Genomic DNA, 72,089 nt, shown 5'->3' on the forward strand with positions numbered 1-72,089 from the left:
CCCATTTTGGAAAGTAGACACCCCAAGCTATTTGCTGAGAGGCATGTCGAGTCCATGGAATATTTTATATTGTGACACAAGTTGCGGGAAAGAGACAAATTTTTTTTAATTTTTTTTTTTTTTTGCACAAAGTTGTCGCTAAATGATATATTGCTCAAACATGCCATGGGGATATGTGAAATTACACCCCAAAATACTTTTTGTTGCTTCTCCTGAGTATGGGGATACCACATGTGTGAGACTTTTTTGGAGCCTACCCTCGTACGGCACCCCAAAAACCAAGCACCGCCTTCAGGCTTTCTAAGGGCGTAAATTTTTTATTTCACTCTTCACTGCCTATCACAGTTTCGGAGGCCACGGAATGCCCAGGTGGCACAAAACCCCCCCAAATGACCCCATTTTGGAAAGTAGACACCCCAAGCTATTTGCTGAAAGGGTATAGTGAGTATTTTGCAGACCTCATTTTTTGTCACAAAGTTTTGAAAATTGAAAAAAGAAAAAAAAAAAATTTTTTTCTTGTCCTTCTTCATTTTCAAAAACAAATGAGAGCTGCAAAATACTCACCAGAGATTGGCTGAGGCTGTATACAAGACAAACTCAGACTCTATCCTCTCCACTCACTATGTTCTAGTGATTTCTGAAAAACGGGGGAGACAGGCAAGCCTGTAGCTGCAGAGCAGACCAAATGAATCAATCAGCTCTAATGGCTACAGCAGAGCCCCAAAATAACTAAATTTACCCACAACTACGTATAGTAGCACCTAACTAGGAGTATACTACAGGGGGAAACAAGGGAAAAAGAGTTGTACAAGTTTGAAATACCGACTGATCAAGACCCCCTGTTTATGTCTAAGGTGTTAAATGAGCTCTGTAAATTGTTTAAAATGAAGCACTTAAGGACTGTATATATCATCTGCCAACTTATGGGTTAGAGAAATGGTTAAGGAAAAACCCTAAAGGGGATGCTTAAAGCAGCTATAATAAGTCTTATCTGTAGGTACAGTGAATATCTCCTAAACATGCACTGTTTAGGAGATATTCACACAGGATTCAGCTGGTGATGTCACTGATGCATGCCGTCCCTTCTGAGCTCTGTGCCATAGCCGGGACTTCCGTGTGCATGCACGGGAATGATATCATCACAGCCCAGCCATTCAAGTTGCCGCAGCCCGTGAACCCGAAAGGAAGACTGGGTGAAGATGGAAGCCCTGTTAGCAGAGACAGTACATCGCTGGAAAGCTTTGTTTTAAAGTAAGTATGTCATAATGTGCTAGTATGCAGTGCATACTAGCACATTATGGCTTAAACCACTCGGGGCCCATGTTTTTTTTTTTTTTAAAGAAAGTTTACTACTGTTTTAAGAAAGTAGTTGAAAAAGATGGTCATAATATGGATTGTTTACTGCCTCATTGGTTTGCCATACACAAGTTTTCGCAGACATCCACGGTGTCTCGCCCTTTAATTTGTTTCCTGGGTGACACCCCAGTAGACTACTGGATGCAGTTAAAGAGACATGGGAATAAAAAACTACACCCTATCATAAGGGTACCATATTTACAAAATAAAATCTGGGGACACCCTACTGACTGTGCCCATAAAATTGCACCCTCATTTGTAGTGACACCCACAAATTAATGCCCCCATAGTTTAACATTCCCTGAAACAATTTGTTGCAGACTTTTGGAACAAGAGGAAGACTGGGGATTTATAAAGACAAAATACTACCATGAGAAGGGCGATGATGTGTTTATGGATGTGGCCAAATTGTGGCAACAGGGTGTGGGGCTTACAAGGGTATGTTTAAATAAAAACCCGAATCGGTGCTGCGACAGGGTCAAGAGTGTAAAACATGGAGTGCAGGGGTCAGGATTAAATAACACACAGTGTAGGGGTCAGGATTAAATAACACGCAGAGTGTAGGGGTCAGGTTTAAGTAGCACACAGAGTTCAAGGGTCAGGATTAAGTATTGCGCAAAATGCAAGGGTCAGGATTAAATATTGCACAGAGTTCAGGTCTCAGGATTAAGTAATTCGGAGAGTTCAGGGTTAGGATTAGGTAGCACACAGAGTGCAGGGTCAGGATTAGGTAACACACAGGGTGCAGGGGTCGGGATTAAGTAATGCAGAAAGTGCAGGGGTCAGGATTAAGTAATGCACAGTTCATGGGTCAAGATTAAGTAATGCAGAGAGTTCGGGGGTCAGGATAAAAGTAAAAAACATGAGGAAATTGAACCATCTATATCAAGTTTATAAGTTCCACTGAAAGGCATATATACAGACAATACCACTCAACATGTTTCGCTCTTTGAGCTTCTTCTAGTAAGATGTATATTATGCTAGGGATAACAAAAAGACAAGGATGAAACCTCATGTTGATTGTTTGACATAAACAAACAAGAAACAGATAAATCACTGTAAGTATATTGGCAAATTACCAATGCATGGATAGTCATTATATACAAAATCACAAGGATGAAAATACACAAATATGTAGGTGTGGGAGGGAGACGAATCTTACCTGGGCTGCCAAAAAGCTATGTATAAACTTGATTTAGAAATGGAAAAATTGTGAGTCCCATATATGTTCAGAGCCCCCCCACCTGAGTGTCCGATTCCAAGTGGTCGCAGGAGGAAGGGAATTTGTATATCCCTAGAGAAGGGAAAGTGAGGATAAGTTGGGAAACAAAATCAGGTGTTGGCCACTGATATTAAAAGATGCCACAGGCCAGCAACAACTGTGTTATAATAAAAATAATTACCTCTAGGTGGGTGATACAAAATATGCAATCAATTAATCTCCCGCTGATTCAAGAATACATCCAGCGCAGGTCTGAGCATTAAAGAAGTGTCCAGCTATTGATGTGAAAAGAAAAATCCACATACAGGGCTGAAATGACTTGTTGTTTAGCACTGATTCAAGTTGTGCTCTCAAAGGAGCAGATCAAAAATCATGGAGACAAGGGAAAAATGATGTAGAAACTAAATCAATGTTAAGACAATAGCTGAGGCTGCTCGCAATAAAGCAGAAACAGACAAGTGGCTTACCGGGTTAGAAGGACGTTTTGGATGAAGAGAGAGGTAGGAGAGATGTTCACTCTCCCTCTCTTCAGGAGCCTCTGACAGAATGATCGCGGCGAATCACCGCATTCATATAGTCCTCCCATCCCAGCAGTGTCCGAAGTCACCGGCGGGATGCGGATGCAAAGCGAGGATGCCCGTACGCATGTGTGAGGTCCACAATGGTGCACGTCCTGCGACATCAATCGCGTCTGTCAGACTTTACTTACCAGACCGGTGAGTCTACTTGGGCATAGGGTGGTCTCCTGTATGTATCCTACTCGCGGCCCCTGGTAGAATGGACAGGAGGCACTGGAGTATGGAATGAAAAGAGAGCCTGATGAGGGATCCAGGTGCTGGGTGGAAGAGAATCTTCAAGCAGCAGATGGTGTGCTGGAACACAGGCAAAAAGATGCTGAATAGGAGCAAAGCAGGCAGGTCAGGGCACAGGCAGAGTTCGGCAACAGGCAGGCAACACGGTGCAGTAGGAGCAGGCAGAAGAAGGGTCAAACAAGCCAAGGTCAGGTACGGGCAGCAGTCAGCGGAGTATCAGAAGCAAGCGGGGTCGTTGGGAGATCTGGAAACACAGGAACGCAGGAACAGGTAGTGGGAACTAAGGAACCGGAAGCTGTTGATCAGGCAGCACCGAGCAGAGTGCAGAGCAGACCTAAATAGGCCGATTGGCGCCAAACGCCACGCGTGCCGATACGCACCGGCGCCCGCACAAGCACTCACGTGCCTGCCCCCGAACACCGGCGCGCACACCAGGACCAACAGAAGCATGCACACCAGCACCCACAGGAACACGCTCAGCGGCATGCACAGGAACGCGCGCGCCGACGCACACCGGCGCGCACCCGTGCAGCCAGCACCGCGGCCAACAAGGTAGTCTCTCTGACAGTGCCCCCTCCTTAACGGCAGCCTCCAGATGCCCAGTTGAGCCAATCTGGGAGCGTGGGCATTTTGAACGCTTGTAAAAGTTCCTGGGCATGTAAATTGCTCTCTGGTTCCCAGGAGTTGTCTTCCGGACCATACCCCTTCCACTTGATGAGATATTGAATTCTGTTGTTCCTCTTTCTGCAATCCAAGATTGCTTCAACTTCGAACTCCTCTTCATTATCAATTATGATAGGTTTAGGTGGACCGGTCATACGGCCAGTAAAGGGATTCGGAATAGCAGGCTTCAATAGAGACACATGAAATAACAGATGTACTTTTAGAGAATCAGGCAGCTCAAGTTCTTACGCAACATCATTTATCTTCCTCTTTACCGAGAAGGGACCCATAAATTTGGGACCCAATTTCCTTGAGGGACAGGCCATTTTTAGGTTAATAGTGGATAACCACACTTGGTTGCCGGGTTCCAGGATCAGTTCTCCACGCCTTTTCCTATCGTACATCCTTTTTGCTGTACTCCTGAGACTTGGCCATAGTTCCCTGCAAAAGTTTGCTGTTAGTGGAGAAAAAATTCAAGGTTTCAGCGACTGCGGGAACGGTACACTCAGGTATTGAACTAGGCAAGAAAGAAGGATGGATGAAAACCGTAGTTAGCAAAGAATGGCGTTTGGTTGATGGCGGAATACAAGGAGTTATGGTAGGCAAACTCTGCAACGGGTAGTAAAGACACCCAGTCGTCTTGAGAGAAAGCAGAGAAGCAGCGGAGGTATTGCTCCAGGGTTTGATTGGTTCTCTCTGTTTGCCCGTTTGTCTGGGGATGGTAGGCTGATGAGAATGCCAACTCTATTTCCAGGGAGCCACAGCGAGCCTTCCAAAACCTCGAGGTAAATTGGACACCGCGATCGGACACAGTACTTGCCAGGACCCCATGTAGCCTTACCACTTCTTTAACAAAAATATTTGCAGTGTCCATGGCCGAGGGTGTGCCCTTCATGGGAAGAAAATCTTGGATAGCCTATCACAACGAAAATGGTGGAAAATCCCTCCGACGATGACATCCATCGATATCATTTTCCATGGCCTCTCTGGAACGGGTAAAGGTTTTAGTAGACCCCAAGCCCTTGTCCGGCTATTTTTACTTCGGGCACAAGTGTTGCATGAATCCACATAACTTTTACAATCGTTAGACAGTTGGGGCCACCAGAAGGTGCGCTGCACCAACTCCGTAGTCTTCAACACACCAAAATGTCCGGCTAATTTATGGTCGTGACAAAGTTCCATTACCGCCACCCGTAAAGGTTCAGGGACTACGACCTTATCTTCATGCCAAAACAGACCCTCACTCAGATTGGTTTCAGGGTACGGGGACATTCCCACAGAGGCCTGCTTTATCCGGGTAATAAGATCCACTTGAAGAAGCAAAAAGTTCCCAGAGGGAAGGATCGTGTCAGGAGGCAAGGTCTCTTCTGAATCATGGAACATGCGCGAAAGCGCATCTGGCTTAATGTTCTTAGAACCCGGTCTATAGGTGATGTGGAATTGGAATCGGGAAAAGAAAAGTGCCCATCTAGCCTGTCGTGATCTCAATCTTTTGGCTGTCCTCAAATATTCCAGATTCTTGTGATCCGTATACACCAAGATGGGATGTGCAGCACCCTCCAGAAGGTAACGCCACTCCTCCAGACCCTTTGGGATGAAATAAAATGGAGACTGTGAGCTAGGCCTTCTCATTCACATCAATACCTGACCTCACAAATGCGCTTCTGGAAGAATGGTCAAACATTCCCATAGACACACTTCTAAACCTTGTGGACCTTGTTTAGAAGTGTGTCTATGGGAATGTTTGACCATTCTTCCAGAAGCGCATTTGTGAGGTCAGGTATTGATGTGAATGAGAAGGCCTAGCTCACAGTCTCCATTTTATTTCATCCCAAAGGTGTTCTATCGGGTTGAGGTCAGGACTCTGTGCAGAAACCCAAAGTTATCTGCACCAGCGGAGCATTTTTTCTTTGTCTCTTTTTGGCACTATAAATTACATCTTTTTGCACGGGATCCGTGGAAATTTCAAGTTTGCCCCATGAGAGGACAGGATTCGGGAGAACATCTACAGTGGTTGTCGGCTGGTTCGTTATCTGGCAAGGAGTCCTGACGCACCGGTCCATCGGTGTCCCCTGGAGTATCCCTGTGGCGGTCCCCCCATATCTGCTAAGCCTGTTTTGACCCCCCTGAATAAGGGCGGTCACAGGCTTTCTGGTAAGCCTTTTATTCATTTATTCGGTGGTGGGCAACATTGATCATTGAAGATGTACCCCTGAAATCTACATCGCATCAAATACATTGCTTTGGACTTTTATGTACCTTCAAAAGTTTTCATTTACAGGAACTTTTTCTCACTTTTCTTAATTCATATGTTCACGTTTAAAAATAATTTATAATCTATACATATAGGTCACCACTTTATATATTGATTTTGATTAATTTTCACTAGTTTATTAATTGGTTTAGCAAATTTCACTATTCACTTCACATGTCCAGCGCTGCACTTTCTGTATTATATTTTGGTTTTTGTGCCCTTGTATCGGGGTTACAGTGCACAGCAGCAGGAACTTTTTTTCATCTTATCACAATTTTTATGCACCTAGCGCAATTTCTTTTTTCTTTAAGGTCAGGGCACAGGCAGAGTTCGGCAACAGGCAGGCAACACGGTACAGTAGGAGCAGGCAGAAGAAGGGTCAAACAAGCCAAGGTCGGGTATGGGCAGCAGTCTGCGGAGTATTAGAGGCAAGCAGGATCGTCAGGAGATCTGAAAACACAGGAACGCAGGAACAGGTAGTGGGAACTAAGGAACCGGAAGCTGTTGATCAGGCAGCACCGAGCAGAGTGCAGAGCAGACCTAAATAGGCCGATTGGCGCCAAACGCTGCGCCCGCCGATACGCACCGGCGCCCGCACAAGTACACACGCGCCTGCACGTGCCCCCAAACACCGGCACGCACACCAGAACCAACAGAAGCATGCACACCAGGGCCCACAGGAACTTGCTCAGCGGCACGCACAGGAGCGCGCACGCGCCGACGCGTACCCGTGCAGCCAGCACCGCAGCCAACAAGGTAGTCTCTCTGACAGCGTCGCAATCGTCCGTAAGCATGTGCCAGATGTTGGGTGGCGCGCTCGGTGTGACGCCATGGGTGCCACAGTCAACGGCGCCATTTTAGTTAAGGGAAACCCCTACTGGAAAATGATTTGATCCAATTAGGGATGAAGCCATACATGTCAGGGGAGCGGCAGCTGGAAACTGCAAACACGGATCACTGTACAGCATAAATAGGTAAAGAAGTAGGTAAGGAGTAGGACCAAACACAGCAGGCCAGGGACTTAATGCTCTAGGGCCTAAATAGGCTAAATGATTGATTCTACATAAGGTCAGATTTGTGCCCGGGGCATCCGTACGGCCACTAGGGAAACTAGACAAGCAAGGGCACTCTGAAGGAACACATTATAGAGGATCAATTTAAATAGTCAATTATAAATAAATAAAACTAAATAAAAAAAATAACAATGATGAGACATCATGATTAATTGATGGCACAAATATGACATAATTCAAAACAGAGATTGATTGAATTTGATGTTATCAAACATTGAATACACAATAAACGATGTAGTAAAAATTTGATCATCCAAAAATAAAAAAATAAAAAGGTTAGAGTGAAAAAGAAAAAAGATAGAAAAAGAAAAAAGAACGTGAGTGAATCACTAGAGAAAAGGATTGAAGCTAAAAGCATCATTCAAACCAGGATACTTAAGGGCGGAAAATTCATATATCCATCGTACCTCACGCTGTAAAAGCATTTTATCGTAGTCACCACCTCCTGTCTCCTGGAGGAATGTGCTCCAGGTTGAAAAAATGCATCTTTGAGCAATCAAAATTGTGTTGCAGGCCCATGTGACGACTTATCGGTGTCTCCATCCTTTTTTTAGAGACCAGGGAGACAGGGTCCCTGATGCGATGAAAGAATGGTCGCTTGGTTTTGCCCACTTGAATGCCTGGCATTCACGCAGCATTATATAAACCACTCCAATTGATTGGCAAGTTGCCATAAATTTGGGTTTGTATAAACGCCAATTTGGGAGGGTAATGCTTCCTGTGGCATGCTTCGTGTGGCATAGATGTACTGACAGAAATTGCATTTGTGGCAAGCTCTGGTGCCCTTGACATCCTTAAATTCCTGTTTGGGAGGTATAGTGACTATGTACAAAGTTGTCCCTAAGGGATCAGGATCTTCTAAAAGTAATCTCAGGGTATTTTTTAAGGTGTTTCGAAACATTGTCGTCTCCCATCAGGAGACACCAATGTTTCTGCATGATCTCACGCACCTGACAGTGCTGGCCCGAGAAGCGAGTACTCATCCTCACCCCTGGATTTGCTTTGGCAAATTTGGGTTTGTGTATTAGAGATGTTCTGTTTTTGTATTTTGCCCTGATGTAGGCCTTTTTGAGGCATTTGCTGCTGTATCTGCGTTGTTTTAAGCACAGCTGCAGAACTTTTGCCTCCTTTTTAAAATGAATGTCTTGGCTACAGTTGCATCTCAGTCTCAAGTATTGCCCATAAGGCACACTAGCTATAAGAGAGGCAGGATGGGAACTGGCAGCATGGAGCAAAGAATTTCCCACAGAAGGTTTGCGGAAAAGGGTTGTCCCAATGCTGCCATCATCATCGACCAATATTTGAATGTCCAAAAAGGTCAACTTCTGCTGATAATTCAAAGGTAAATTTTAGATTGTATTAATTTTGAGGCTGTCCAGAAAGGCCAGGAGATTATCCTTGGTCCCTGTCCAGAGAAAGAAAAGAAGATGTCATCAATGAAGCACCTGCAAACTGGTATCTGCTCAAAAAATGGCTGCATATCATCTCTAAAAAAAGAGGTCACGCTCCCACCCCCCCAGATTCAGGTTGGCATAGGAGGGGGCACACTTGTTGTTAGTTAGAATAAATCTGAGCAGATCCAAAATGAATTTATTGTACAGTTTGGGCGCATCATTGTTCTCAGAAATAAAGCCCTCTACAACTTTCACCCCCATATCAAGACAGTCATTTTGAAAAGGAGGCAAAAGTGCTGCAGCTGCGCTTAAAACAACGCGGATACAGCAGCAAATGCCTCAAAAAGGCCTACATCAGGGCAAAAAACAAAAACAGAACATCTCTAATACACGATCCCAAATTTGCCAAATCCATGGGTGAGGATGATTACTCGCTTCTCGGGCCAGCACCATCAGGTGCGTGAGATCATGCAGAAACATTGGTGTCTCCTGATGGGAGACGACAATGTTTCGAAACACCTTAAAAAATACCCTGAGATTACTTTTAGAAGATCCCGTCAAGGGCACCAGAGCTTGCCACAAATGCAATTTCTGTCAGTACATCTATGCCACACGAAGCATTACCCTCCCAAATGGGCATTTATACAAACCCAAATTTATGGCAACTTGCCAATCAATTGGAGGGGTTTATATAATGCTCTGTGAAAGCCAGGCATTCTATGTGGGCAAAACCAAGCGACCATCCTTTCATCGCATCAGGGACCATGTCTCCCTGGTCTCTAAAAAAAGGATGGAGGCACCGTTAGGTCGTCACATGGGCCTGTAACACAATTTTGATTGCTCAAAGATGCATTTTTTTCACCCTGGAGAACATTCCTCCAGGAGACAGAGGTGGTGACTACGATAAAATGCTTTTACAGCGTGAGGTATGATGGATACGTGAATTATCTGCCCTTAAAGTGGTTGTAAACCCTTACAGACCACTTTGACCTACAGGTAAGCCTAGATTAAGGCTTACCTGTAGGTCCAAGAAATATCTCCTAAACCTACACGGTTTAGGAGATATTTGCAAAAAGACAGGCACCGCTGTCTACGGCGCATGCGTTTTTTTGGGGAAAAGGGACACTTTCACGAATTTAAAAAAAATTAAACAGTAAAGTTAGCCCAATTTTTTTGTATAATGTGAAATACGATGTTAGGCCGAGTAAATAGATACCAAACATGTCACGCTTTAAAATTGCACGCATGGAATGGCGACAAACTAGGGTACCTAAGAATTTCCATAGGCGACGCTTTAAATTTTTTTTACAGTTACCAGGTTGGAGTTACAAAGGAAATAGAAAAAATGTATAGCTGGATAGCCGCATTCCAAATATTCACCTTTTATTGAAAAAATGTTTTAAATCAAGGGTAAGTACAGACTAACTGCACAGCCGCTGACATGTTTCACACTAGACACGGTGCTTAGTCATAGCTAAAGTGCAGAATATACACACAGAGATATATACACATCCAAGTAATTAGACAAATAGAAAAAGCATGTATGTCATAAATAACAATATGGAAAGCACCTGTGAGCATCCAGAGTCCAAAGTTTAACCATTAAGCGGATGGGGAGAATCCTCCCCACCTGCTGAAGGTTCACATATTGAAAATGCATGTAGTAAAAAACATGAACAATCTTATATTCGGGAAAAAGGAGACACCGGTGCAACCTAAAAAGAAAAAAAAGACATAAATGTAATATGTAATAAAAAACTTCCATGCACCAACACATACACAACGAGAGAAGAGACAGAAACGTCTCTCCCCCCTGTCTCAATGTTGGTGCATGTAGCTCAAAGATATCTGATCCGCTAAAGATAATAAGGTCCTTCCTCTATAATAATTCATATCCATATAATTGTACAGTTCGAATGGAGAGGGGGGGAAATTGGGACTTTAATTGACGCACATATGCGGTGTACCTCCATCCCTATGCTAAGTGCAAAAAGAGAAGGGAAAGTGGGACTTTGATTGAGATAGATGACTTTGTGGAGGCAAAGTTGAAATAAATGCAAAATTGTTTTATTGATAACGAACGTTGTAAAGAATATGGCAATAGAGTAACCACATATACATTCAGTACAGTAATTAGTATAGACTCCACCCACACATAACATACAAGTGTGGCATGGAAAAAAGGTTTGCATGAGTATGGTATAGTCAAAGCAGTTCAAAGGTACATAACATAGGGTAAATTTATATTATTACATATGACATAAAAACAGCACCAGCGGCAGGAGTATGGGTGTAGCAAGTATAACCAAAATGGATGAATAAATAAATGTCAAAATTATTAATCTACTGCAGACTGAATTTCAATGTGTCCATTACAGACACAGGTCAGCATCACTTGTGACCGACGCGTTTCGTGTAGAGACACTCCTCAGGGGCAGATGCTAAAATATATCTGCAGAGTGTAAAGAAAAAAGTGGTGACATTAGTCTAATTCTAATTAGTAATGTAACAATAGGGCAGATTAGCTCGTCCTAAATACTCACATAGGGTCCAAAACGGTAAAATGTTGCGGCAATGTGATCAACGTCCCAATAAAGCCTCCCCCGGGAACTGAGGTAATTGCAGCCGTGCACGGCAGGGCGCACGCAACAAAACCTCCCGATGACCCAAGGCACAAATTGCTGGTGCAAGTGAAAAGTTGCGGTGGCCTGAGAGGGCAACCTGAAGTGATATGAGAAGGTCAAAAAAAAGAATGTGAAAATGAGAATGAGTACAAATGTGAATGAATGAAAAAAAATAAATGAATAGAAAATTATGAATAAATAAATAAGTAAAAAATATATTGAAATATAAAGATGAAAAAATGAATAAAAATAGTAAAATAAATGGAATGTGATGTAAAAAGGGGGGTGTAGGTTGACTAAGTGTGTGAACTATGTGAGCATTATTGATGTTGCGTGAAAAGGTGAAAGGTTGGATGGTGAAAGCCAATGTTAAAACAAAAAAAAAAAAAAAAGGTGTCAACAGTGATAACAAAAATAAAATAAAACATGCCGACAGGCAATTGTGAATGACCTCGGAGGTGACTTACGTGTTGGAGCAGGGCTGAAAACAAAGGGAAGTGTTGAATGCGATGTGATGGCTCGGAGGTGTATCAGCAGGAGTGTGACAGGGGAGGCAGCTTATATGTACCCCGCACACGTGCACGCCGGCTCTTACCAGCGTCACGCTAGCGTGTGATAGGCAGGAAGGGGCTCCGGAGAGGGCGGTAAGCACCGCCCTCCACAGAAGCCCATATTCACTGCCAGAACAGCTGAGATGGAAATCACGTGCCCTGTGCGTTGGCCCCAATCATGACGCCACACGCACAGGGCAGGGTGCGTGGCGCCGATGCTCTGTAGGCATCCACCCGCTACCCCGTAACACTCCCCGCCCCCCGGTGGGCGGAGAGGGGGGAGGGGGAGGGGGAGGCACATAGAGAGCATCGCAGCTCCCGGGTAGAGGACCAACAAGGAACCGAAGATCACCACAACCGCAACATACCCCAAATGAACTGGCGCAACGGCACTGTAGAACTACATGGATACAAAATTAATGTACCCTGAGTGTGTAAAAACCGGGTATGGTGGCATAACCACCCGGAATTTACAAACCTCACACTGGGGTAGTAGGGGAACACTACCAACCCAGTCATCAAATCTCCATCCCTGTTCAAATCGAATGGAGAGGGGGGGAAATTGGGACTTTAATTGAGGCACATATGCGGTGTACCTCCATCCCTATGCTAAGTGCAAAAAGAGAAGGGAAAGTGGGACTTTGATTGAGATAGATGACTTTGTGGAGGCAAAGTTGAAATAAATGCAAAATTGTTTTATTGATAACGAACGTTGTAAAGAATATGGCAATAGAGTAACCACATATACATTCAGTTCAGTAATTAGTATAGACTCCACCCACCCCCCTTTTTACATCACATTCCATTTATTTTACTATTTTTATTCATTTTTTCATCTTTATATTTCAATATATTTTTTACTTATTTATTTATTCATAATTTTCTATTCATTTATTTTTTTTCATTCATTCACATTTGTACTCATTCTCATTTTCACATTCTTTTTTTTGACCTTCTCATATCACTTCAGGTTGCCCTCTCAGGCCACCGCAACTTTTCACTTGCACCAGCAATTTGTGCCTTGGGTCATTGGGAGGTTTTGTTGCGTGCGCCCTGCCGTGCGCGGCTGCAATTACCTCAGTTCCCGGGGGAGGCTTTATTGGGACGTTGATCACATTGCCGCAACATTTTACCGTTTTGGACCCTATGTGAGTATTTAGGACGAGCTAATCTGCCCTATTGTTACATTACTAATTAGAATTAGACTAATGTCACCACTTTTTTCTTTACACTCTGCAGATATATTTTAGCATCTGCCCCTGAGGAGTGTCTCTACACGAAACGCGTCGGTCACAAGTGATGCTGACCTGTGTCTGTAATGGACACATTGAAATTCAGTCTGCAGTAGATTAATAATTTTGACATTTATTTATTCATCCATTTTGGTTATACTTGCTACACCCATACTCCTGCCGCTGGTGCTGTTTTTATGTCATATGTAATAATATAAATTTACCCTATGTTATGTACCTTTGAACTGCTTTGACTATACCATACTCATGCAAACCTTTTTTCCATGCCACACTTGTATGTTATGTGTGGGTGGAGTCTATACTAATTACTGTACTGAATGTATATGTGGTTACTCTATTGCCATATTCTTTACAACGTTCGTTATCAATAAAACAATTTTGCATTTATTTCAACTTTGCCTCCACAAAGTCATCTATCTCAATCAAAGTCCCACTTTCCCTTCTCTTTTTGCACTTAGCATAGGGATGGAGGTACACCGCATATGTGCCTCAATTAAAGTCCCAATTTCCCCCCCTCTCCATTCGATTTGAACAGGGATGGAGATTTGATGACTGGGTTGGTAGTGTTCCCCTACTACCCCAGTGTGAGGTTTGTAAATTCCGGGTGGTTATGCCACCATACCCGGTTTTTACACACTCAGGGTACATTAATTTTGTATCCATGTAGTTCTACAGTGCCGTTGCGCCAGTTCATTTGGGGTATGTTGCGGTTGTGGTGATCTTCGGTTCCTTGTTGGTCCTCTACCCGGGAGCTGCGATGCTCTCTATGTGCCTCCCCCTCCCCCCTCTCCGCCCACCGGGGGGCGGGGAGTGTTACGGGGTAGCGGGTGGATGCCTACAGAGCATCGGCGCCACGCACCCTGCCCTGTGCGTGTGGCGTCATGATTGGGGCCAATGCACAGGGCACGTGATTTCCATCTCAGCTGTTCTGGCAGTGAATATGGGCTTCTGTGGAGGGCGGTGCTTACCGCCCTCTCCGGAGCCCCTTCCTGCCTATCACACGCTAGCGTGACGCTGGTAAGAGCCGGCGTGCACGTGTGCGGGGTACATATAAGCTGCCTCCCCTGTCACACTCCTGCTGATACACCTCCGAGCCATCACATCGCATTCAACACTTCCCTTTGTTTTCAGCCCTGCTCCAACACGTAAGTCACCTCCGAGGTCATTCACAATTGCCTGTCACCATGTTTTATTTTATTTTTGTTATCACTGTTGACACCCTTTTTTTTTGTTTTTGTTTTTTTTTTTTTTTTTGTTTTAACATTGGCTTTCACCATCCAACCTTTCACCTTTTCACGCAACATCAATAATGCTCACATAGTTCACACACTTAGTCAACCTACACCCCCCTTTTTACATCACATTCCATTTATTTTACTATTTTTATTCATTTTTTCATCTTTATATTTCAATATATTTTTTACTTATTTATTTATTCATAATTTTCTATTCATTTATTTTTTTTCATTCATTCACATTTGTACTCATTCTCATTTTCACATTCTTTTTTTTGACCTTCTCATATCACTTCAGGTTGCCCTCTCAGGCCACCGCAACTTTTCACTTGCACCAGCAATTTGTGCCTTGGGTCATTGGGAGGTTTTGTTGCGTGCGCCCTGCCGTGCGCGGCTGCAATTACCTCAGTTCCCGGGGGAGGCTTTATTGGGACGTTGATCACATTGCCGCAACATTTTACCGTTTTGGACCCTATGTGAGTATTTAGGACGAGCTAATCTGCCCTATTGTTACATTACTAATTAGAATTAGACTAATGTCACCACTTTTTTCTTTACACTCTGCAGATATATTTTAGCATCTGCCCCTGAGGAGTGTCTCTACACGAAACGCGTCGGTCACAAGTGATGCTGACCTGTGTCTGTAATGGACACATTGAAATTCAGTCTGCAGTAGATTAATAATTTTGACATTTATTTATTCATCCATTTTGGTTATACTTGCTACACCCATACTCCTGCCGCTGGTGCTGTTTTTATGTCATATGTAATAATATAAATTTACCCTATGTTATGTACCTTTGAACTGCTTTGACTATACCATACTCATGCAAACCTTTTTTCCATGCCACACTTGTATGTTATGTGTGGGTGGAGTCTATACTAATTACTGTACTGAATGTATATGTGGTTACTCTATTGCCATATTCTTTACAACGTTCGTTATCAATAAAACAATTTTGCATTTATTTCAACTTTGCCTCCACAAAGTCATCTATCTCAATCAAAGACCCACTTTCCCTTCTCTTTTTGCACTTAGCATAGGGATGGAGGTACACCGCATATGTGCCTCAATTAAAGTCCCAATTTCCCCCCCTCTCCATTCGATTTGAACAGGGATGGAGATTTGATGACTGGGTTGGTAGTGTTCCCCTACTACCCCAGTGTGAGGTTTGTAAATTCCGGGTGGTTATGCCACCATACCCGGTTTTTACACACTCAGGGTACATTAATTTTGTATCCATGTAGTTCTACAGTGCCGTTGCGCCAGTTCATTTGGGGTATGTTGCGGTTGTGGTGATCTTCGGTTCCTTGTTGGTCCTCTACCCGGGAGCTGCGATGCTCTCTATGTGCCTCCCCCTCCCCCTCTCCGCCCACCGGGGGGCGGGGAGTGTTACGGGGTAGCGGGTGGATGCCTACAGAGCATCGGCGCCACGCACCCTGCCCTGTGCGTGTGGCGTCATGATTGGGGCCAACGCACAGGGCACGTGAGTTCCATCTCAGCTGTTCTGGCAGTGAATATGGGCTTCTGTGGAGGGCGGTGCTTACCGCCCTCTCCGGAGCCCCTTCCTGCCTATCACACGCTAGCGTGACGCTGGTAAGAGCCGGCGTGCACGTGTGCGGGGTACATATAAGCTGCCTCCCCTGTCACACTCCTGCTGATACACCTCCGAGCCATCACATCGCATTCAACACTTCCCTTTGTTTTCAGCCCTGCTCCAACACGTAAGTCACCTCCGAGGTCATTCACAATTGCCTGTCACCATGTTTTATTTTATTTTTGTTATCACTGTTGACACCTTTTTTTTGTTTTTGTTTTTTTTTTTTTTTTTTTTTTAACATTGGCTTTCACCATCCAACCTTTCACCTTTTCACGCAACATCAATAATGCTCACATAGTTCACACACTTAGTCAACCTACACCCCCCTTTTTACATCACATTCCATTTATTTTACTATTTTTATTCATTTTTTCATCTTTATATTTCAATATATTTTTTACTTATTTATTTATTCATAATTTTCTATTCATTTATTTTTTTTCATTCATTCACATTTGTACTCATTCTCATTTTCACATTCTTTTTTTTGACCTTCTCATATCACTTCAGGTTGCCCTCTCAGGCCACCGCAACTTTTCACTTGCACCAGCAATTTGTGCCTTGGGTCATCGGGAGGTTTTGTTGCGTGCGCCCTGCCGTGCGCGGCTGCAATTACCTCAGTTCCCGGGGGAGGCTTTATTGGGACGTTGATCACATTGCCGCAACATTTTACCGTTTTGGACCCTATGTGAGTATTTAGGACGAGCTAATCTGCCCTATTGTTACATTACTAATTAGAATTAGACTAATGTCACCACTTTTTTCTTTACACTCTGCAGATATATTTTAGCATCTGCCCCTGAGGAGTGTCTCTACACGAAACGCGTCGGTCACAAGTGATGCTGACCTGTGTCTGTAATGGACACATTGAAATTCAGTCTGCAGTAGATTAATAATTTTGACATTTATTTATTCATCCATTTTGGTTATACTTGCTACACCCATACTCCTGCCGCTGGTGCTGTTTTTATGTCATATGTAATAATATAAATTTACCCTATGTTATGTACCTTTGAACTGCTTTGACTATACCATACTCATGCAAACCTTTTTTCCATGCCACACTTGTATGTTATGTGTGGGTGGAGTCTATACTAATTACTGTACTGAATGTATATGTGGTTACTCTATTGCCATATTCTTTACAACGTTCGTTATCAATAAAACAATTTTGCATTTATTTCAACTTTGCCTCCACAAAGTCATCTATCTCAATCAAAGTCCCACTTTCCCTTCTCTTTTTGCATATAATTGTACAGTGACAAAATTTAGGTTGCTAGAATCTTCCACTTTTACTATTCACCACTGTAAAGCATCAACATCCCCCCAAAAAATTGCTGAGGCTAGACCACACATGGTCGATAAAGGGATAAAAAGATGAGAGATCAAAAAATGAATGCTGATATCACCCGGTATAGAGTCATAACAAACCTGACAAGATAATCGCTATAATGAAAGACATCCGGGGGACATACATACATACAAACATGGAGCATACACACATATATCCGCATGGGTACATATCCACAGACAAAATAACTAAAAAGATAATAAATAAATAATTAATGTCTGCGGAATACGATAAGTGCACAAATGGAACTGATCATAAATATAAATGTATAAACATGGATATATATATATATATATACAATATATATATATATATATATATATATATATATATATATATATATATATATATATATATATAAAAATAATTGATAATTACTATAGCAAATATCTAGTGCTACATGTGTGCAGCTCCAGAAAGATCTCAATCAAGTGACAAACATAGTGAAAAGTAAGAAAATACAAGGAGAATAGTAAATAAGGAGAACAACAAAAGAAGGACATAGCGGAAAAGACAAAAATAGGCCAAGCAGAACTGAGATGGAATATAATAGCACTCAATGGACAGCCATAACCTCCCATCAGGAAGCATAATGAAAATAAAAAATAAAAAATAAGCATAAATAGATGAGCAAACCAAGATGGGAATATTGCAGATAAACCTCGAACAAAAAATACAGTCAACATTAACATATCAAATGTAAGGCAACCAGTGTATAAGGTGTAAAGGTCACTCATAGAAGTGTGAGATATCCCACTCGAAGTTGAGGCCGGTGGGCTGCCTCGTATGGAGATGGAATATCCAGTAAACCTCCCTTTTGCACAGTAGCCTAAACTTATCACCTCCTCTTTTAGACATCATAACTTTTTCAACCCCCTGTATAAGCAGGCTACTGACATCCTTATCGTGGCATAAATTCCAATGCCTCGCTATATTGGTGGAATGGTTTCTAGAGATATCATAAAGATGGTCATATAGCCTATCCCTTAGTCTGCGAGTCGTGCGTCCCACATATTGTATGGAGCATTGTTCACAGGTGACTACATATATAACAAATCTGGTGTTACAATTAATAAAAGAGGTTGCCTTAAAATCTCTATTTAAGGATCTAGAGTGAATCATATCACCTCGTAAAATATGGGGGCAACACGGACAACTATTGCCCCCACATCAAAACGATCCTTTAAACTGCAGCCAATTTGAACATTGAGAGCGGATTGTAAAGAGGCTGGGGGACAACGTTCCACCAATGGTGGGAGCCCTGCGAGACACTGATTTAATACCCTTAGATAAAATTTGGGCGTATATGGGATCATTGTATAGGATGGGCAAATATTTTTCTATTGTACTTCTGATTTTGTTAAACTATAAACTATAAGGGGTGGGGAAAACTGCAATATTAGTGGATTTATTAAATCTGTGTTTCCTCCCATTCCTATTATTAATGTTGTCGTGGAGAAGGTGACTTCTTTCAGTTTTATGGGCTATGTTGAACGCCCTATCAAGAACAGGGGCTGTGTATCCCCTTTCCATGAAACGTACCTTCATGGCAGAGGCTTCTTTTAAAAAAGCTGACTCATCACTACATACACGCTTCAACCTTAAAAATTGACCCACTGGGATACCTTTAATGGTGTGCTTAGGGTGGCCCAAGTCTGCCCTCAATAGGGAGTTGCCAGCAGATGGCTTCCTATAGAGCTTGGAGGAGATGCACTCCCCTTCACCTGTCAGAACAACGTCCAGAAATTCTATCTATTTATGGTCCATAATATCTGTGAATGTAAGATTAAGGCTATTATCATTGAGGTACCGGAGCCATTCATCTATGTTGCTCACATCCTTGGTACATATAAAGATTAAATTGTCTATGTAGCGATGAAAAAACTTGACCCTAGAATGGTGGGGACAGCCAGCGCCAAAAATGCGGGACTTCTCCCACCATCCCATGTAAAGATTGGCAAGGGAGGGGGAAAATTTGGCGCCCATCAAGGCCCCGCATTTCTGGAGGTAGTAGTCCCCATCGAACATAAAAAAATGATGGGTTAATAAATACTCTAAACAGCATAGAACGAACTCTTGATGTACCAAGGAGGAGTGACTGTGATGTCTAAGAAAAAAAGCAACAGTCTGGAGTCCTAAGGAGTGAGGGATGGAGGAATACAGACTAGCAACATCACAGGTGACCCAGACACAATTTGGGTCCCATTTAAGGGACTGGATATCAGATAAAAGCTGCTTGGTGTCTCTTAAAAAAACAGGTAGAGCAGAAACCAGCGGCTGTAGCTGATGGTCGACCCACTCACCCAATCGCTCATTTAATGACCCAATGCCTGCCACTATAGGTCTACCTGACAGTGGGTTGCACCCTTTATGCAACTTAACCAGGTGATGGAAAATGAGCATGATCGGGACATCGGGGATAAACATCTCTCTCTCACTTTGAGAAAAAAATGCCTGCTGTCACTGCTCTGTCCAGGAGTGCACTCAGATCCTTCTTAAAAGTGGACATAGGGTCCCCCCTTAACCTTAAGTAGGTGTTGTCATTTTGGTTGTTGTTGGTTTTCACGTGTCTAAGTTCATGCTGGAGAGAAGAGAGGAGGTTTATATACTGGAGATGTATATAGTCTTAAGTTCTTATGTCTGTTCTACAATCAACTGGGCATCTCATAATTACCCTATCCAAGTTTAATTCCCCCAAAAAATTACAAGAACAAGTGCAAGGACTTTTTTCATGTCTCTGGATGCTTTAAAATTGTGTGCCTGCGTGGGCAGGGTGACAGACAGACTACAACACTCAGCAGCCCTTACGGGGGGTACCGCTACATAAAAAAAAGCCACTCCTCAAGAAAGGATACATGCAGTCACGACTGAGCTTTGCCAAAACACACCTTGGAGATTTTGAGGCCACGTGGAAAAAGGTGTTATGGTCAGATGAGACTAAAATGTAATTATTTGGCCTCAACACCAAATTATATGTCTGGCGGAAATCTAATATAGCTCATTATCCAAATAACACCATTTCTACAGTAAAGCATGGAGGTGATAATATCTTGTTATGGGAGTGTTCCTCTGCAGCAGGGACTGGAGCACTTGTCAGGATAACAAGAAGAATGGATGGGGAAAATACCATCAAATTCTTGAGGAAATTCTGCTGCCCTCTGCCAGAAAATTGTCAATGGGAAGAAGGTTAACCTTCCAACATGACAATGACCCAAAGCACACAGCAAAAATGACCACACAGTGGTAAAGGAGACACGGTTGAATGTCTTTGCATGGTCTAGTCACAGCCCAGACTTAAACCCCATTGAAAATTGGTGAAATTACTTGAAAAATGCAGTCCACAAATAGTCACCATCATATTTAACTGAACTTGAGCAGTTCTGCAAAGCAGAGTGGGCAAATATTGCAAAGTCTAGATGTGCAAAGTTAGTAGAGACATATCCCAACAGACTAAAGCCTGTAATCAATGCAAAAGAAGGTTCAACGAAATACCGACACAAAGGTGTGATCCTTTTTTTAACTCAGTGATTCTGTTTTTTAATTATTAACCACTTCCCGCCCGGTCAATAGCATATTGACGTCCGGGAAGTGGTTGAGTTATCCTGACTGGGCGTCATATGACGTCCAGCAGGATAACATGCCGGCGCGTGCCCTCGGGAGCGCGCAGCGCTGCGATCGGCGGCGGCGCGTGTCCCTCGGACACAGCGCTTCCCAGATCTAGGTAAACAGCCAATTTTATTGGCTGTTTACCCCGTGATCGGCTGTGTCAAAGTCACAGCCGATCACCTGTCACAACAAACAAAAGGCATCCAGAGCAGTGATCGAGGAAGGCGAGTGTCCCTTGGACACAGTGCTTCCCCGATCTGTAAACAGCCAATGAAATTGGCTGTTTACCAGGTGACCGGCTGTGTCCAATCACAGGCGGTCACAAATGTAAACAAGTCAGTAGCTGTTACTATCTGATCCCTGCTCTCTCCTCACACACCGATCGTGAGAGGAGAGAGCAGGGATCAGTGAGTGAATCAGTGTCTGTCTGACATTACTGTATTGTTCTGTACTGTGCACAACACGGCCCCCCCAATAAAGAGGACCTGTCACACAGCCCAGCCAATCAGCCCATCTGTCAATCAGCCCATCTGTCAATCAGCCCATCTGTCAACCAGCCCATCTGTCACAGGCCCACTGCCATTGGTACCGCCACACAGGCTACCAGTACCGCCATCGGTACCACCACCAGTAACGCCACTAGTACCTCCATCAGGCCCACCATCTATACTGCCACACAGGCCACTACCAGTATCGCCACTAGTGCCGCCATCGGTACCACCACCACCCGTACCACCGTCAGTACCGCCATCGGTACCACCACCACCCATACCGCCACCTGTACCGCCATCACCACCTGTACCGCCACCACCACCCGTACCGCCATTGGTACCACCACCACCTGTACCGCCACCAGTACCGCAATCACCACCTGTACCGCCACCACCACCTGTACCGCCACCACCACCTGTACCGCCATCGGTACCACCACCACCCGTACCGCCACCGGTACTGCCACCACCACCTGTACTGCCACCGGTACCACAATCACCACCTGTACCGCCACCTGTACCGCCATCGGTATCACCACCACCCGTACCGCCACCGGTACTGCCACCACCACCACCCGTACCTCCATCGGTACCACCACCCATACCGCCATCTGTACCACCACACAGGCCCGCCAATAAAAATTGCCATAATGTCCCAAAGGGTTTACACACCTGAGGAGGCATATGAGATCCTTACCATGTCGGATGATGAGAGCAGCGGGGAGCTCACATCATCTGGTTTGGAATACGAGCCAGTGGAGGATAGTGGATCAGAGTCCGAGTCCGCGGAGGAAACCATCCCTCCCAGTATATACCAAGCAAGAGATCCAGGTATGGGGTGAAGTTAAATAAATTATGCGATCGAGCCACTGGATATGTCTTCACATTCTGGATCTACGAAGGCAAAGATTCCCAGCTCCAGCCCCATGATTGCCCCACATATATTGGAACCAGTGGGAAAATTGTCTGGGAGCTGGCATACCCCCTATTCGACAAAGGATACCATTTATATGTCGACAACTACTATACCAGCCTGCCCCTTTTTCGTCACCTTTATAGAAAAAAAACCCCGGCCTGTGGTACCTTCAAAAAAAACCGTAAGGGATTCCCACAAAATCTGTTGGCAAAAAAATTAAGAAAGGGAGAATCGGCATTCATGAGGAACGAGGAAGTGTTGGCCATGAAGTGGAGGGACAAGAAAGATGTCCACATGCTCTCTACCTACCACAATGACACCGTGGTGGAGATCCAAAGAAGACGCGGCCCCATTGTAAAGCCCGAATGTGTCCACGACTACAATATGTCTATGGGGGGGGGTGGATTTAAACAATCAGATGCTACAGCCCTACTTATCAAACAGAAAGTCCCGTTACTGGTACAAGAAAGTTTCCTTTCACCTTTTTCACATGGCCCTTTTTAATTCGTTTGTCTGCTACCAAAAAGCAATTCAAAACCAACAAGTCACCTTCCTCAAGTATTTTGAATCGATCGTCACTGCCCTCATTTACCAACAAGGTCCCGCCCCAGGAAGCATTCGCTCGGATGCTGTGAGTAGACTTCACGAGCAACACCTTCCCTATAGCATTCCCCCCACAGAATCTGGAAGAAGACGCCAAAAGAAATGCCATGTATGCAGCAGAGGAGGAGTAAGAAGAGATTCCAGCTATTATTGTCCCCAATGTCCCTCCCAACCTGGCCTGTGCATCGGAGATTGCTTCAAAAATGATCATACATTCATCCAATATTAGTTCCCTGTATTATTACCAGACTGCCATTTCCCCATTTGCCTGCTACCATGTTAATTAACTGACCCTGGCCTGTTTACCGACGATGTCTTTGCTTGCCGTTTCTGCACGTTTCTGACTTGCATGTGTACCAACCTCAGCCTGTTTACCGACGATGCCTCTGCCTGCCGATTTAAACCACGTTTCTGACTTGCACGTGTACCGACCTTGGCCTGTTAATCGACCATGTTTTTGCCTGCCACTTGGACCCGATCTTTTGGCCATCTACTTTAGTACACAGGGGTCTCACATATGTGAGGGGCTTCAGAATAGCATTCTGAGTAGAGAAAACCAGTTTTTCATTTTCTGTGCTCCCAGAACAGGGTCTGGTTGCCCGGAGGCTTCAAAGCGATTTGGGTGGGAGAAGCCTCTACCCCTGTCCCCCTGGCCCTAAGCTTGATGGTCCTTTCTGCTGCCTGGACCAATACTTTGGCTGTGCTGACCATATTGCTGCCTGTAAAGACCCATGACATTATGGACCATGTTTCTTCCTGCTGTTTGGACCAATACTTTGGCTGTGTTGACCATATATCTGCCTGCTGCCTCTACTGACTTTGGACAGTATTTCTGCCGGGACACCTCTGCCTGCTACCTGGACCTGTGCTTTGGCTGTGCTCTGGCTGTGCTCTGGCTGTGCTGACAGTATCTCTGCCTGTATGAACTATGGACAGTATTCCTGCCTGCTGCCTGGATGATTGCTTTTGCTGTCGCTGACCTCATTCCTGCCTGCTGCCTGGACCGATGCTCTCCTCTGTGGACCACTGCACTTCTAAAACCACAGGTAATCTTTTGTTATTTGGTATGTACCCGCTATGTGTTAGAAATATGAAGGGCCTTCAAAAATGTGATCGGTAGTCAGAAAATGATATGTGTAATTAATGCTGCTAGAATGCCTGAAGGTGCTACTTGGATTTTGGGCCTCTGTATGTGGCCAGGCTGTGTAAAAGTCTCAAACATGTGGTATCGCCATACTCAGGAGGAGTAGCAGAATGTATTTTGGGGTGTCATTTTTGCTATGTACATGCTATGCGTTATAAATATCTTATAAAGGGACAACTTTGTGTAAAAAAAAAATGCATTTTCATTTTTTTTCCACTTTTTTCAAAACCTTCTGGAAAAAAATGAACCGTTCAAAAGACTCATTATGCCTCACAGATTATACGTTGGGGTGTGTGCTTTCCAAAATGGGTTCATTTTGTGGATAATTCCAATGTTCTGGTGCTCCAGGGCCTTCAAAACTGTAATAGGTGGTTGAGAAAGGATATGTGCAATTTATGCTTGTAAAACGCATGAAAGTGCTACTTCAATGTTGGGCCTTTGTATGTGGCCAGGCTGTGTAAAAGCCTCACACATGTGGTATCGCCATACTCAGGAGGAGAAGAGGAATGCATTTTGTGGTGTCATTTTTGCTATGTACATGCTATGTGTTAGAAATATCTTATAAATGGACAACTTTGTGTAAAAAAAAATGCATTTTCATTTTTTTTCCACATTTTCCAAAAACTTCTGGAAAAAAATGAACCGTTCAAAAGACTCATTATGCCTCATAGATTATACGTTGGGGTGTGTGCTTTCCAAAATGGGGTCATTTTGTGGACAATTCAATTGTCCTGGTGCTCCAGCGCCTTCAAAAGTGTAATAGGTGGTTGAGAAAGGGTATGTGCAATTTATGCTTGTAGAACGCCTGAAAGTGCTACTTCAGTGTTGGCCCTTTGTATGTGGCCAGGCTGTGTAAAAGTCTCACACATGTGGTATCGCTATACTCAGGAGGAGTAGAGGAATGCATTTTGGGGTGTCATTTTTGCTATGTACATGCTATGTGTTAGAAATATCTTATAAATGGACAACTTTGTGTAAAAAAAATGCATTTTCATTTTTTTTTCACTTTTTTCAAAACCTTCTGGAAAAAAATGAACCGTTCAAAAGACTCATTATGCCTCACAGATTATACGTCGGGGTGTGTGCTTTCCAAAATGGGGTCATTTTGTGTATAATTCCATTGTTCTGGTGCTCCAGGGCCTTCAAAACTGTAATAGGTGGTTGAGAAAGCATATGTGCAATTTATGCTTGTAAAACGCATGAAAGTGCTACTTCAATGTTGGGCCTTTGTATGTGGCCAGGCTGTGTAAAAGCCTCACACATGTGGTATCGCCATACTCAGGAGGAGAAGAGGAATGCATTTTGTGGTGTCATTTTTGCTATGTACATGCTATGTGTTAGAAATATCTTATAAATGGACAACTTTGTGTAAAAAAAAATGCATTTTCATTTTTTTTCCACATTTTCCAAAAACTTCTGGAAAAAAATGAACCGTTCAAAAGACTCATTATGCCTCATAGATTATACGTTGGGGTGTGTGCTTTCCAAAATGGGGTCATTTTGTGGACAATTCAATTGTCCTGGTGCTCCAGCGCCTTCAAAAGTGTAATAGGTGGTTGAGAAAGGGTATGTGCAATTTATGCTTGTAGAACGCCTGAAAGTGCTACTTCAGTGTTGGCCCTTTGTATGTGGCCAGGCTGTGTAAAAGTCTCACACATGTGGTATCGCTATACTCAGGAGGAGTAGAGGAATGCATTTTGGGGTGTCATTTTTGCTATGTACATGCTATGTGTTAGAAATATCTTATAAATGGACAACTTTGTGTAAAAAAAATGCATTTTCATTTTTTTTTCACTTTTTTCAAAACCTTCTGGAAAAAAATGAACCGTTCAAAAGACTCATTATGCCTCACAGATTATACGTCGGGGTGTGTGCTTTCCAAAATGGGGTCATTTTGTGTATAATTCCATTGTTCTGGTGCTCCAGGGCCTTCAAAACTGTAATAGGTGGTTGAGAAAGCATATGTGCAATTTATGCTTGTAAAACGCATGAAAGTGCTACTTCAATGTTGGGCCTTTGTATGTGGCCAGGCTGTGTAAAAGCCTCACACATGTGGTATCGCCACACTCAGGAGGAGTAGAGGAATGCATTTTGGGGTGTCATTTTTGCTATGTACATGCTATGTGTTAGAAATATCTTATAAATGGACAACTTTGTGTAAAAAAAATGCATTTTCATTTTTTTTTCCACATTTTCCAAAAACTTCTGGAAAAAAATGAACCGTTCAAAAGACTCATTATGCCTCATAGATTATACGTTGGGGTGTGTGCTTTCCAAAATGGGGTCATTTTGTGGACAATTCAATTGTCCTGGTGCTCCAGCGCCTTCAAAAGTGTAATAGGTGGTTGAGAAAGGATATGTGCAATTTATGCTTGTAGAACACCTGAAAGTGCTACTTCAGTGTTGGCCCTTTGTATGTGGCCAGGCTGTGTAAAAGTCTCACACATGTGGTATCACTATACTCAGGAGGAGTAGCAGAATGTATTTTGGGGTGTAGTTGCAATTATGCATATGCTGTGTGAGAGAAATAACCTGTTAATATGACCAGTTTGTGTAAAAAAAAAAAAATCTTAATTTTCCCAAGAATTGTGGGAAAAAATTACAGCTTCAAAAAACTCACCATGCCTCTTAGTAAATACATTGGACTGTCTACGTTCCAAAAAGGGGTCATTTGGGGGGTATTTGTACTTTACTGGCTTGTTAGTGTCTCAAGAAATGAGATAGGCCTTCAGGTGAGATAATACATCAGTTGTGATCAATTTTCAGTGATTGGCACCATAGTTTGTAGACTCTATAACTTTCACAAAGACCAAATAATATACATTAATTTGGGTTATTTTTACCAAAGATATGTAGCAGTATAAATTTTGGCACAAATTTATGAAGAAAAATGACTTGTTTGCAAAATTTTACAATAGAAACTAAAAAAAAGTAAGTTTTTTTTAAAATTTACGCTGTTTTTTTGCTTATATCGCAAAAAATGAAAAACCCAGTGGTGATTAAATACCACCAAAAGAAAGCTCTATTTGTGAGAAGAAAATTATAAACATTTTGTTTGGATACAGTGTAGCATGACTGAGTAATTGTCATGCAAAGTGTGAGAGCGCTGAAAGCTGAAAATTGGTCTGGGCGGGAAGGTGCATAAGTGCCTGGTATTGAAGTGGTTAAATTATCTGGGAGACAGCACCAAAGAAATGCCACCCCAGCAGTCAGATGAGAGTACGGGAGATGGAGCAGCCGGCTCATCTCCCCAGTGGCAGTTCAAGGACCAGGGAGGAGAGGCAGCTGTCCTCACTCCCCAGCAACTGATCCACAGTTCGGTAGAGAAGATGGTCATTCTCCCTCCCCAGTGGCAGATCCACAGTCCGGGAGCGGAGGAAGCCACCCTCCCTCCCCAACAGTCAGCCAGAGTGGAGGATGTGGGGTCCCCAGCTGAAGCACTGGCAATAGGGCAGAACGCCGCTGGCCTCTGACTAGCACTTATTGTGTCTTCATGGCTCCAGGCAGTCGGGGCAGTCAGCCCCTCTCCCCAGCAGCAGACCGAGCCCTGGAACGGTAAAGACCGCCCAGCTGAAGTGCTGCCAGCTGGACAGAGGGTCCATGACCTCTGCTCCACACCTACTGATGACAACTCTTCCCCGCAGCCAAGAATGGGGATCACGTGGAACGACTATGTGGGTTCACTCTGCCCGACTTACGCATGTCCAGACCAGGTGGAGGTCTGGGACCTAGGTATTTTACTTTTGAGGATGGAGAAATGTGACAGACCCAACCAGGACAAGGGCTTTTGAAGGGGACTGCAGGGTAGCCTCTTGCCTACTGACCATGGGCCCTGGCTTTTGAGGGGGCTCTAATTTTTTTGGAGGTGTGTGCCTGGGGGACCTTTGGAGTGGTTTTGGTTTGGATTTGGATCCATGTCTCCCAGAAACACACAGACTCTGGGAACCTAGGACCTGGATACAGATTTGGGGCCTCTGTGCCCAAACCAGCAATGACTGCTTCAACCCCCTCCTAGACTCTAAGCAGAAGATTATAATCAGCTTAAAACAACCAGATGCAGGTGTCTTCTGCTGCTTTGTGTAAATCTGTTTATTAAGGTGTATTCCTCTCATTGTATAATTCCTACACTGTGTGCCTCCTAGGTCTGAATTTCCATTGTTAATTGAGCCACCTATTGTTTCTGTCTGTCTGCTAATCCTCTTGGAGATGTGATTAGGATTGTGTCCACTTAACAAACCATTGTGGTAAATGTATGTGTTTATGTTAGCTATTCATTTGATGTACTTTTAGATGTACTAATGACATAACTGTTTAAAGTTTGCATTGTTTAGGATAATGTGATCAAGCTCTTATCTGATTTTGTGTGGTATAAATTCTGGGTGAGTTTTCAATAAAGAGTTCCAGTTTGCACCTAAGCTAGTGTCGTCTAGTTCTTGGGTGCAGGGCCAGTGCCAGCATAAGGCAGCATTTGACTGCCTTAGGGCGGCAGGAGAGGGAGGGTGGCAAATCCAGGGGTCCCTTAAAAAATGCTTATGCTGGCGGTGGCCCTGCTCGCACATTTACCTCACTCAGCACAGCTGACACGGCGTGCACGGTGACAGGCAGCAAAGCCCCGGGCACCGTGAATTTCAGCTACTGCCTCCCACACACTTCTATCTACTCTCCCGACCCCCCCCTCCTCTCTCCCAGTCAGATGCTGGGTAGATGATGGCCTTTTGTTTCTGAAAACCTCCCAGTCCGCCCCATGACCAGTTCCACCTCCAGTCCAGCACAGACAATTGCCGCTGAACTGGAGGCAAGTGGGATGAGGGGGAGCCTGGGAGCAGTAAGACCAGAGGGAGGAGCTGATTGATACCAGGGGGCGAGGATCTGGAATGGCATGGCATGCATGACAATCCTCAGTGGAAGGTAGAACATGGCTTAGATGTCTCATTCTATGTGACTGTCTGTTCTCTGAGTATACAGCCTGCTGCATGTACATCATGGGGACTCTCTAGAGAAGTGAACTCATGAGGAATAGATGGGGACAAAAAAGGGGACATAAAGCAGGGAAAACGAGAGGGGGACAGAAGGGGGCATGGGGACAGAGCAAAGGAGATGGGTACAAAACAGAAGACATTGACAATAAGGCCCCTTTCACACGGGGTGGGCTTTACTCAGTGGGGGATCTGTCCATTGATCTCCTGCTGAGTGCGGGTGGATGACAGGTCCGTGTCTGCTCAGTTTCTGCAGAGCGGACACGGACACTGCCCTGCTCTACTCTATGGGCAGTCAGTTTTAAATAGACTCCACCACTGTCTGTTTACATCCCACTACCCTCTGATTCGCCTAGATGGAGAGGAACAGATCTGTTTGTTTTTAGTGGACCTGGTCCATTTACATTGGTAGCTCCATAGAGGAGAATGGAGGGTCCACTCAGGTCCACCTGACAAACAGTTGGGGGGACCCAATCAGACCGCTCATGTGAAAGTGCCTGTGATAGATATCGAGAATAATTTATATACCGGTATTTATACACACACACACACACACACAGTATACATACACATTCCAAAGTGCTAGTACATTAAATAATATGCATAAAATATACATTTCATACAAAAAAATCCAATAAAATTGTGCCATGATAAATGTGCAGATCCACTGAAAGCTGTTTGCACCAATTTCAGTGTACTATCACCAAGACACAACACACATTATCTGCTTATCTAAAAAATTTGACCTCTTAAACTTTGCACTATAGTGTGCTTTATGCTTTGCATATATGGGGTTGCCTGCGATTGGTACTGTACCAGATAGAGTGGCGAAAGGCCACTCTTGGGAGAAAGCCATTATACCTCTATTGTCATTTTTTGAATGAAGTGAATGCAAATATCCAGCAGAGGACAAGTGTATGTGACCTCATAAGTTTAAGAGGTAAAATTTTTGATAAGCAGATGATGTGTGTTCTGTCTTGGTGATGGTATACTGAAGTTGGTGCAAACAGTGGATCTGCACGTTTTTAACAGCACAAATTTTACTGGACTTTTATGAAATGTATATTTTATGTATATTATTTATTTTACTTAAACTTTGAAATGTACATATATTAATTATTCTTGATATCACATTGCACTTTATTTTGGTTCACACTTAAATGATGGATGATTTTTTTTTGTTTGTTTATAAAAGGTGCTTTTTTCCTGTCTGTAAATGTCCTTGGACAAGAGAAGCGCACCCATACATTTTGCAGCTTTTCCCCAGCACTGTTCTGTGCATGCACAGTTCCAGAGCCGGCAGATTTTAGACAGTTGAGCTTGGCCTAACTTGGCCATCAGGGCGGGTAAGGGAGGGTGCACATGACGTTATTGTGCTTGCCACTTGTTCTAGTAGCTTGAAGAAGATGGGAGGAGGAGAAAGGACTAACAGTCTGCCTGAGCCCAAGCCAGCCTGCAGTGCCCTACAGCCTGTCCGCAGTGACTTAAACCGTGCCCACAGTGCCAGTGGCGTCTCCAGCTTTCATATTTAGGGGGGGCACATGGGGGGACAGGGACAAAAGTAGGGGGGCACCTATAAAATGCATATATAGCTATATAGATATAGATATATACTGGGGCCCTTTACTACAACCCCACAACGGCCCTTTCACATGTTCTGCAGTGAGCTCCCTTCCTACTGTATTGGGGTCCCCCAGGGTGAAAATATAAGGATCCAAAGCAGTGGGAGAACTATCAGGGTTGCAAAGGTTGTCTTGCCTCTGGGCCCTGGTGTTCTGCCACTGTGGGGTTTCCCAGCCTCCTCTTGCTGTCCTGCCCTTGCTTTTGACTGCGCTGGTCTGGCATCTCTTGGAATTTACAGGCTGGTTTGCCTGTCCTAAGGATGGGAGAAATCAGTCTGTTTTTTCAGTAACTGAGAGTCCTGGTGGAGTCCTTCCTGCAACTCGCTCTTCTCCCTGCCAATGAGGATGCAGGGGAAGGAGCAGATCGGGCGGCCGTGGTTGTGTGAGCATTATGCAGTGTCAGCAAGCAGAGGGAGGGACTGGGGACTCTCTCCCTCTTAGACATTGATTTTTTGTAAAAAAAAAAAAAAAATTTTTTTTTAGGGGGGGGGTGTGTGCACATGGTGGGGCACAGCATAATGTTGGGGGGGGGGGGGGGGTCAGGGCCCCCTCTGGCCCCCCCAGGGACGCCATTGCACAGTGCCCTACTGCCTACATGCATTGAATGGACAATACCAAAATACACCTTCACCTGTGTACACAAAAATCCTTGCACCTGTCCTGCTATAATTCCTGGTTCCAGAGTGGAGGAAGCTGTATCCTGACGGAGGCAACCAGGCGGGGTGCCAGGCAGTCTGTCACACTTTATATGCATGGTTCGTACTAAACACTGTAATTTTTATGCAGTCTGCTATTTGGTTGAGCCAAGGTACTTATGTGGTGGACTGTGGACCCTGGGCAGAGTGGACATAGCCAAATAAGGGTGTTTAGAAAGAAGAGAATGGCCAATAGTCTGTAAAAAACAAAAGCATTTTTTAAAATCAGAAGTTACTTATCAATGTTTTTGAAGTAAATGATTAAACACAACATCTCAATGAAGACAAAGATAGATGCAGTCAAATGTTGCTCAATGGCATTCAGAATCTAATAGGATAGATGACATGGATATACAGTCTGTGTGGTACATTCATTTAATCAGTGAAATAGGGAAGGGGACCTGAGGAGTTGGGAAGATGAGGCATCTGTTCTTATACTTTAGGTAACAGTAGGATATGCTGCACCTAGCCTGAGAGAACCAAATATGATCAAATTTACGCATGGCATTGCACAGGTATTAAGTGTGTTTCTCAAATGATATAGCTTGTATTCATTCATCTATGGTGGAAGGGGATGTGGAGTACCACTTGATGGCTAAAATTCTGCGTGATGAAAACAGCGGTCTGGAGACCACCAGAGACTCATATTCATCCAAAGAGGCAGAATCAATACATTTGAAGACACAGGTAATGGGATCAGTGTCCACTGAGGTAGATGAAAAAATGCAAAAATCGCATCAGAGAGAAAACGCGATCAAAGTGCCACTTATATGAGCCACAGGAATCTAGCAATGAAGGAGTACATAAATGAAAATATATATATAAAGTTTATTGATGAACAACAATTCATATCAAAAACACTCAAAGAAAAATAAATAAACCTTCCGCCATTATAAAATAAAGACAACGTTGTCTATGAATTAAAAACATCAAGACACCACTCAGACAGCACAGGCATACATGCTAGAAAACAGATGATTGAATAATTGAATGTTGAGATAATCCAGCAGAATTTGAATGGAAATCGCATCCAAACTGTGATGATTGTAACATCTCAAAGAACAGGGGGAAAGGAAAGAAAGTTCTCTGATGGCTGATGAAAGAGGTGTATCCAGATGAGGAAGGAAGGAAAAATCCTGGACGGTCGCACATCGCTGAAGGCATCTTTATTGAAAGATTAAAAACCAAAAACAGTCATATATCTTAGGCATAGAAGACAGGGAAGAACAGCTAACGCGTTTCACATCACAAACAGATGCTTAGTCATAGCTGAATAAACAAAATCTGATCTTATGTATATATGGAGCTAATGAAAAATAGACAGCCAATCACATGCAAGGAATGTTGGAAGAAACCTCCCCATAAAATCAGACCTTGTTAATGCCCCAAATTAATTGCACCTGGAGGGGAGAAGCAAAGAGCTAATGAATACAATAGATTCAAATAAATGAACACTGGGTGTTGTTCATTAAATCAAATATGAGCAAACCAAGTATGTCCGGAAATCCCAGGTAGGCTTTATGCTGTCATCCAAACTAACTCCATCAACTGTTTGGTTGGTAGGCATGAACATATAGAGGGCTCACCCTATTGAGCAAATGACTCATTATTCTGAGTGAGGCAGAGCAGGGAGTAAGTTGTTCCCAGCTGGCCAAGTGTTGTAATTGTGCAGCAATGAAATGGAGACATTTGAGGCTGCTAGACCACATAAATCACTGGGATACTGAAATAACTAATTTAATTCCTGGCAGTTTAATTTCCACACTAGATCTCAATAAACACTATTTACAGGTAAATATTTTAAAGTATTTGAGCTGAATCCAACAGGTGGAATTGTGAAGGAAATATAACAATTAAAGCATCCGTATCATTTTAAGTAGGTTAGTGCAACCAGCTACTGAGATGGGTAATTTACACCAGGGTGTATACTGTGATCCAAATCTGGATATCAGAGGGATAATGTTGAAAAAAATAAAATGGTAGAAGAAATTGTTATGCCTAGATATTTATTTTGGACAGCCCAACTTCATATGAGAGAGAGCATCATCTAGTGAAACCAATAAATTTGTCCTACAGAATTACAAGGTAAAATAAAGGAAAAAAAGGCTGCAAAAAAGCAAAAGAATTCGGCAATCTCATTTAAGGACTGGCAAGCTACAATGTATTCAATTTTTGTTTTTGGGTTTAATACTGCTGTAAATTAAGCCTTGGTCACTATAAGGCTGCAAAAAGCCACGTGTACAGTACCAAAACACTACCTGCCTGGAGTTTGCACGTTCTCCTTGTGTCTACGTGGGTTTTGTCCAAGTACTGCGGTTAAATTGGCCCTAGTATGTGTATGTATGAATTTGTTAGGCCTCATTCACACAAGGCGGATCCACTCAGCAGGAGATCTCTCCATTGATCTCCGATGAGCCAGCGGATGACAGGTCCGTCTCTGCTCACTGAGCGGGGAGGGGCCTGTCAGAGTGCTGCTGATTCCTATGGAGGGATCGGACAAAAACGGACAGCATTTCATCAGATCTCATCTGATCCTATCCGCCCAGACGGATAGCGAACGCATAGCCATACGTCTGATTTTAGCAGATCAGATGGCAGAGGGGTGTCAGCGGACACATCTCCGCTGACATCCATCTCCCCATAGGAGTCAATGGATGGCCCGCTCGGATCCACCTGAAAAATGAACAGACGGATCCGAGCGGGCTTGCCGTGTGAAAGGGGTCTTAGATTGTAAGCTCCTTGAGGGCAGGGACTGATGTGAATGTACAGTATCTCACAAAAGTGAGTACACCCCCTCACATTTTTGTAAATATTTTATTCTATCTCTTCATGTGACAACACTGAAGAAATTACACTTTGCTACAATGTAAAGTAGTGAGTGTACAGCTTGAATAACAGTGTAAATTTGCTGTCCCCTCAAAATAACTCAAAACACAGCCATTAATGTCTAAACCACTGGCAACAAAAGTGAGTAAGTAAATTGGGCCAATTAGCCGTTTTCTCTCCCCGGTGTCATGTGACTCATTAGTGTTACAGGGTCTCAGGTGTGAATGGGGAGCGAGTGTGTTAAATTTGGTGTTATCGCTCTCAATCTCTCATACTGGTCACTGGAAGTTCAACATGGCACCTCATGGCAAAGAACTGAGGATCTGAAAAAAAGAATTGTTGCTCTACATAAAGATGGCCTAGGCTATAAGAAGATTACCAAGACCCTGAAACTGAGCTTCAGCCCGGTGGCCAAGACCATACAGCAGTTTAACAGGACAGGTTCCACTCAGAACAGGCCTCGCCATGGTCGACCAAAGAAGTTGAGTGCACGTGCTCAGCGTCATATCCAGAGGTTGTCTTTGGGAAATAGACATATGAGTGCTGCCAGCATTGCTGCAGAGATTGAAGGGGTGGGGGGTCAGCCTGTCAGTGCTCAGACCATACGCCGCACACTGCATCAAATTGGTCTGCAGGGCTGTCATCCCAGAAGTAAGACTTTTCTAAAGATGATGAACAAGAAAGCCGTAGTTTGCTGAAAACAAGCAGACTAAGGACATGGATTACCGGAACCATGTCCTGTGATCTGATAAGACCAAGATAACCTTATATGGTTCAGATGGTGTCAAGGTTGTGTGGCGGCAACCAGTTGAGGAGTACAAAGACAAGTGTTTCTTGCCTACAGTCAAGCATGGTGGTGGGAGTGTCATGCTCTGGGGCTGCATGAGTGCTGCCGTCACTGGGGAGCTACAGTTCATTGAGGAAACCATGAATGCCAACATGTACTGTGATATACTAAAGCAGAGCATGATCCCCTCCCTTCAGAGACTGGGCCGCAGGGCAGGATTCCAACATAATGACCCCAAACACACCACTGTCTTGCTAAAGAAGCTGAGAGTAAAGGTGATGGACTTGTCAAGCATGTCTTCAGACCGAAACCCTATTGATTATCTGTGGGGCATCCTCAAATGGAAGGTGGAGGAGCGCACGGTCTCTAACATTCAACAGCTCCGTGGTGTCATCATGGAGGAGTGGAAGAGGACTCCAGTGGCAACCTGTGAAGCTCTGGTGAACTCCATGCCCAAGAGGGTTAAGGCAGTGCTGGAAAATAATGGTGGCCATGCAAAATATTGACACTTTGGACCCAATCTGGACATTTTCACTTAGGGGTGTACTCACTTTTGTTGCCAGCCAGATGGCTGTGTGTTGAGTTATTTTGAGAGGACAGCAAATTTACACTGTTATACAAGCTGTACACTCACTACTTTACATTGTAGCAAAGTGTCATTTCTTCAGTGTTGTCACATCAAAAGATATAATAAAATATTTACAAAAATGTGAGGGGTGTACTCACTTTTGTGAGATACTGTATATATATATAAAGTGCTGCATAAATTGATTGCACTATATAAGCACCTGTAATAAATAAAAAAAACAACTAATTGCACAGTTACCTCAGAATCCCCTGGGAGAAGTCATTAATAGGATCAAGCCCTGTTTTGTATTCTCTGCAAAGTTGTAAAAAAAGTGGATGACATGATTGTGGTAGAATTTAAGAAAATTGATTAAGGAATTTAAAAAAACATTCTTTGTTACAACTAGTTGGAGTGCCTGGTCTTCTTAAAGAACCCATAATAGGAAGCTATCGTCCTGCTGGCATTCTAAAGCTATGGTCCATGGATATGCCATACAGGTTACACCAAGCAGGATAACAGGCAAAAAAGCAACAAAATGTAAAATAATCAGGAGTAGGTGAAGTCAAATAAAGGATAGGGGTCAGGCCAGACAGTGTTAAGGCAGAGTTGATCTACAAGCATAGAGAGGTTTACAGGACAGGAGGCCTAAATCAGAATAGCAAATGCCTTGCAGGAACTTTTTGCTTGGTTCCTGTCCTATTGTACTGAGTAGTCTTAAATTTGGCATAGTCTGTAGCACCAACATAGAAAAGTCCATTGTCTAGGTGGAATCCTGCATAGGGAAAACAGAACTTGTACAAAATTTGTAAAAAAAAAAAAAAGCTGTAGCTCTCAAGAGGTTGCAGTCTCCAATCAGACAGCTGGCTACTCTGAGAAACTTACGGAGGCCAGGCTTAAAGCTGTGTAAGGGGGGTGAATTTCTAATGGCTGCCCTGGCTCCAGTGTAACCAATGATAAGGTAATACCAGCTTTTGAATGCACGCGTATATCGCTTTGCCTGCGTGGGCTGCCCATCCATAGTACATTGTGGGTAGGGGGTCCACAAGTATAGAAAGGAATATACTCCTATTTGAAAACCTAGCTTTTAGTTAACCCTGTAAATTGTTTAACAGTTTTAAAGAGAGACCGTGCTCTATAAACAAAAAACGATATAGTGCCAAAAAAATATATAAAACAGTGCCAAATACTAATGAAATTTGTCTATATAAAACACAAATACAATGAAATTTTAAATTAAAGTCCATAAATGATGTGCTCTGTGTCTTTCATTCCATCAATATGTGAGGGAAGTGTTGCCTTTTCCCGACCGGCTCACACCGCACTCACCAGAAGGATTGGACCCACTTTTTTCCAAAGCAAAGGTCAAGACCACTCAAGTATAGATCTCCACGTATATCGGTTGTAATCTCTCGTTCCCCACTGGTGTCCTGAATGGCTTGGCAGTGCTCCTGCTCCTTTAGGACTCTGTATGAAACCTGCTCGCCAGGGATAAGGAAATAGGAATTGCTCATAGTGTAGTAAGTCTTCAAAATTATTTAAAACATTTAAATTGCACTTATATTCAAATGGTAAAAAACAGGCAACTCTGAGTATATAAATGAAAACAGAAACTGCAGCTGCCACTATGTGCTCCACCTGCACTCCAAATACTGCAAGTGACTTGTCAACAGAGGCTTCTCCTAACAAGTTTCATCAGTATGCGTCATCAGGGGTCACATGTCCGGACACATCACTTCCTCATTATATATAATATAATATAATATAATATAATATATATACACATATAGCTCATCCGCTATTTCCACCTTTCTAATCCAATCTGAATCCAAGCCATCCTCCATCTAAATTGGATGAATACCTCCCAGTTAATATGCATACTAATCCCTATAATTTTCTATTGGTCTATTTATTGAAATATGTATATTATGTAGGTATTAAATATAATGGAATCATTGAGGACATATAGTGGTCAATAACTAAATATGCATAGACCTTACAACAGCAATGAGGACATCTACTGGTTGGTAACTATATTTCCAAAAGAAACCATAAACTGTGAATTAAGGACATCTAGTGGTCAAAAATAAAATTGTGTTAACTATTTATTTAGTGTTGTAAATGAATTCCTCTTACAAATTACATCTTAAAAAGTACAAACTAATTCATGTTGTGTAAAAAGTGACTACAACTAAATTACTAAGAATGATAAGCCAGTGTTTACTGACAATCTTTTCAAGTGCTTTGTAATCTCTATTGAATTCAGTAATAAAAGCCATCTCAAATTCCTTTCCTTCATTTTTACTTTTATCTATAAGTAATGTGCCTCCATCCTACACTTCAACTGTGCGTTTGACTGATATTAATGAATTTTCTCAATATCCCTTTACCTTAAATATTTCTATTAAGACATCAGATTGTTCCTGGAAATCATTGATGTTACTGCAATTGCGCCTTATGCACATGAGTTGCCCTTTGGGAATAGCCCCTAGCCATTTAGGATGTTGGCAGCTTGCTGTGGGGAATTAGCTATTGCGATATGTGTCTAAAATAATAATATTGTCTTAGTCAAAACCAGATCTAAAAAATGAACCCACCCACCATTGAAAAACAATCCATAAGTATTACAATTGATATCATCCAAAAAATCTTTTAGGCTGTCCATTGATCGGCTCCATGGAATGAAAATGTAATCCCACTGTGGCTGCTCCAGTACAACCTGAGTTGCAGGCCGTCCCTGCTGCTGCGCCAGTCTCTGTACAGGCACCCGCCTCGAGCATTACCTCTATAAGAGGTATGTCTGGTTCCGCTCCGCTTCCCCAACGATTTGGGGGCGATCCAGTTCATTGCAGAGGGTTTCTCAACCAGGTTGAGATTTACTTTGAGATGCTGCCCCAGGCGTTTCCCACGGACAGAAGCAAAGTAGGTTTTGTGATATCTTTGCTTTCTGAAAGAGCCTTGGCCTGGGCAAACCCTCTATGGGAGACGCAAAAACCTATTGTCTTGAGTTACTCTGACTTTGTGGCCTCCTTTAAAAGGGTATTTGACATTCCCGCACGCTCCGCTTCTGTTGCCAAGTGCCTCATGTCCATCAGAGTACGAGAACTGTTGCTGACTACGCCACTGAATTCCGTACTCTGGCAGCAGAGGTTGCTTGGAACAATGAGGCCCTCGTGGCTGCTTTTTCTCATGGTCTCTTGGATTCCATCAAGGATGAGAGCAGCACAAGATATACCCACTGAGCTGGAGAGGCTGATCACGTTTGCCATCCTCATTGACTCCAGACTCAGAGAAACTTTTAAGGAGCGCTTGCGGAAGCCTCCTGTACGTTTGCCTCCAAACTTTGCAGTCCCACCTGTGCCTCCCTCACCTCCCATGCCTCCTGGTACCGAGTCGGTCAGTGAAGATGAACCCATGCACTTGGGCTTCACGCGTCTCTCTGCGGGTGAGAGAGCCTTTAGGAGGAGGGAGAGATTGTGCCTATATTGTGGCCAGGCAGGTCACTTTATGAAGTTTTGTCCTACCCATCCAGGGAATGCCCGAACCTTGAGGTCCTGTCATGGACAGACCTTAGGTGGCGTTGTTTCATCCCCAGTTATCCAGAAGGATAAGCCCCTGGTTTCTGTCACCATTTCTTGGGCTGAGTCGTCCATCGAGATACAGGCTCTAATCAACTCTGGGGCTGCAGGCCTGTTCATTGATGTTGCCTTTGTATCGCAGCACTCGATTCTGCTGCAGCTGCATGACACTCTATTTGCCATTGAGGCTCTTTACAGGAGACCTCTACAGCCTGCCCATGTGACTCATGAGATGGTTCCGTTACCCATGGCCGTAGGGGCTCTTCACCATGAGATAATCCAATTCCAAGTTATTTCCTCACCTAGGTTTCCACTGGTTATTGGTTATCCTTGGTTACAGAGGCACAACCCCTCTTTTGATTGGCTCCGTGCTGAGGTTCTCTCCTGGTCACCACAATTCAGTGAGACATGCTTCCAGAAGGTAGCCAAGGTCCTGTGTACAGCGATTTTAGCGATGTCTTTGACAAAGGTCAAGCCGGTAGTTTGCCTCCACATCGGCCTTATGATTGTGCAATTGACCTTCAACCTGGTGCCATACCCCCTCGTGGCTGGATTTACCCTTTGTCGGTTTAGGATGATAAGGCCATGGAGGAGTATGTTGCAGACGCACTTTCTCGAGGTTTGATCAGCAAATCCTCGTCCCCTGCTGGTGCTGGTTTCTTCTTTGTGAAGAAGAAGAGCGGTGAACTGATTATAGGGGTTTCAATCGTTTCACGATTAAGAATGAGTATCCGATTTAGTTGATTACAGAGTTATTTGACCGCCTCAAGGGAGCAACGGTTTTCACGAAGCTTGATTTGAGAGGGGCATACAATCTCGTGCAGATTAAATAGGGCGACGAGTGGAAAACTGCGTTTAATACCAGAACAGGCCATTATGAGTACCTCGTAATGCCTTTTGGCCTTTGTAGCGCCCCGGCAGTTTTCCAGGAATTTATTAACGATGTCCTCCGAGATTTGTTGCAGTTATGTGTGGTGGTTTATCTCGATGATATCCTCATATTTTCCAAGTCCCTGGAGAGCCACCACACAGATGTCTGTCGTGTGCTTCAGAAAATAAGAGAAAACAATCTCTATTGTAAACTGGAGAAGTGCAAGTTCCATCGTGAACAGGTTCAATTCTACTGCTGGTTTTTCGATGGACCCAGAGAAACTTTCGACAGTCTTACAGTGGCCCCGACTCATGGGTTTACGTCCTCTGCAGCGTTTCTTGGGCTTTGCCAACTATTATTGGAAGTTTATTCGTTACTTCTTGTCTCTGGTCAAGCCCCTGACTGATGACCAGAAAGGACGGTAACCCACAGAGTTGGTCTCCGGGGTCAATTAAGGCCTTTGAGAGTCTCAAGGCTGCCTTTGTTTCTGCTCCTGTGTTGGCACATCCTGATCCTATGTTGCCTTTTATCCTAGAAATTGATGCTTCTGAGACTGGAGTTGGCGCCCCTTTGTCTCAACGTCCTAACTCTGAGAGCGCTATGCATCCGTGTGGCTACTTTTCCAAGAAATTGTCACCTGCAGAGTGCAATTACGAGATTGGTGACAGAGAGCTGTTGGCGATCATTTTAGCCCTGAAAGAATGGAAACATCTCCTTGAAGGTACCACTGTGCCGGTTCTCATTCTTACTGACCATAAGAATCTCACATTCTTGTCTGAGGCTAAGCGCCTCTCTTCCAGAAGGGCGCGATGGGCTCTTTTCTTGTCGAGTTTTAATTATATTGTCTCATTCTTACGCGGTACTAAGAATGTAAGGGCTGACGCCTTGCCATGACAATTTTCCTCCACTTCCAAGTTGGAGTCAGTTCCGGTTCCTGTGATTCCTCCTGATCGTATCCTGGCTACGGGTCTTACTTCTCCTTTGGGTGACAAAATTCTTGCTGCTCAGGTTCATGCTCCTCCTGAGAAACCTTGTGACCGCTGCTTTGTACCAGAGAGTCTCTGTACTGCCGTGCTCCAGACTTACCATTCTCCCAAGGCAGCTGGCCACCCTGGGAAGAATCAACTCGTTTGGGCCATTTCCCAACAATTCTGGTGGCCTAGTTTATGGGCTGATGTAACTGCCTTCATAGCTGCCTGTTCCGTGTGTTCCCAGAGTAAGACTCCACAACACCTTCCAGTGGGCCTGCTACAACCCATACCCAATGGAGAGAGGCCCTGGACCCACCTGTCTATGGATTTCATTGTGGAGTTACCCAACTCTCAAGGCAACACAGTTATCCTTATGGTGGTTGACCGGTTCTCAAAGATGTGTCATTGTATTCCACTTAAGAAGCTGCCCACTTCTAAGGAACTGGCTTCCTTTTTTGCTCTCCGGAGATCTTTCGCTTACATGGACTACCCAAAGTGATTGTCTCGGACAGGGGTAGTTAGTTTGTCTCCTGGTTCTGGCGAGCCTTTTGTGCACAGTTGGGAATTCAGCTTGCTTTCTCCTCTGCGTATCACCCGCAGTCTATTGGGGCCGCAGAACGAGCCAATCAGTCCTTGGAGCAATTCTTACGTTGCTATATTTCTGACCATCATAACAACTGGTCAGACCTAATACCGTGGGCAGAGTTTGCTCACAACAGTGCCTTGAATTCTGCTTCCCAATTGTCCCCTTTTATGGCGAGTTATGGCTTCCAACCTTCCATGTTGCCTGACTCGTTTGTTTCGCAGAGTATTCCTGCATTAGAGGAGCATCTTCGTGGTCTTCGTTTCACTTGGGCACAAGTTCAGGAGGCTTTGCAACATGCTAACGATAGGTACAGACTCCATGCTGACCGCAGATGCCTGCCTGCACCATCCTACTAGGTTGGGGACAGAGTCTGGCTGTCGTCTCGCAACCTCCGACTTCGTGTTTATTCTTTGAAGTTTGCACCTTGTTTTATCGGGCCTTTCCGTATCCTTCGCAAGATTAACCCAGTGGCTTACGCCTTGGACCTTCCTCCTAGTATGCGCATCTCAAATGTGTTTCATGTCTCCTTATTGAAACCTTTGGTCTGCAATCGCTTTACCACCTCAGTGCCACGTCATCACCCTATACAGGTTGAGAACCATGAGGAGTATGAAGTACAATCCATTGTTGACTCCCGTAGGTTCCGTGGGCGCATACAGTACCTGGTGCATTGGAAGGGGTACGGTCCGGAGGAACGCTCTTGGGTCTCATCCTCGGACATACATGCCCCTGTCCTCCTCTGTGATTTCCATAGAAGTTTTCCCTTCAAGCCTGGTGGTCCTCCGAGGGGGCGGGGTCATTTGAGGAGGGGGTACTGTCAGGGCTGGGATCAGCCCTTCCTTCTCTGAGCTGGCCGCTCAGCTGTCGGCTAATTGCCAGCTCCCATCTCTCTCCACATTTACCCAGTTGTTGTTGATTCTGCTCATCAGTCCTGCCTACTTAAAGTCATCCAGCTCACTTGATCTCTGCCTTCGCCTTCGTCAACATCACAGAGACTTTCTCCTGCGTTCCTGTTGAAGACTTGCTCTGCTGACATTCCTTCTGGCTCCTGATCCTGCTTGCTGTACTACTACGTTTATCTCTGGATCTCTGTCATTTGCTTGGCTGACTACCCAATCCGGTTACTGAACTCTGGCTTGTTTTGAATATGCTTATACGCTTACTCTGATAAACATTATTATTATTATTATTAATAAAAAAGTGTGATTTAACTATATTTTTGTCTCGGCCTGATTCATGGTTCCTGATAAAACCCTTTGTATAAAGCTATTTTAGGTCTGTTCTTACCATGGATCTCTCTATCCTCCCATTCTCCCAATCATCTATTAGCTACACTGGGGGCAAATTTTGCCCCATGGCTACGCCTTTAATTTGGTTGAAAAAGTATCCATCATGCCAAAAATAACTGCTGGTCATAGCCAAGTCCAGGGCCTTCACAAGAAATTTTCTCTGGGTGGGTTTGAGATCTGATTTGGTCTCCAACGCTGCCCAAATTTCTGTTAGGGCATCCTGTTGTTTAATGTTAGCATATAAAGATTCAATGTCAATTGTGACCAATAAAGTGTAATCATCTACAGGTGTATCTTTTAAAATATTTATCAGATGTTTAATATCTCGCAAATATGATAGGTATCCTTGTGTGAGTGGCTGCAGAGAAATATCCATATATTCATGTGAAAAAAGTGACTCTATACCACTCACTATAGGTCTTCCTGGTGGTTTCTTTATTTTTGTGAACTTTAGGTAATTGATAAATGACCGGTAACCTAGGTGCCTCAGGGATGAAATATTTTGCCTCCTTTTGGTTAGTAATCTCTTCCTACGTGCCTTCTTAATTATTTTCATTAACTTTGCTTTGTATTTTTTGTGTGATTATTTTACAGTGTTTTATAAGTGTTCCTATCGTTCACTAATCTGATTATTCCTGATCATAATCCTCCTTATTTAAAATCACTATCCCCCCTCTCTATCAGCTAATCTGATAACTATATTTTTCCTTTTTTCCCAAATCTGAGATGCCTTTTAGGATATTGCCAATAGTAAACTGTGAATTCAAAATTGTTTAGCAGGCCTAACAAGTTCCATAAGTGAGATGAGCAAAGCGCCTAATAAAGTCAGCTGGCCCCTAAATTCTTTAGGCCTTTAGCTGGAAGTATAAACTATTAGACAAAGTTTGGAAACTTCCAGAAATCTTTATGAGTTTAATAGGAATGGATACTTTTATGTTTAAGCTGAACTAACCTCAATGAACATAATTATTTTCAATCCTTATGCTGCTACCCTTATTAAAATAGATAGTACAGTGTATTGTGTATTTACCCAGTTACATTTTTTTTGTACGTTTCTTCATTTACTTCCTGGTCTCTGGCCTAGGACCTAAGGATGTCATACATCTCAGGAGTCTTCGTGAGCATTTTTTTTTTTATCTGGAGGAGGGGATTTCTCAGATAAGCACCTCCCTACTGCTTGCATGTCTGAGCTAAGGGCAGGTGGATTCCAAGAAGTAAATGCTACATGAATCATCTGCCCTAACCCAAGATGGGTGTTGCAAGAAATGCTTATGGGGTGTTTTGCAAAGTGATTTCTTAACAGCGTTTTCAGTGCTCAGACACAATTTAGTTAGACTTGATCCACTTGCCGACCAAGTTATAGCCGAATAGCAGTTACAGCTCGGTCGTCTAGTTCTCGTCTATTAAAGTCCTCCCAGAACCGTGCCCCCAGCACGCCTGCACCCGCTGCCACAAGATATGGTCAGACACTACAGACATGGTACAGTAGATGGTCAGAGACTGTGGACATAATGCAAGAGATGGTCAAAGACTGTGGACATAATACAAGAGATGGTCAGAGACTACAGACATGAAACAAGAGAGATGGTCAAAGACTGCGGACATGCCCAATGTGAAAAATGTCCAAACAGACATTTACAGATTCCACTTCTTCCTTCCTCCTGCACAAACTTGGTTCCTTTGCACAGCTTCTGCTGGTTTACTTCCTTGGGAACTAACAGTCTCTAGTTAGCTCAGCAACAGCCCATTATGGGTTAGGAACTCTGTCCCTTAGTAAAGTAGAACATGTGGAGTGAACAGCTTCTCGCACCACCTTCTGCTTCCCCATAGACACTGATCCCAGCTCTACTGCTTGAAGAAATGCTAGCCCACCTGGCTGCATTCTCTTCCCAGTCCTTCCGACTGACACACACACACACACAGATTCCTCACGGCAGTGTTGAATGAAGTCTTCAAGAGAGACCTGCTACAGCTGGCAATCTCTCCCCTTGTCTGTCCCTGCACTGTACTGATCTACTCACTCTGTCTCTTCTTGCTCCTGCTGCCTCTCCGGTAGGGATCCTCCAGCTGCCTCCTGTGGTGGGATCCTTCTGAACTCCAGCCTAAGGGAAAACCCCTCCCCGGCAGGGGTCCTGCAAGGGCCCAAGGAGGGGGCGGGTGTATGGAAGTGGGCCCTGGTAGGGCAACTCCAAAAACACTCACTGCTGCATATACAAGGAACCCATCTGAGGGGGGGTTGGTGCCTCTGTTGGGGATGTTCTCAACCCCCCCCCCTCGGATGGGTACCCTGTAGCTTATCTACAGATTGGAACACACATGTCTCAGTTTTATTCTGTTGTCCGTATCCTTTGTTGCAAGTATAAACCATACACATACACAAACACATGGGTGATTAAGCTCTAGTGGTGCATGCAAATTGAAGAAATCGTGCCAGTCCCGACTGCATTTTCAAGGGCATTGCAGCCAATTTTTATTCAACTGAAACAGAAAGTTAAAAAATAAACAACAGATTCCCTCGCAGGGGTATTTAGCATTACAGTCCTGCTTCAGAACAAACAGCATTCAGCCTTCCTGGCTAAAAACACAGCTCTCCTGCTCAGGCCTTACACCTTAGGCCTTGGTCTGTCTGCCCCAGACCTGATGCTCAGCACCTCTGTGCTTGCAGCTTTGTGCAGCACTGGCTCCTTCCTGACTCCTAGGCCAGAACTCCTGTCTGCCCGGGCAGAACTGTCTCAAAGTATGAGCACTGACCTCTATTCCTGGTGGGATTATGAAGCCAGCGCACAAGTGTGCAATTAGCATGCCTACCAAAATCAGGCATACACTGCTCATATGCACCTGTGACATGGGGTCGCATCTCCACTATAGATAAAATTATATATACCCACAGAAGAACCCATGCCAGGTAAAGTGCTTTTGTGACCTAGACTTGGCATTCAACAAGTTAATGGGAAAACATATGTAGCACCTTCTAGTGTGTGCTAGAAGTGAGTGTAGGCAAACCATGCTCTGACTCACAGTTAAGTTGGTGAGTTTTAATTGGGTCAGGGTTTATTAGAAGTCAGGGCTGGATGACTCATCTCAGCAGCTCTCTGAAGCCTCCCTCTGTTTCCAGAGTGTTGGAGAATGTTCTGGAAGATAGTGGGTGGAGACTAGGAGGGGCTACTTAGTATATTTAGAGGCCTCTGGCCAAAGTGGGCCTGGCAGAGAGCCTTTAAATATTAATAAGTCATACCAGCAGGGGCAGTCGGGTGGAAGAGGGAGATACAGTGTTAAGGAGGCTGTCTGTGCCCCGTACTCTAGGGGGGTGTCCTGCTCTGGGCCGGGGCTCGGAAAAATCCTGCTAAAACACAGAGGAGAGTGTCATGGATCTGCCACCCGGCCTAGGGGTCACCTAAGGATTAACAATGGTGCAGATTGATTTCAGTGACTGGCGCCAAACTGCCTTATTTAAACACCTCAGCTGCACAGAGACCTTGCTGTCTGATCTGCAGCTCATACCTGTGACTACCCGTTCCTGTGATCTGATCTGTTTCCTGCTTTTGACCCAGCTTTGTTTGACTATGATTGATCTCTGTTATCCTGACCCCGGCTTGCCTTGTGACTACGCTTACCTCTATATTTATAAAAACAGTTTTCTGGGCTTATTGTTATTTAAGTTCATATACACACATATACATCTGATACAATCCCAAAAGGTGATTATAAAGTTCTTGTGCTTAAATGACGTATCTTAGTGCAGATGTGCTCAAACTGGGTGCCCCACATGGATGTGCACTCACCCCTAGATGTTGACCACCTATCTCTAGTATGGTCTCTTAAGCGTGTGGGGATACCCCTGTAGAAGTCTGTTGACCGACGTCTCATGCAGAGAAAAACCTCATATAGATGGATAGAAATGACAAAGGAAGATCCTCATATGATTCCGCCATATTGGTTAAAGGCATTTATACCCTAACTGTAAATCTTGTTAATTATATTAAACACCTGCTATCTACTTCGGGGGGGAGCATACAATCTAAATTCTGTGACAAGGTGACATCTACAGAGATCATACTGATAATGTTAACTGGGTTACATAATAAAAATTATATTAATTAAATTATATTCTATTATATATGCAAATAAATTGTTGATGGAAAATAGGTGAGTAATAAGGCGGCCCTCTAGTGGTCATAAGGCGAATAGCAGGTAAACTAGTGAGAGGCCATCTAGTGGTGCAATCTAAATTTGCAGTTAGTGTAAATAAGTGAAATTACATTATTAAAATATTTCATTTAGAGTACAGTGGATTTGGATATATAGTGATAATTAAATTATACTGTATAATACTGTGAAATAAGTAACGTGATAAAGTTTGAATTATGGGTTATGATGAAAATAAAATTAAAATTAGTATCATAATTAGGGATGAGCCGAACACCCCGCGGTTCAGTTTGCATCAGAACATGTGAACAGGCAAAAAATTTGTTCGAACATGCAAACACCGTTAAAGTCTATGGGACATGAATAATCAAAAGTGCTTATTTTAAAGGCTTATATGCAAGTTATTGTCATAAAAAAAGGTTTGGGGACCCGGGTCCTACCCCAGGGGACATGTATCAATGCAAAAATAAGTTTTAAAAAGGGACGTTTTTTTGGGAGCAGTGATTTTAATAATGCTTAAAGTGAAACAATAAAAGTGTAATATTCCTATAAATTTCGTACCTGGCGGGTGTCTATAGTATGCCTGTAAAGGGGCGCATGTTTCCCATGTTTAGAACAGTCTGACAGCAAAATGACATTTCAAAGGAAAAAAAGTCATGTAAAAATACTGGCGGCTATTAATGAATTGTCGGTCCGACAATACACATAAGAGTTCATTGATAAAAACTGCATGGGATTTCCTCACAGGGGAACCCCGAACCAAAAAAAAAAAAAAAAAATGGCTTGGGGGTCCCACCAAATTCCATACCAGGCCCTTATCCAAGCACGCAACCTGGCAGGCCACAGGAAAAGAGGGGGGGACGAGAGAGGTCTGGTATGGATATTAAGGGGAACCCCGCGCCAAAATAAAACAAATGGCGTGGAGTCCCCCAAAAATCCATACCAGACCCTTATCCAAGCACGCAACCTGGCAGGCCACAGGAAAAGAGGGGGGGACGAGAGAGCACCCCCCCTCCTGAACCATACCAGGCCACATGCCCTCAACATTGGGAGGGTGCTTTGAGGTAGCCCCCCAAAGCACCTTGTCCCCATGTTGATGGGGAGAAGGGCCACATCCCCACAACCCTTGCCCGGTGGTTGTGGGGGTCTGCGGGCGGGGGGCTTATTGGAATCTGGAAGCCCCCTTTAACAAGGGGACCCCAAATCCCATTCCCCCCCCTATGTGAATTGGTAATGGGGTATAAATGTACCCCTACCATTTCACAAAAAAAGTGTTAAAAAACACAAGAGACGGTTTTTGACAAGTCCTTTTATTAATTTCTTCTTCTTTCGGCTTCTTCTTCCATCTTCTTTCTTCTGGTGTTCTTTCGGTGTTCTTCTTCTCCATCTTCTTCTTCCTCTGCTCTTCTCGTCCCGCATCTTCCTCTAGGCTTCTTCTCCGCTCCGTCCGCACGATCCGCCTCAGTGGGAGTCTTCAGCCGCGTGACGCTTCTTCTGACATTTCTTATACAATGGAGGGCAGGGCCACCCGGTGACCCCGCCCTCCTCTGATGCATGGGAAATTCACGGGACTTCCCTGTGGCTTTTCCCGTGTTGTCAGAGGGGGGCGGGGTCAGGGTCAGCACATTATCAGCACAGCCCCCTCAAATGTACAAAAAACACTACCAATCAGTGCCCAGCATTCCCCAATATAAAACCCTTTAAGTGCCCACCACAGTGCCAATCAGTGCCTACCACAGTGCCAATCAGAGCCCACCACAGTGCCAATCAGTGCCCAGCAGTAACACCGTTCAGTAACACATCAGTACCTCTTCATCAGTGCTGCCCATCAGTGCCACCTGTCAGTGCCAATCAGTGCCCATCAGTGCCACCTGTCAGTGCCCATCAGTGCTGCATATGAGTGCCACCTATTGGTGCCCATCAGTGCTGCATATCAAAAGGTACACATAGCACACAGATATTTGAGGGCAGAAATGGTAATATGAAACATTGCTTGGAAGTGTTGTACAATTGTCTGTTTTGGCAGAGTTCCAAGCTGAAGACATTTTTTTCCCTTTCTTAAAGCTGGAATACTTACCTGTTTTGTGCAAGTTTCACACATGTAGAGACCCCTAGTATCCACTGGAACACCTGTGTGGAACACCCTAAAAAGTTTGTTTTGGTGTCTCACAATAGTGCTCCTGCGTCCAGATGTGTAAACAGCTGCTGAGTGTCCTCTCCTTAGACTGAATCAAGTTTGCATTTCATTCTAGTTACAAACCCATCTAGACAACAATGTACTAAACTTCTTTTAATCCAAATAGGCATGAACAAATGTAGTTAACCTGCATCTGCCAAAAACATCATATTAGTGGGTGAACGAACGATGTTTACTACGAACGATTACTGTGCCCACGAACCTGAAACTTGCCATTCTGATCTGTACAACAGTAAAGAAAAGCACATGGAGCAGCACAAACATAATAATAATAATAATAATAATAGGAAAACACGAAAAATACTTACTTTTTTGCAGCACTCTCTTGATTCTTCTGTACTGATCGTGCTCCCTCAATTTGAGGTCTGACCATCGTTTCCTCAGTTGATCCTTGGATCGCCGTACCCCAAAATTCCTGTGGAGACTTTTCACAACTTTAGTCATGATCTCGGCCTTTCTCACATTTGGGTTTGTGTAAGGTCCATGCTTCCCATCATAGTCGGCCTTCTTCAAGATGTCCACCATCTCCACAAAGGACATACTGGAGGCCTTAAATCTCCTCTGGGATCGGGACGTTCGTGGCTCCGGGCTTTCGTCGTTGCTGCTGTCTTCATTCACTTGTTCTTTCTCCGCCATGTGCTCTCCCACTGTGCCGAAAGAGAAGGGGCGGGAAATATACTATAAAGAGGGTCAGGGGTAGGCGGAGTTTCACACATGCACAGTGTATATAAAGCGTAATACGCGTGCGTCGTACGTACGATCAGTGAGCGGAGGAAGGAATAGTGGAATAGACGATCGTGACAACGAAGGTACAATTTTAACTTGGGGCATCTGTGGCCTATACTGCTTCTAGATTGAGGCCTATATTGGGACAAGATTATGCGAGTTTAGCCTGACATTAGGGTTTGTCTTGTGTTGTGTCTTGCAGATAAAATGGATCGATTCAACGATCATGATTTCCTCACCCAATTCATTGATTTGTACAGACAGCTGCCCTGTCTGTGGCAGACAAAACACCCCTTTTATACAAATTGACTAAAGAGGAAGGCAACACTGGATAAATTGCTGGAATTTGTGAAGCTGCAGATCCCCACGGCAGACATCAACTATTTGAAGTGCAAAATTGGTGGCCTGAGGAGCACTTTTAATAGGTTACTGCCTCACAGAAGAAGTCCTATTGGACGGAACGTACGTCAGGCTAGGCACGGAGCAGCGGTGACGCCCGAACACTCGTTGAGGGTGCTGGACAAACAAATGTTTCCATTTTGAGCCTAATTTTATTGTTTTTATTTTAAGTACAACTTTTAATAAACTCCTGTGTGCGTTTAAAAGTTGTGTTGCGCAATGAGTTTATCTTCCTCTTTCATATGCTGAATATGTGACCAGACTCTGGAGTTTCCTTAACTGATGATAGCTGTGGAATATACATCTGTCGAATCCATTTAAGCAGGCTGGGTAGTGGATGCGGTTGAGCCCATAGTGAGGAGTGAAAGCTCAAGAATGCGCAGATAGACCCTGGAGGGTCTAAAAATCTGGTAAGCAGATATACTTACCCTGTCTATCCTGTGGGGAGCACTGGGTGTCTTCACCAATTGAACATTGGAGCAGCACACATTTTGAGTTCACTTTATGGATGTAGAATTGGAACATTTGGACTATTATTAATAATTTTTTTTTGTTTCCCTTTTCATCTTTATTGCATTATATTAGATTTTTTTTGCACTTTGATCATTAAGGTCATGGTTTGATAGCGCTACACGTTTTTGAATTATAATAGAGAGCGCAAGAAGGTCCAGGATTCCCAGAGATCAGGAGCAGCAGCAGATGACGTTTATGCACCCAGGCTGTGGTACTACGACAGACTGCGGTTTCTGTCAGACCAGACTGAAATCAGGCCATCACACTCAACCCTTCCTTCCACTCTTCCTTCCACCCCAGCTGAGGCTTCTGACATCCAACCTGGCCCTTCCACCCAGGAAGAAGATGTGGAGGATCCCAGCTTGAGTCAGGTATAGCATTGTTCAACATATTTCTAAAAATTGTGTGTTATTGATGAACAATAATCTAAAACTATGTTCCTTTTTCATACACAGGAAATCCTCAGCCAGGAGGAGGCTGTAGAAAGTGGCAGCCAGGAGGTGTCAGGGGAAAGTGGCAGCCAGGAGATGGCAAGGGAAAGTGGCAGCCAGGAGGTGGCCGATCCCAGTACCTGAATCCCAGGTCCCTCCCCTCCGCCTTCAACAAAAAAGGCCCAGGAAGGGGAGTAACGTGGAGGAGTCAGCACTTGGGTTAATTCGGTAGGCTTCTGCGGCCCTCAGAACCCCCCAGTCTTCTTGAGGCCTATGCCTGCATGGCTGCCAACACCTCTTCTTTGAGGAAGTGATATATCTGGCCCTAAATAAGCGGTTGAGGGTCAAACTCACAAGCAAAACCTACCTGTGTGAGTTGGACCATCCTCCTCCTCCACTTCCTCCACCTCCTGCCACAACTCCAACACCAGAGCCACAGGCTGGAAGAAAGCGTGTAAGGAATGGCCTGGGTTTGGTCTGGTCTGGCAAAAGACACAGGCTGTTGTAAGACCACAGTCTGGGGACATATATGTAACCTGCTGCTGTTCCTGATCTCCCGGAGTCCTGGACCGGATTGTGCTCCCTATTAAATGGACTCCTCAGGCTATCAATTTTGCCTGTCAAATAGTTGATGTGTGCCCTGGGGTACAAAGGCTTCACTAATTTCACCAGTTTATCCAGCGTTGCCTTCCTCTTTATTTTGTTATGCTCCCTAATAAATGTTTTTTTTTTCTTAAATCATTGGCTATGTGTTATAATTAAAAAAGGACAGTTTGTTTGTAAATAGGCAGGTACATTTCAAAAATACAATGTCAAATTAACAAGGGACACCAACACCAAACAATCTCTTTAGGTTAAACAATACAAGATAATAAATGGTGTTGTGGTAACTTGACACACAAAACGAGAAAAAATATTATGGAGATCACTAAAAAAAAAATAAACAGGAGATCTTTTTTTTTTTTTTTAATCAAGGAGATCACTATAAATAAAAAATATAAACATTATTCTGGAGATCTGGCAAAAAGATAAAGATTATTCATGAGATCACAAGAAATAATAAAGAAATCAGTTTGTCAGAACTCTGTGTGAATATCAGCAGCAAAACAACTTCATAATTCTAGCATTATAAAGAAGAAGAGAATGCGCTGCATTGAAAGATTTCAAAATTTGCAGCGTGACGAATGTGCTATCTCCATTACAAACACTAGTTTTACCAGACCGAGCGCTTCCATCTCGTACTTGATTCAGAGCATGCGTGGAATTTTGTGCGTCGGAATTGCGTACACACGCTCGGAATTTATGACAACGGATTTTTATGTCGAAAAATTTGAGAAGCAGCTCTCAAATTTTTGTTGTCAGAAACTCCGACAAAAAATTTCCGATGGAGCCTACACACGGTCGGAATTTATCCGACAACAGGCTCCCATCGAACATTTGTTGTCGGAATGTCCGATCGTGTGTACACGGCATAATGGTGTTAAAGTTTGGAGTTCAAAAATCCATTTCGTTTTAGGATATTTTTTGGATCATATTGTCACCCCTCCATCATCTGTTAATGGTGTCAATTGCATAAAAGGATAGTCCAGCTGGGTCTTTGTTGTGTACCATCCTAAAATGGTTGGACACACTATGTTTTGGAAATCCACTACGTATGTTTGTTATGTGTTCACTGACTTGTTTTGTTAACGTCCTAGAAATCCTGCCCACATATTGGTAGCCGCAGGTACATTCCAGGACGTAAGTTACGTGTCTAGTGCCACACGTTATGAATGCTTTAATGGGGTATTCTTTATTGATTTGGTGAGAGGTGAGAGGTGAAAGATGTCCTTTTCCTGGGAGCCCTCCGTGTGCTCCTACAGGGTCCACATCTATAAAAACCTTCCAAGTTGAACATAGTGGTTGCTATTTTCTTAGGGGGGTCAGGTATATTTCTTACTAACTTTGTTCTTAGACCTGGGGCCCTTCGATAAATAAATTTAGATTTACTCCGTAGTACTTTATTTAAAATGGGATCTTTTTGTAAAATAGGCCAGTATTTAATACTTTGTTCCAAAAACTTGAATTTTTTTTTAAAGCCTGTGATGAAGGTGACATCATGATCTTTTTCTTTTTTTGTTGGTGGGAGTGCATTCCTGTCCATGTCTCCCACCTGTTCTCTTACTTTTACTAGTATGTCATGAGGATACCCTTTATCTTTGAACCTTTGGATCAAAACATCCGTTTGTTCTATGTAATCTCGATGAATGGTAAAATTTCTCTTTATACGCATGAATTGGCCTTTTGGAATGGACATCTTCCACTTGGGTTGGTGACAACTCCTGATTGGAATATAGCCATTCCTGTCCCTGCTCTTAAAGTGTGTTTTTGCATTCAACATACGCGCTTGTTTAAAGATATGGAGGTCCAGAAAGTCTATATTTTGTTTATGAACTTTTAGCGTGAATTTCATGCCATAGACATTGTTGATATGGTTAATGATTTCATCTAGAGTGGACTTATCATCTGAGTCCACTCTAGATGAATTAATAATAACAACATCTACATATACATACACACACATCTATATACATTATATTATATATACATAGACACACACACACACATATATATATATATATATATATATATATATATATATATATATATATATATATATATATATATATACACACACACATATACATACATACACAGTGGGGACGGAAAGTATTCAGACCCCCTTAAATTTTTCACTCTTTGTTATATTGCAGCCATTTGCTAAAATCATTTAAATTCATTTTTTTCCTCATTAATGTACACACAGCACCCCATATTGACAGAAAAACACAGAATTGTTGACATTTTTGCAGATTTATTAAAAAAGAAAAACTGAAATATCACATGGTCCCAAGTATTCAGACCCTTTGCTCAGTATTTAGTAGAAGCAGCCTTTGATCTAATACAGCCATGAGTCTTTTTGGGAAAGATGCAACAAGTTTTTCACACCTGGATTTGGGGATCCTCTGCCATTCCTCCTTGCAGATCCTCTCCAGTTCTGTCAGGTTGAATGGTAAACGTTGGTGGACAGCCATTTTAGGTCTCTCCAGAGATGCTCAATTGGGTTTAAGTCAGGGCTCTGGCTGGGCCATTCAAGAACAGTCACTGAGTTGTTGTGACTCCTTCGTTATTTTAGCTGTGTGCTTAGGGTCAATGTCTTGTTGGAAAGTAAACCTTCGGCCCAGTCTGAGGTCCTTTGCACTCTGGAGAAGGTTTTCGTCCAGGATATCCCTGTACTTGGCCGCATTCATCTTTCCCTCAATTGCAACCAGTCATCCTGTCCCTGCAGCTGAAAAACACCTCCACAGCATGATGCTGCCACCACCATGCTTCACTGTTGGCACTGTATTGGACAGGTGATGAGCAGTGCCTGGTTTTCTCAACACATACCGCTTACAATTAAGGCCAAAACATTCTATCTTGGTCTCATCAGACCAGAGAATCTTAATTTCTCACCAGCTTGGAGTCCTTCAGGTGTTTTTTAGCAAACTCCATGCAGGCTTTCATGTGTCTTGCACTGAGAGGCTTTTGTCGGGCCACTCTGCCATAAAGCCCCGACTGGTGGAGGGCTGTAGTGATGGTTGACTTTCTACAAGTTTCTCCCATCTCCCGACTGCATCTCTGGAGCTCAGCCACAGTGATTTATTTTATTTTATTTATTTATTACAGGTACTTATTTAGCGCTGTCAATTTACGCAGCGCTTTACAAATACATTGTACATTAGTCCCTACCCTCAAGGAGCTTACAATCTAAGGTCCCTAACTCACATTCATACATACTAGGGACAATTTAGACAGGATCCAATTAACCTACCAGCATGACTTTGGAGTGTGGGAGGAAACCAGAGTACCCGGAGGAAACCCACGCAGACACAGGGAGAACATGCAAACTCCAGGCAGGTAGTGTCATGGTTGGGATTCAAACCAGCGACCCTTCTTACTGCTAGGCGAAAGTGCTACCCACTACACCATTGTGCCGCCCCGATCTTTGGGTTCTTCTTTACCTCTCTTACCAAGGCTCTTCTCCTCCGATAGCTCAGGTTGGCTGGACAGCCAGCTCTAGGAAGGGTTCTGGTCATCCCAAACGTCTTCCATTTAAGGATTATGGAGGCCACTGTGCTCTTAGGAGCCTTAAGTGCAGCAGAAATTTTTTTGTAACCTTGGCCAGATCTGTGCCTTGCCACAATTCTGTCTCTGAGCTCTTCAGGCAGTTCCTTTGACCTCATGATTCTCATTTGCTCTGACATGCACTGTGAGCTGTAAGGTCTTATATAGACAGGTGTGTGGCTTTCCTAATCAAGTCCAATCAGTATAATCAAACACAGCTGGACTCAAATGAAGGTGTAGAACCATCTCAAGGATGATCAGAAGAAATAGACAGCATGTGAGTTAAATATATGAGTCTCACAGCAAAGGGTCTGAATACTTAGGACCATGTGATATTTCAGTTTTTCTTTTTTAATAAATCTGCAAAAATGTCAACAATTCTGTGTTTTAGGTCAATTAGAGTGTTGTGTGTACATTAATGAGGAAAAAAAATGAACTTAAATGATTTTAGCAAATGGCTAAAATATAACAGAGTGAAAAATTTAAGGGGGTCTGAATACTTTCCGTCCCCACTGTATATATATATATATATATATATATATATATATATATATATATATATATATATATATATATATATATATATATATATATACACACACACACACTATATATATATTTATATATATATATATACATACACACACATATATATATATATATATATATATATATATATATATATACATATACATATATATATTAAATACACATACATACAGTGGGGATGGAAAGTATTTAGACCCCCTTTATTTTTTCACTCTTTGTTATATTGCAGCCATTTGCTAAAATCATTTCATTTCATTTTTTTTCCTCATTAATGTACACACAGCACCCCATATTGACAGAAAAACACAGAATTGTTGACATTTTTGCAGATTTATTAAAAAAGAAAAACTGAAATATCAGCGAATATAAGTATTCAGACCCTTTGCTGTGACATTCATATATTTAATTCAGGTGCTGTCCATTTCTTCTGATCATCCTTGAGATGGTTCTACACCTTCATTTGAGACCAGCTGTGTTTGATTATACTGATTGGACTTGATTAGGAAATCCACACACCTGTCTATATAAGAACTTACAGCTTACAGTGCATGTCAGAGCAAATGAGAATCATGAGGTCAAAGGAACTGCCTGAAGAGCTCAGAGACAGAATTGTGGCAAGGCACAAATCTGGCCACGGTTACAAAAAAATTTCTTCTGCACTTAAGGTTCCTAAGAGCACAGTAACCTCCATAATCCTTAAATGGAAGATGTTTGGGACGACCAGAATCCTTCCTAGAGCTGGCCGTCTGGCCAAACTGAGCTGTCGGGGGAGAAGAGCCTTGGTGAGAGAGGTAAAGAAAAACCCAAAGATCACTGTGGCTGAGCTCCAGAGATGCAGTCGGGAGATGGGAGAAAGTTGTAGAAAGTCAACCATCACTGCAGCCCTCCACCAGTCGGGGCTTTATGACAGAGTGGCCCAATGGAAGCCTCTCCTCAGTGCAAGACACATGAAAGCCTGCATGAAGTTTGCTTAAAAAAAACACCTGAAAGGACTCCAAGATGGTGAGAAACAATATTCTCTGGTCTGATGAGACCAATAAAACTAAAAAGACAGGGAGTGGCGCTGTACTATAAAGAAGGAGTATCGGTATATATCGGTATATAGATATTCTCCTTTATAAAGTGGCAGGTGCATAAATGCAATGATTAATCCACTAAAAAGTATAAGTTGACAGGTGTTATAATAGAAAATATATTGAAGGTATATCAATGCAATAGTACTTAGTTATAAATATAAAGTGATAAGTGCTAATTGGTGCAAAAGAAAATTGTAAACTGTATGCAAATATATTGGAAATATATTGAAAATATATCAATGCAATAATGTTCAGTTATAAAAATAAAGTGGTTAGTGCTAATTAGTGCAAAAGAGAATTGTAAACTATATGCAAATATGTTGGCACAATCACTATACTATATAAGTGAGAAAACAAAACAACATAAAAAACTGAGTGACATGTGCTTATAAATCTTCTATAAATTAGTACTTTAGTTTGGAGATCAAAGTGACAAGTGCATAATTATGCTAAATAGATATCTTGGTATTTGAACCACTGTGCAATAAGATCAATGTGCAAAAAATCAGAAAAAAAAAAATATATATAATAAAATACAATTCAACAACTGACTGTGTATCCGATCAAAACGCATATATTGTGCAAAAACAAAATGTTCATAGAAGTGACGTGGCGTTTCTTCCAATATATTAAATATATCTCCTTTATAGTAGAATATGTATAGAGACGTGCAGCAATTTGTGGCAATATTCCCCTTGTGTGATTGTACTCACCGGAGCGCTCTCCCCCTGCAGGGGTACGAGCGTAAGATGTTATTCCCCAGGTGCCGATATCCTTCCAGTTCCCAGTAGCCCGATCTAGGGTCATCCACCCGAAGAGAGGGAGGAAGGGAGGAGAGGGGCTTCACTGCCTCCTATCCCAATGGAGATCCCGGCCAGACATCCACAATAATATATTTCATGAAAAAATAAAAATAGTCCACATAGCGTGACTCCGTTTGATTTGTTTATTGTAAACAATAATAATGTATCCAAGGAGTAGGACTTGATAAAAATAGGAATAGAAAATAAATGAATTTAAAAAATATTTAAAAAAGGGAGAGGGAGCTCGCAGGCTCTCTAGACCAAGATAGAACTTTTTGGCCTTAATTCTAAGCGGTATGTGTGGAGAAAACCAGGCACTGCTCATCACCTGTCCAATACAGTCCCAACAGTGAAGCATGGTGATGGCAGCATCATGCTGTGGGGGGGGGGTTTCAGTTGCAATCGAGGGAAAGATGAATGCAGCCAAGTACAGGGATATCCTGAATGAAAACCTTCTCCAGAGTGCTCAGGACCTCAGACTGGGCCGAAGGTTTACCTTCCAACAAGACAATGACCCCAAGCACACAGCTAAAATAACGAAGGAGTGGCTTCACAACAACTCCGTGACTGTTCTTGAATGGTCCAGCCAGAGCCCTGACTTAAACCCAATTGAGCATCTCTGGAGAGACCTAAAAATGGCTGTTCACCGTTTACCATCCAACCTGGCAGAACTGGAGAGGATCTGCAAGGAGGAATGGCAGAGGATCCCCAAATCCAGGTGTGAAAACCTTGTTGCATCTTTCCCAAAAAGACTCATGGCTGTATTAGATCAAAAGGGTGCTTCTACTAAATACTGAGCAAAGGGTCTGAATACTTAGGACCATGTGATATTTCAGTTTTTCTTTTTTAATAAATCTATATATATATATATATATTACATACACATATACACACACACATAAGTTTATTTTTCATTTTTAATATGTAACCCAGTTAACATTATCAGTATGATCTCTGTAGATGTCACATAATTTAGATTGTACGCTCCCCCAAAGTAGATAGCAGGTGATTAATATAATTAAGTAACGAGATTCGAAGTTAGGGTATAAATGCCCTTAACCAATATGACTGAATCAGAACTTCCTGATGATGGCTCTGTGATTGGCCGAAACGCGTTGAGGTTTTACCGTGTCATTGCGACACACTTCCACCTATATGAAACACCTGGGAATTGAGTCAAGCATCGTGAGCGGTGTCTTCCATGAATGGGCCGATTACCCAATAATTTAATCACCTGCTAAACATGGCGAAGAAAGTTTCACCGCTCAGGTTGGTCTAAGTCAGTGGATGAACAAGTTTGAATCCTTCAAAAAGAAAGAGTCCCAGGTGCTGGGTGGAGCAGGAATAAACGAAGTGATCCGGATGCCGCACACCGGACTGAATAATAGGTGCCTTTATTAAAAAGTTGGATCACAGGATGTTCAAGACATTACAGCAGGAATGTACAGCAATCAGCTGACGCATTTCGCAATGAGTAAGCACCCGTTATGAGTGCGAAACGCGTCAGCTGATTGCTGCACATTCCTGCTGTAATGTCTTGTACATCCTGTGATCCAACTTTTTAATAAAGGCACCTATTATTCAGTCCGGTGTACGGCATCCAGATCACTTTGTTTATTCCTGCTCCACCTGCTAAACATGTCGGGTGCCAGGACTATAGGTACTTTTAAATGTGAGTGGAAATATTTTATTGTCTTTTACCATATAAATTCGTTTGTAATGCCATTGCGCCAAGAGGATCTTCCTTTATCATTTCCATCCATCTGAGCTTTTTCTCTGCATGAGACGTCAGTCAGACTTCTACAGGGGTATCCCCACACGCTTAAGAGACCATACTAGAGATAGGTGGTCAACATCTAGAGGTGAGTGCACATCCATGTGGGGCACCCAGTCTGAGCATATCTGCACATAGATATGTAATTTAAGCACAAGCACTTTATGTTATCACCTATTGAGATTGTATCAGATATGTATATATTTACTTAACACTAAGCGCAGCAAACTGTTTTTATATTGTCTATTGCTTTCTAGCAAATTTTTACTGCAGCTGGTGATTGTTGAAAATTTTCTGATATCCATAGGTGCTAAGGTTTAATTTTTTCTTACCTCTATATTGACTGATAATCCTGTTGCCGAACCTTTGCCTGCATCCTGACTATTCTCTGCCTGCTGTTTGTGTCTGCTTGATCGTCTATTAACGAACCTGGCTTGTTTGACCACGTATCCAGTGTCTCCACAGCTCTGCATCTACCTCCTTTCTGTTCCCTGTCTACACCAGCTGAGCTGACTACACCTGCCGCTAACCCGCTGAGACACATCCGCTGCACAGAATATGATCCAGGCGCTCATACAGCACCCGGCTCTTGCAGCCACTGTTCCCAACATCCGTGGCCCCTGAACCGGGGTTTGTACGTGAGGCCTTCCCGCTGCATGTCAGGCTAACTCATCAGGTATGTGACAGAGGGAGTCTTTCTGGAGGCATGGGTGCAAGAGAGGACAGAGTGAGTAGTGCAACATTGTGGGGACTAAGGGGGAGACTGCCATATGTAGTCAGTCTCCCTTGAAGGCATCAGTGTGCTTAAGTCTTCAGTCTTTTCTCTGAAAGATCGCCTGAGAGTCAGCCAGGTGGGCTGGTAAAAGGGGCAGCTGCAGCCAGGTGGGTTGGCAGTGCGTGAAGTGGTGGTTCTGGGATCAGTGGCCACAGAGAAAAAGTTATAGTGTTTCATTATATCTGAGCTATAGGCAGGCTGTGGGTTCCTGCCTGTAATGGGCTATTGCTAAATCTGACTGGGAGCCTGTCAGATCACTTCAAGAGTGATTCAGCTGGAGCAAGCGTCTGTGCTGTAGGAAAGAGGAGAAGAGACTGTATATAGATGTCTAAAGGGGGTTGTCCCTGAAGTTGTTGAAGTCAAGTGGGCATGCCATAACCTCCCATCCCTATCTAAGGTATTAACCCTCTAATAAATAACAAAAACAAAGCCACTGACTGTTCTATGACTCTGGGTGTTTGTAAAGATTTGGTGTGCTTGGCTGTGCAAGAGTGGGGGATCCCTTTCATCTGCAACTCCTACGGGGGTAGTGCTACATTTGGGGGCTTGTCCAGCATATTTTCATAAAGAGTTAGTGCAGCACTAGAACAAGAAACCACACTAAAAAAGAAATACAATTGAAATAAAATATCTTATATGGCAAGAGAGAAACCATACACATGGGTCCAAGTTCATATATAATCCGTAGCCAATCCGAAAGAATAAGAATGAAAAAACACAGACATGGAACACCAGATAGAAAGGAATATGTTTCTCCTCAGCCTCTCCCCTGTGACCAGGGTGCTCAGAAAGGTAACTTCTATGTGCATCCGTGTCAGTGCCTCCACCCTAGACAATGCGGGCGGCTCACCCCAGACTGTGAACCTCTGAGTTAACAGACAGGTCAATCGAGCCTTCCCAAACGGGTATGTAAGATGATCGTTGCCTCTATGGGGATCCGATTAATGGAATCCTACCACTCCACATCAACAGCGGAATAGCACACTCATATGATGTCTGATGGAATCGTTGCAATCATGCAAAATCAAAAAGTACATAGTGCTCTCTGATTGACTAAAACCATAATTTATTGAATAAAATGTCACTTACAATCGAAGCACTGATGTCCCAGTGCCTGGATGCAAAGCATACAGTGAACGTCTCAGTGAGACAATGAAAGGAGGCTTTAGATGATGTCATGGAGTCCTCCTGCATGCGTATCGTCCCTATGGGCAAGACTTCCTCAGCGATTGAGGATTGCGATCCTACAGGGACCTGTAGTCAGGATATTCAGTATTTCACAAAAGTGAGTACACCCCTCAAATTTTTGTAAATATTTTACTATATTTTACTATATCTTTTCATGTGACAACACTAAAGAAATTACACTTTGCTACAATGTAAAGTAGTGAGTGTACAGCTTGCATAACAGTGCTGTCACCTCAAAGTAACTCAACTCACAGCCATTAATGTCTAAACCGCTTGCAACAAAAGTGAGTACACCCCTAAGTGAAAGTGTCCAAATTGGGCCCAAAGTGTCAATACTTTGTGTGGCCACCATTATTTTCCAGCACTGCCTTAACCCTCTTGGGCTTGGAGTTCACCAGAGCTTCACAGGTTGCCACTGGAGTCCTCTTCCACCTCTCCATGAAGACATCACGGAGCTGGTGGATGTTAGAGACCTTGCGCTCCTCCACCTTCCGTTTGAGGATGCCCCACAGATGCTCAATAGGGTTTAGGTCTGGAGACATGCTTGGCAAGTCCATCACCTTTGCCCTCAGCTTCTTTAGCAAGGCAGTGGTTGTCTTGGAGGTGTATTTGGGGTCGTTATGATGGATGCCCTGCAGCCCAGTCTCCGAAGAGAGGGGATCATGCTCTGCTTCAGTATGTCACAGTACATGTTAGCATTCATGGTTCCCTCAATGAACTGTAGCTCCCCAGTGTCAGCAGCACTCATGCAGCCCCAGACCATGACACTCCCACCACCATGCTTGAATGTAGGCAAGACACACTTGTCTTTATACTCCTCACATGGTTGCCACGACACACGCTTGACACCATCTGAACCAAATAAGTTTATCTTGGTCTCATCAGACCACAGGACATGGTTCCAATAATCCATGTCCTTAGTCTGCTTGTCTTCAGCAAATTGTTTGTGGGCTTTCTTGTACATCATTTTTAGAAGGGGCTTCCATCTGGGGCAACAGCCATGCAGACCAATTTGATGCAGTGTGCGGCGTATGGTCTGAGCACTTACAGGCTGACCCTCCACCCCTTCAACCTCTACAGCAAGCCTGGCAGCACTCATACATCTATTTTCCAAAGACAACCTCTGGATATGATGCTGAGCATGTGAACTCAACTTCTTTGGTCGACCATGGTGAGGCCTGTTCTGAGTGGAACCTGTCCTGGCCACCATGCTGCAGCTCAAACACTTAGGGCTCTTTCACATGGGCGGTCTGCCCGGCAGACTCCGCTTTGCTCAGCAGGGGATTGATCCTCTGAGCAGGCGAATGACTGGTCCGTCTCTGCTCACTGTGCTGAGACCGACCTGTCAGAGCCCCACTCTCCTCTATGGGGAGATCGGATGAAAACGGACAGGCGGTCAGTTTTCATCCGATCTCCCCATAGAGGAGAGTGGGGCTCTGACAGGTCGGTCTCAGCACAGTGAGCAGAGACGGACCAGTCAATTCTCAAGACGGATGGAAAATAGGGTCTCCATCCGTCTGGATTTCACGGACGGGATCAGATAGGATCTCGGAGGATTGTCAGCGGACATGTCACCGATGACATCTGCCGTGTCAGCGGACCTGACAGGCGGACCTGATCGGAGTGCCCATGTGAAAGGGTCCTAAATATCAATCACTCTGACACACCCCTGGAAAGGAATTAACGTTGCCAATTTAAGTGAAGCTGTGATTAAATTCACAAAAAGGCAGCTTACACAGATTAACAAATCCAGCAAGAAATAGCACAATGCAAACCCCCTAACTCCATACAGAGACCAACTACGTTAACGGTGACAGGAGAGACAATGAACGATTGGGCCCAGATACCGATACCAATTAGTAAGTCAGCTTAAACATTGACATCAAGGGCACAGTGGTGACAGCAGACTGTAGAATGAGACCTTTTTTGGACCATGTGTCAGAGCCTAGACTGGGACCTCTGCTGTGTCTGGCAATGACTCTGCTTGCTGAGCCACCTGGAGTGCTGGACAGTCCCCTGGACAAATCCTTGGATCTTGTTAGTCTTGAACCTTGAACTCTTTGTTCCTCTGAACTTGCTGATTTAAGCCATGTCTCTGCACTTCTTGTTTGCCAGATTATTGTGCTCCCTCCAGCCAATATCTCGCTTTTGTCTCTCTTGCTGCTGTACGTATCTTCGCTACAATTCGACCTTTGGCTTGTTCATTGACTATGTTTCTGTTTAATCCCAACCTGCAATCATTCGTTACCGACCTTGGACTTGTTTCCTGACTGCTCTTCTGCTTGATCCCTACCTGCTTTATCTGCTACTGGACCCTGGCTTGCTCACCTCCTGGTGGGGCGATCCTGAGAATCGCTATCTGGTATTAACATGCAGCAAAACCCATCTCCACCATCAGGTGCTTTGGTGAATACTGGTTAGTACTTAGACCCTGAACCTTAAATGGACCTGTGTCATAAGCCAGGGCGACCTGCATGTATACCTATCCCGCTTGTCGGTGGGTGCCACTCCACTGCTATAGCTACTGGCCTCCGATCCTGACTCTAGACTGTGACAGAATAATCTGGCCCAAAACATGGAGGCCATTGTAGCAGCCCCTGTGGATCCTCTCAGGGCATAAATCACTAAGTTGCAGGCGTTTGGTGTTAACTACCAGAAAAAGTTTTTTGAATTACATATTGAAGTGAAAGGGCTACAAGAGGACATCCTTGATCTGCATAGACAATTGCGGGACTTGCGTTGCTGAGATACTACTACAGTGAGTACTAACACAGGTATGCCCCTACCACTCAAGTTTAATAGAGACAGTCGCCATTGCAGAGGTTCCCTTAATCAATGTTGTATATACTTTCAGATGCAACCTGCTGCATTTACTTCTGACAGGAAAAAGATGCTATTTATTATCAACCTCCTGACTGAGGAAGCCTTAGCCTAGGCCTCCCCTTATGTGGAGCAAGACAATGTCATCCTGCATAATTTCAACTCTTTTGTAGCTGCTAGGAATCAAATTTCCAATGATTCTAACCACTGCGCTACTGTCGAGGCAAAGTTGCACAATTTACGGCAGGGTAGATGCTCTATTGCAGAGTACACAATAGAATTCCGATGTTGAATTTCAGATACCAATTGGAATCCAGCAGCGCAAAAAAGTCAGTTCCATCAACGACTCTCTGAACAAGTGAAAGATGAGCCTGCCAGAGTAGATAATCCTGATGATCTCGAGGCTTTAATTCAATTAAGTATTCTAATTGATCAAAGACTTACTGAATGGAGAAAGTAGAGACTGGGAATTCTAGGCAGTAATGGTGGCATGTGTTTTTCTACTAGCCAGTTTTCTCCTAAGGGTCCAAGAGTCCTTCTGGATTCTGACACTGCTGAACCTATTCAGGTGGATGCTATTAAAAGATCTATTTTTACTCAGGAGAAAGAAAGATGACGTTCAGAGAACTTATGTCTTTATTGTGGAGAATCTGGACGTTACGCAGTTAATTGTCCTAATTCATTTATAAGAACAGATGTGGCAACTGATGTTACAGTATCCGAACAAATAAATTTATGTAGCACTGACCCCCGAAGGAGCTGCTGTATTTTAATTGGGCCTGTACTCTGCTTCGTTACCCCCTTGATTTCTTTTAGTCCCCTTGACACAGCTGTGGTGTAATATAGTGTGCGGTAAAAACCTAAAGACAATTTCACAATATACAATGTAATATACCTTTTTGTCTTTACCTTTAGTCTCCAGTCTCCACCTGGCCAATAATACGAAGGAATACAACACTCACACAAAATTACTTAAACAAGAACTTTGTTTACTGTATTTGCTTTAAAGTAGAACACTACAACAGTTGTACCGTCAGACCAACGTAGTGTGACAGTCAACAGATTTCAACTTACAAAGGTATTACACAGATATAAAGTGTTTGAATTAACCTGCTAGTAATGTGTCAAGGAAAATGGGATAAATGGCAGAGTGAACTGATTTCACTATGAGCACTGTCCCATCCTTTGCACGCTTTGTAACTATAAGGAAATCGAATAACGATTGCTAATTTAATAAAGTATAGTACAGTCTTTAGGGAGCTCCCATTACTTGATATCACAGTAACTTTAATATGGCAATGAAACACAAAGCCTTGTGTTTTATTAGACAGTCCTTCTTTTCTTCTTTCTTCTGCTAGCTATGAATAAAGTGAATTTGTAATCCAATGGTTAATGACTCCCGATCAAAGCAAGCTGAATATTGAATCAAAGTTATGGTACAGCAGTACTGCAAACTATCTCTGATGCCAATGACACAGTACCAGATCCGTAATGGAATACAGGCTTGAGGCCTACTTTTGAACTCAGTCTAATCCCTGTGGCTTTGCTTTGTAGGACTATAGGTCCCAGCAACTCTGTGTTATACAGTGAGGTGTGTAAAAGTGCATCAAGGAAACTTTTGGGCAACAGCCCGCTCACCCAACCAGGTCAGTGTTGTCAGGAAATTACGCTCTGGTATACAGGGTCCTGTCTCCGGCCGGCCCTTTTGCGCTGCTCCGCTCCACACAACGAGACGCTCCGGAACTCTCAGATGGCTCCGACAGGCTCCTCCAGCTCCTTCCCAGTCTTGCCCCAACGTCAGCCCAGCTCACAGTATTGCTGCTCGGATCGCTCTTCCATGGAGGTAGGCCACGCTGCGCTGGAGACCTCACACAGATCCTCCCAGGCTGGCCATGCGTGTCCAAGAGAGCTAAGATGGCTGCGCCGAGCCTTTTTATCGCCTTCCCACAACGCAGTTCTGTTCTCCTGATGTTCATTGGAGTTAATGGGCATTATGGGTAGGTCAAGTTAATATCCAAAGTAAACAAACAAAACACTTCCATATCAACTTCTTGAACAATGAAAAATAAAAATGCAGTCCTTTCATATTTTGGCCACTAGATGGTGCCAGATGCTAAGCTATAACATAACATTAATTATATATCAAAAATGTGACCGCTACACTTAATTTCTTGGTCTCCTTTGATTCAGGAAGCAAATAAAGTTTTTACTCTTTATCTTTCCATTTTGTCATCCCTATAAAACTTAGACCCCATGCACACTATTAGATTTTCTGCAGATATTTGTCTTCATATTTACCAAAACCATATAATATGAGGTCAAACCTTAATGCCCTGTACACACGGTTGGACTTTCCAACGGAATATGTGCGATCGGAGCTTGTTGTCGGAAATTCCGACCGTGTGTGGGCTCCATCTGACTTTTTCCATCGGAATATCCCGACACACAAAGTTTGAGAGCATGCTATAAAATTTTCCAACAACAAAATCTGATCCTTTAAATTCCGATCGTGTGTAGACAAATCCGACGGACAAAGTGCCACGCATGCTCAGAATAAATTAAGAGATGAAAGCTATTGGCTATTGCCCCATTTATAGTCCTGACGTACACGTTTTACGTCACCGTGTTCAGAACGATCGGATTTTCCGACAACTTTGTGCGACCGTGTGTATGCAAGACAAGTTTGAGCCAACATCCATCGGAAAAAATCCATGGATTTTGTTGTCGCAATGTCCGATCAATGTCCGACCGTGTGTACAGGGCATAAGAGTTTCAATTTGTATGCAATCAGGCAGGCCCTTGCACTACATGGTTTTGGTATATCTGAAGACAAAAATCTGCACAAAATCTAATAGTGTGTATGGAGTCTTACCGTTAAAAGCGGTGAAATCCCTTGCTCTGCTATGCTGGACTCTAAACTTTGAACATTGAATTAATAATAATAATTGTAGCAATATGGACTACAAGCATAAAGCACCGTACCTTCTAGCATTTCAAAGTATCGCCTGTCCCTCTAGTGGTCAATGTATCCAGTAACATCATATCTGTGTGGGACGAGTAGTCCCCCCTCCCCATCAGATAATTGCTTTGAACGATTGTGTGCCAGGACTACATATCCCAGGGATCTTTGCTGCCATCTAAAGATTTCTGGGAGTAGCTATAAAAGCAGCAGAAGCCCGCGCGGAGGCTCTCTTCCTTCTGGGCCTGAAGCAAGACGGACCTCTCTGTGCAACAAGGAGAAAGAGGTTGCGGCCTACCATGCGGAGTCTTACTTCCAACCCGTGGCCTGAGGGGCCTAGCTCTGTTCGCTGTCGGACATCCTTTCCAGCACCACTCTGGTCGCCTGCCTGTCCGTGTGTGTGGCAAGCTTCACGTCGGGAGATCGAGACAGGGGATCCGCTGCACGAGTGTTGCTACACGAGTTCCTGTTCAGAAGACATCGGGGAGATCTGGTCGTTGGTGAGAGGGCAAATTGCTTGACCTTTATCCATTCTTTACCACTGTTGCATTAAGACACTTTGCACAGACATCTCTACTTCAAGAACACTTTACTGCACTATTTGAACACTGTGCTCAGACAACGTTAGCTTTCTTCTCTACAAGGAATCTACTGTTCTCTCTATACCCAAACAGATTACAGTTAAGGAGCTCCGACTAAGCCCTTCCAGTTGCTCTTGTTGGGCACAGGAATGGGCCCTGCTGTGAAATATTATATCAAAAATTGTAATAACATGCCCCTGTTAAACAGGAGCAGAAAAATTGGGCCTTTGGTTTTGGTGGTGCCAGAACAATGTAACCCCTCACAGTTACTCTTGTTGGGTGCAGGAACAGGCCCTGATGTGAAATAACGTATCAAAAAATATAGCAATTTGGCCAAGCTAGCATTTAGACGCTGAGTATGTGGATGGCTGGGACTGAATTTATTTTTATGGTTCAGCAACTGGGGTAGGGAAATTTGCCTGCTAAAATTGGTGGTGTACTGCTAGCAGATTGGCTGCAAGTACTTGGGACACCTATTGCTATACCTTTATTCTTCTCAGTGCAGGTTTTTGAGAGGACTGAAGATATAGTAGGGTTGGAGATCCTGGATAGGGAGCAAGGAGAAGTCCGCTGTTTCAAGTGCTGTTGCATGGCAGGTCGTCATATGTCTGGTCAAGCATGTGTTGCCCAAGCGGCTGCTGTTCTGGCCAAGCTTGATCCGCTTCAGACATAGATTGCAAACAGCAACGGTGCGATCTGCTGCACATGTGTGGAAAAAGGCCCACACCAAGGAACTATTAAAAGTCAGCAGTGCCCAGGACCTGCGGAGCTCTGCAGTGTGACTGTCAGAAACCATGAAATCAGACTGAGACAGAAGTACAGTTAAATCACACTTGTTTTAATAATAAAAGTAAAAAGAACAAACGTAGTCAAAACATAGGCAAAGTTCAGTAACCGGAACGGATAGTCAGCCAAGCCAGAAGTGGGGGATCAACGTAGTGAAACAGCAAGCAGGATCTGGAGCCAGAAGGGATGTCAGCAAAGCAAGTCTTTAAACAGGAACGCAGGAGATCGTTGCTGTGATGTTGACCAAGGTGAAGGCAGAGATCCTCTGGACTGGACGGCTTAAGTAGGCAGGACTGATGAGCAGGATATCATCAACAGCTGAGTAACTGTGGAGAGAGATGGGAGCTAGCAATTAGCTGACAGCTGAGCGGCCAGCTCAGAAAAGGAAGGGCTGAGCCCAGCCATGACAGTGATGCAATAGGGTGCCTATCCTTAAGCTGCCCCCTAGAGGACATCCTGCCTCACTGGAGTTGTTCCTCTCCCTCGTCCTTGTCCTTCTGTGGCACCCCCTCTCTCTAGGCTCACATTACTCCCTTTCTCAACCTGTGAACCAACATCGGAGCCTTCAAATCACTGCGCATCTTCCAGCAGCATATAACTGACACTGTGGTCGAATAATTCTGGGGACTCCTCCATGCATGATAGTGGGGCTACAGAAGGAATGACTGTGGACAAGGAGCCAATTGAATAGGCTGCTTTGGCAGCTGCATTGGAAGGCAAACTATTCTGAGCCTGAGTGACAGAGGATGAGGACGGCTTCATCCACTCCAACTCTCCTGCATGTTGTTGCTCAATAACACGGCCAGCAGCAGAAAAAAAAAAGGACAAGCGTGCCCCATGGCCACTTGCAGAGGATGCACCAAGTCCACGACCACCATCACTGTTGACTGTAGACACAGAAGCTGCTTGCCCTCTTTTAGTGGCCTGTGAGCTTGGCATATTCGTTTATGTGCAATTTATTTAGGATCTAATTCATTGGGCAGCGCTATCACACATTATTTACAATCTAACATTAAGGTAGTTCCCCAATTTAAAGATGAGCCTTCACTGTGTGCAGTAATTAAAGTATATAGTTCCTCTGTAAAGGGCTTTCCCATGTCACTTCACACTGTAACTTGGTAGATGTTGCATTAGGAGGGACGTGCTGAGCCTGTGCGCACTCCACCAGTCCAGCGTATCTGTTACTTCACTTCCAGTAACAGAATGGAGTACTGCCGAGCACATACTTCTGTGACCAGGCCATGAGTCTCTATAACGTGGGTTCAAATCCGGTTGCTATTGGATACCGACCACTAGGGAGGGACCCAGATAACGACCCCCTTGCTACCAGAAGACCTGTCACTTTACCAGGTACCACACGCCTAATGACTGGTTTCTTGGTGTCTTGAACTTGTGCTTGGTTACTCCTAGCAACTACATTCCTTCTCCGCAGGGCTTTTTTTCTCAGAGAATAGGTGCAGAAACTCAACCATGCCCGCTACACACACATACCTGCCAAATGCCATCAAATAGTAGCTCTTCCCTCTGCATACAACCCTCTCCCTCCACTGCCCTCATCTTCTCCCCTCTCCTTAAAAGCTCCAAAATCTGTCATATGTCTTACCTTTGTTGCAATATTAAGCTGAAACACCTATCCGGCTGTAGTACCTCCCAACTTACTATACTATATTACAGTCACTTGCAAGGGAGATTATGCAGTAGGAGCATCAACAACTGGTTACCAGGGAAAAATGGAGACCACAGAGGGTGCAGCCTACCACACACCCTCTCCTGCCCATGACTGCGCTGAACCCTGGGCACCTGTTCTGTATCTCTCTTGTCCCTGTCCGGCACTCAGTGGGATCTACACTACGCTAAGCTATCACTTGTAAACTCAGAAGCTAGAATTCAGTGTTACCAAGTGATAGTGGTGAGCAGGGAGCAGAAGACCTGAGCCAGAGGTGGTGGAACTGAGTTCCCCCTAGTTCCTGCTGAAAAAACGCCCTGCTTCTCCTGGCTTGCTGAGTTAACCCTTTTGTAGTAACTGAGCTTCATACCCCTTTGTGCTTTACAGACCCTGGTTGTTTAGATACATCAGAACTCACATGCATCCTTTTGAATAACTTCAGACCAGGCTTGGCACAGTTAATGTAACTTTACTGAAGAGACTTCAACATTACAGTCCAATATGAACAAGTCCAATCCTTAAACCTAACTACAGCTGTGTGGCTGCCCAGGCAAACCTCCATGAGGTGGACAAACATGCTGGTATTCTCCATGACTTGGATGCCCTCTGGAAACCCTGATGCATTCAGCGGACTATAAGGCACAGTACCACAAGCCAGGAGCGGGAACATAACCTACCAAGAACCCTGGACCTCAGTCTTCCCCCTTTTTTATTACCACAGGTGGGCTGGCTGGGACCAAAAAGCCAAGGAACTGTGCACATATCACTTAACCCTTACCCCCAGCCTGGACCAGCTGCTAACTCACTGAACCAGCATTGATACAACCTGTCTACACACAAACCTGCAAATGCTGTGCACGTGTAGGTAAACTATGATGGCACCGCACGTTAGGTATTGCAGCAAATGCCAGAGTAGGGGCAATAATTCCAGTGTGAGAGTTTAGTTAGCTCTACACTGATGATCTGTAGAGGCTTTTAATGTGTTGCCTATGGATGTTTTTGGGTACTGTCGTTTTTTGGGATTTCATAGGTGTATGCAATTTTAGGACTCGACATGTTTGGTATCTGTGTACTCAACACAATCCCGTCTTTTATATTTTACCAAAAAATGTTGTATTATATTTTGTAAAGGAAGGGGATGAACTAATGCACAAAACCAAAATATACTACAAATAATGAATATATAAGGATGCGAGAAGCCGCCAACATATGCAAGTGTTCCCACACAGAAATAGGTAATGAAAATAAGAAGGTATGTGGTGCTAACTGGAATTAAATAAGAGTGAATAGATATACAACACACAAGCTGTCAGCAACTGATAGGAATGTGTTGTAACAGTGAAAATGAACTCACTATATGTGGCAAATCCTCAATAAAGCATAAGTGCTAACAATATAAAATACTTAACATGAAGTGCAATAAAGTTTCATATAATGCAAATGGATGACACAGATGTCTATAAGCTGTTAGCAACTGACAGGAATGTGTTGCAACAGTGAAAATGAACTCACTGTGTGTAGCAAATCCTCAATGAAGCATAAGGGCTAACAATATAAGGTGCTTAACAATATAAAGTGCAATAAAGTTTCATATAGTGCAAATGGATAGCACAGATGTGATATCAAACTTTAATAACGT

The sequence above is a fragment of the Aquarana catesbeiana genome, linkage group LG03 (genome assembly GCF_042186555.1).
Source record: "Aquarana catesbeiana isolate 2022-GZ linkage group LG03, ASM4218655v1, whole genome shotgun sequence".
NCBI lineage: Eukaryota > Metazoa > Chordata > Amphibia > Anura > Ranidae > Aquarana > Aquarana catesbeiana.